The 72,089-nt window shown below is 38.2% G+C and overlaps 2 protein-coding genes and 1 long non-coding RNA gene across 4 annotated transcripts; all 3 read right to left on the bottom strand.

Annotated features, from left to right (window-relative positions):
• Positions 1 to 2,389: 2,389 nt before the first annotated feature.
• On the bottom strand, positions 2,390 to 2,880 carry LOC102709018. Its single transcript, XR_423735.3, has 3 exons — positions 2,788 to 2,880; positions 2,609 to 2,704; positions 2,390 to 2,470 (listed from the first exon to the last, which is right to left on the bottom strand). It is a non-coding gene; the product is annotated as an uncharacterized LOC102709018 (long non-coding RNA).
• A 25,101-nt stretch (positions 2,881 to 27,981) lies between these two features.
• Positions 27,982 to 29,208, bottom strand: LOC121055198. Its single transcript, XM_040527130.1, has 4 exons — positions 29,121 to 29,208; positions 28,904 to 29,005; positions 28,691 to 28,813; positions 27,982 to 28,392 (listed from the first exon to the last, which is right to left on the bottom strand). Exons 1-4 carry the CDS (start codon positions 29,140 to 29,142, stop codon positions 28,349 to 28,351), a joined length of 291 nt encoding a protein of 96 aa, XP_040383064.1. The 5' UTR covers positions 29,143 to 29,208; the 3' UTR covers positions 27,982 to 28,348.
• A 26,422-nt stretch (positions 29,209 to 55,630) lies between these two features.
• On the bottom strand, positions 55,631 to 57,762 carry LOC102708172 (65-kDa microtubule-associated protein 6-like). 2 transcript variants are annotated; one of them, XR_001550822.2, is made up of 5 exons: positions 57,299 to 57,762; positions 57,111 to 57,214; positions 56,389 to 56,536; positions 56,085 to 56,244; positions 55,631 to 56,001 (listed from the first exon to the last, which is right to left on the bottom strand). XR_001550822.2 is itself a non-coding variant. In XM_006659268.3 (3 exons), the coding sequence occupies exons 1-3, from the start codon at positions 56,458 to 56,460 to the stop codon at positions 55,967 to 55,969; spliced, it is 267 nt and encodes an 88-aa protein (XP_006659331.2). In that variant the 5' UTR covers positions 56,461 to 56,838; the 3' UTR covers positions 55,631 to 55,966. The 2 variants fall into 2 exon arrangements, 1 of the variants encoding a protein (XP_006659331.2); XM_006659268.3 differs by lacking the exons at positions 57,111 to 57,214; positions 57,299 to 57,762 and having other exon boundaries at positions 56,389 to 56,838.
• Between the last annotated feature and the right edge of the window lie 14,327 nt (positions 57,763 to 72,089).

Raw genomic sequence — 72,089 nt, forward strand, 5'->3', positions numbered from 1 at the left:
CAATATTAATTGGTTTCGCTAGCTCGCGTTATTCAGCCGACTAACCTTAGAATTTTCTACATGGGTTGGACAGCTAATAGCTAGCGCATTGGTCAGTTCTGGGATGAATTAATTCAGGAGACGATTAGGTTACTAGGTATTTTCCAGCCTCATTCGGGCCGGGCCTCCTGCTGTTTCAATTCAAGCTCATGGTAGTCGCATCATGTTTACGGGTATGGATCGTCGATCGATCGATCAACCGCCCGGCTAAAAATTTAATTAGAACGCCATGGACTCTTAGGACAGACAGTTAATTTGCAGTGTATGCATGCTCTAGCTAATTAATCGCCTATATTCAGAGATTTGTTGGCCTGGTCTCTGAATATATATTTTGACGCGAACAGCCGATTAATTTGACACGGATCGATCGAACTTCTACGTGATTTCTTCGGCGATCGAGTTCAGTTCTGAATTGGCTGGATATCTTTTTCATTTTCTTTTTTTTATCTGCTTCATGTACGTACTGCAGGTAATTTCTGCTCGTTTCTTGCCAAAATTAAGGCTACACATGTACTCCCTGCACACTGAACGACAAATTTGTTGATCTTACACGAAGCAACCCAGCAAATTAACGCGTACCAAATCTTAGGAGGTTTACTAATTTCTCGTCAATTTCTACGACACGGAACGACAAATTAATTTGTTGATCATTTTAATACATGTCGGTGCTAACAAGTTGGGATTAGCACTTCCTATCATGTAACGACCAAGGACAAATGGACACTTTAGTGTGCTACAGAGCATAAGTGTCAACATAAAACTATAGTTTGATGATAATGTTTTGGTTTTCTCAACATTTATATGAATTACAATGAATATAGGAAAAAGCAAAACATATTGTAACGGACCATTTATATGAATTACAATGAATATAGGAAAAAGCAAAACATATTGTAACGGACCTGAGGGAGTAGTTAGAAAGAAAAAAAACATTGCCACACGTGCAGTCCTCTAATGATGTTATAGCCCAGCCTATTGACAGTGTTTCGATCCGTATGTGTGTTCTTGTTCCGATTCAATCTATTAGGTCCAAGTATTCGGTTGGTGGGATTAGTCTTACATTAAAGTTTAGATAGGTCTTCACTAGCTTATATACCTAGTTCACTCTAAGTATAGTACCTCTGAGTTAATCCTTTCACACTAAGGTAGACGAAAGTGTAAGGGGTGTTTGGGTCCCATTCTCAAAGTAGAATGGGCTATGCGGATTTAGGGCTATGGTCTTATAGGTGGTATATGAGGCTCAATCTACGCTGCATGGGTGTGTGTATGTGGTAGTCTGTATAGGGACACGTCATAACACCTTGGTACTGAGAAGAAATTTTTTGGGTATTTACCTGCTGGGTAGCGGTAAGCTCTTAGGGCCGTCAACCCTAAGGGGAAAGTATAACACCCTAACCCATTCGTAGTGTTTTGGCTCGTACATATCCTCGTTACGTTTTGGCTTGTTATATATGACCATTAGACCAAATATTAGGTTGGTGGGATTAATCACGTGAAAAGTTTAGATATATTAGGGTACCTTATATACTCAATTCACTCCTAGCATAACCAAAGTTTCTCATAACTGAAAAATTGGAACGGGTCAATCCAATTAAATCAAATACCCAAAATTATGTGGTAGTAGGAATATGGGATACACCTACGTGGATGGTTTTAGTTGTAGCGTGTATACCACTATTACATGTGAGGGCCGGAATGCGTTCAACTTATTAGATATGTGCTACAGTGTCCAAGCGAGATGTGTTGTCCGAGAGATAGAGAGAGGGACAATATAGCTCATCGAACTTGTAATAAATTGTGAAATAAAATAATTTGATCTTTCTATCGAACTTGTAATAAATTGTGAAATAAAATAATTTGATCTTTCTTTTGAACATGGAAGATATATAATTTGTGCCCAAAAAATTTCTCGCAGAGATCGTAGAATTCAACATTTTGAAGATTAAGGATATATCAACATGTTCTATTCATTATTTTTGGAGGTAATCACAATACATATCAACCAATGCATGCAACAATCAAGCATGCGATCTTGCAACTATTTACATTATTACACTTCCATAATTTATTTATTTATCATTTATGCTAGCTAGCTGTACGGGACTTCTTCTTCTGCATATATTTTGTTACTTGACATTCTTTGATAGGTCGTTACCTGATGAAAAAAAAAACATTTTGGTCAGTGTGTTTCTCATGCCTCAACTTAATAAACACAATCACTGTAGACAAAAAATGAAAGGAATGAAATCGATTATGATACTGTGTACGAATATACGTACTATCTGTGATTTGTGCATGGAAAAAAAAAGAGGCAGTTTTTTGGCTTTCTTGATTACCGTTTGCTTGCTGTGTTTTCAGTTGCGTCCTCTTGGAGCTTTATCGTTCGTCGGAGGAACAGATGTACTCGGAGCTGTAGCTGTAGGTTTATCTCCTGCGGCAACAGAGATTAAAATATCGCAACCAACTTAATTCTGTTTTACAAAGTATAAAATGTAAATCTTGAGTTGTAGAGATTATATATTCCTTGTAATCTTAACAAGTGCATGCATTCTCAAATTGCTCTACAAACCTGAAGATGTTGGCTTGCCATCCGTCTTCATCTTTTGCCCATTCTTGGGCCCCTTTGGTGCTCTATCATTCGTGGGTGTCACAGGTTCAGAAGACGCTGCATTCATGCATGCAATAACGGCCGGGTCAAATCAATTCTATGTTATTTAATTAATGCACCAGAGTTAAGTAAGTACTCACCTTTCGATTTGTTTTTCGGCATGCTTGCTGTGTTGATGATCTTGATCGAATGGCTTGGCTTGCTGCTTGTTTAGCAGTATGTGTGTTCTTGCTCAATGCTAATGTTTCCTGAGTAACAAATTAGCCGTACATATACACTGTATATATAGCCAGCGAAAGTGAAAAATCAAGGAAAATTACGTACGTGGCATCAAATCGATGATCGTGACTTCATTTTCTTAAATATTCGAACTAATTAAATGCAATTTAAAAACTAGCACTGTATTTATTTACACTATTATGTTAATTAGAGAGCTGTATATCCCACAATTTACTATACTAATGGACAGGCTACTCGTCAGAGCTAGAGTTGAGACAAACTCTTCATCGTAGTTTCAAACTAGTTTTCATTGAGGAAACGACAAATTAATTTGCTTCGTTCAACTTTGAACAGAATGCATAGACCAAGACCATGCACATATGTTTTACAGGTCCGTTGTAATAGAATTTAATTGATCCCGTCGATTTATTTTTATTAGACAACTGTAATTAAATATAGTGCCAATATAAGGAGTATTTAGAAAGTTAAAGAGGTAATATCATCCGTTTTATTGTGATCTTTATTGTCAAAAAAACAAAATTATAAAATACTACTAATTAATCAATTAATTAATAAAGTAAAAAATTTTGTTTTTATTCAATGACTAAGATTAGTTCTACTAGTAGTATAATATGCACAGGAGAGGGACCCATGTTTTACATATACGTGTAATTTCTATGTAATATTTGGAGTCGCTGGACTTGTACTAAACATATTTTATCTGGTGCTTCTCCTTGATAGACTGGACTAAGGAGAAGTAGTAACTATAATAAGATTTGATCTGATTGAAACAGTTATATATTTTTTTTATCTACAAAACGATGAAAATTTTAAAATCGCATTGTAAATCATTCACCAATGAATATTGTTACTTGTCTGTTTTCACACGCTTGACCACATTATCTCAATAGTACGTTTTACTCCTTCAAGGGGTGGGACGAAAGAGGGTTCCATGCATGTCGGCACTGGCATGAAAAAATTTTAACTAGGCAATAATGGCAAAGTAGGTGAAACAAATTAAGCATCAACTTTAAAACTTTGATTGATAATTAATTTATGAATAAAACATGGATATACGTGTTATTAGCAATTTAAAAGTAAAAGTTGAAAAAAATACGATGAAAAAAGTTAAACGTCAACTCCATATTTATGTTTTCACATTCAAATTTTATCTTATAGGCATAAGTATAAGTGAAAAGATAGAAGCTACATAATATTATGAAAAAATAAAAGAGGAGGGAGCAAGATTGCATAATATGAAAATAAGCATTTTGCATAGACGATTTTAGGGCTTGTTGGGTCACCAGCGTTTGGACCCCAAACACCCCTCGCTGCTAGGGAACTCGGCATCTATGACGGGCCTAAAGACCTTTCGGTGAGTATATATGGACGGACGTGGTCCCGGTCAGTGCTGAGTGGTCACTGATGAGCAAGAATCATCATTAGCGCTGCACTAGGCTGCCACTAGTACAAACTCAATTTTTGGAGGTGGTCAAAACTCATTTTTCACAGGTGGGTTCGAACACTCGGCTAGCTGTTTTTGCCTATAAAGTCACAAATTTTTCTAGGCAGGAGACATGAACCAAAGAAGATGACACACTGCCCACTGCTTGAACCGCCTCACTGCCCCTAGCTGTGCATGGGAAGATCAGCACTAGGAGCGTCATTCAATTCTCGTGTAGCTGCGGCAGAAATATAATCGTGAATTCGGATTAATTCTTCAGTAATTATTTCCCCTGAATTTTCACTACAATTTAATTTGTATCTGGACATCTGACACATCGCTAGTCACAATATAGAATCTCTATTATGCTACCTTACCCCTAGATTTTAAGAAAGAGGATGGCAAGAGAAAGATATCCAATCGAAGCAAAGCTCCAGCGTTGGGATGCAACTCCACAAAAGGAAAGGTTGTCTCATCAAACACAACATATATATGCGTGATAGATGAGATATCAAGCCACTTATAACCCTTTGTGTGGACAACACTTAAGATTCAGTTCTGTTCTAAGTGCCCTTTCATCAAAAAATTTCGTAGTAATATATTTCCCTTGGGTAGTTTATCAACCATCAAAGCGAAAAATATTAAAAGTTTGCATATATAGAAAACTAATGTGCTAGAAGTACAAGGTAGCCACGACTGGTTTTGTTCGATAGACGTAGCAACTCGACACAAGCAGTTAAAATGCCAAACATTACAGGTAAATAGAACACAATGTCGATATTCCACGAGTTCTTGACAGCTTCCCCGTCTTCCCTCTTCACCCAATACCAACGTACCTAAACACGTTACTTCAACAATTATGAACGGCCCCTTCCAAGTTGGGGAGAGTTTGCAGCGGTCGTTGGTAGATTGAATCTTGTGTAATACCATATAAACAACCAAAAATACCCAACCACGTACATTGCAACTGCTGTGATGACATGGGTCCTGCAAATAGCTTTGGACTGCATTGTTGCAACATCTTAGGCTTGCTCTAGTTGGTGCTAGTCATGTTGCATGTCCTTGTCCGTCGCCAGCTAGTCATGATTGCGCACGCATAGTGACTCATGCTTCACTTCCATTGGTAATACAACTTCCTCCATTAATAAGGAAGGGAAGTGATTGTCCCATGGCCTGATTCAGTGAAGTGCCCAAAGAATTGAAGGCAACAGTTGAACCCACTAGCTAGCGTACGGTCTCAATAGGTCAAAGACTCTTGTTTTAATGCCTTGGAGTATTGTATCGCTGGCTCTTTCATCTTGGTCGTTGCACCATGGATGAGCCACCAAAGAAAAGGAAATCTTGATGTCAATTTCTTCACAAAGTGTTGAGAAATGCCATTGATGAATTACCTTCTGTTGCCAACAATGATTCTTTTGGGAATACCAAACTGGTACATGATGTTGACGTTGAAGTCCTTGATGTGCACTACATCAGCTATTGCGACCAACTTGGTTTCGATCCACTTGGTGAACTTGTCGACAACAATGAATATATGTGTGAATTCTCCGAGTGCTTTATTGAACAAGGGACAATTTGTACCTCTTGAGATGGAACCGCGATTCATAACTCCCGTTGGCAAGAATAATTAATGCCTATGTGACTTTACTTCATAAAGCATGATTCTCTCATATTACTGGATGAATACATTGTAAGATATGCTGGCCTTCACTTAGTGCTTCTATGAAAGTACAGTTCGCCTTTAGATGTGAGGTATCCCTGACTACAGTGTTTCATCCCCTTGGCATTAGCTCTATTCTCCGAGAGCTCATCTTCAGTTAAGCATTTGATGATTGAGAAATGATAGCCTAGGGATAACCCCTTGAAACAGAGCATTACTCTGCCACACCTCGGACCAAAGAATATTCATGTCGCCTAGCGTAATGGCCAAGAAAACCATCCCCTATACCAATGGAAGGGTTAGAGAAAAAGGAAAAAACCCGTACGGATTAAGGAATCATAGACGACAGTGAAGGAAAGGATGGAGGGGTGGCACAATATTGGGAGGCGGTCGGCTACGACTGAAGCAAGGGAGGAAGGGGGTGGCTTGTCCCACATGGGCTTGGCCCAATGCAAGCGGATCATGGCTTTGGCCTAGAAACAAGGAAAAAGCCCAAATCGAGGAAAAATAAAGGAAAAAAGAGAAGTACGGTTGTTGAACTTTACTTAAACATTGAATGACTTTTATTCATTGGAACTTCAACACGTTCTCTCTGGAATTTCCATTGTACATACTGTTAATCGATTTTGACACAACGAATAAGACAAATGTATTCACGAACTTTAGGTAGAATTTATTAAATAATATGTTTTTACATAATTAATTCTTAACTTAAGAACAATATTTTTTCATTCCTTTTAAATTTTGATTTAGGCTTTGGGAAAAACTCGGGATATTATAGTCAAGTGGTTATGCAAAACGGTTGTTCATGGCCTGGTGGTAATCACTAAGCCACGATAATCATGACCTAGGCCTCTCGGTCATAGACACAATGTCTTCAGGATTGCGCTTGCATTAGTCTCGCGACCGACTCGTGTTGTGCAACTCCTTGTGCTGGTCCTTCTCCTTCTCCTCCTTTTCTTGATAGCGTGTCACCACGACAATCAAGTCTCCATGTTGACACTGCGTCAAGTGACGCAACATAAGAATTTGCTATGTGATAATTAGTCTTCATGGTAATTAGCTCCTTGTGAGTGAATTTGGCAACAAATGACTCACCTTTGACTCTTTTGCAAAAAAGTCATGATGATTAAATCGTCTTAGATGTGTAGACTTGAATCATGAACTTCCGAAAACAGGTTCATGTAGGCACACAACCTGGTATAAATTGTTCTTGGTCCATGGTCTATCATAAGTCCTTTGAAAATTACAAATAAACCAATCGCGAAGCTCGCCCCAAGAATTAATAGACTAGTGGGGAGTCCCGACAACAAATTTCTCACTAACTCATCTAGAGTGACCGCTAGATAGTTTGTCATCATCTTTTGGGTTGGAAATATCCACGATGAGGTTAGGCCCCACTAGGGACCCACCCCTACTGGGCTGAGGGACGGCAAGATTCCCCTCGGTGCCGCGAGTTCATAGTCATTGTACAACTAAGCTCCACAAGTTCACAGCCGTTGCGGTGCCACTTGATGCGTCGTGCCCATCCACCTATGGGGCCCTGACCCCGGCCCACCATCTTGCCAACCCTAATTGCCTAGTGAATACACTATGGGCCATGACTAGGGTAATTAGAGGTGTCGTTCTACTTCTCAACCCCAGGATTGTTGTCCTGAGTGATCGACCTCCTAGATCTTGGTGATCTGGAGGAATTGGCTTCTAACAGAGCCAGAGTATTGTTACTGTGATGTTGATATTTCTAGATCACGGCAGTTGTCATGGTAACATTGGATCTCTGCACCATCTTTGTGACTGGGTGGTCGGGGAGTCATCGCAATATAGTATCTAGCAATCTAGCCGCCACATCCATATTCTGCTAAGGGGTCTTGGACATGTCGTGGCTGTTAGCTTGCACTTGAAGGATGTCACGTTCCACTTTGCACGACTAGTTTCTCTTATCTTTGTGAGCTTAGACCTCATGACACATGCGGTCTTCATCGTAGCGATGGGCACACTTCTCCTCCCAGCACTTCTCTTCAGCCAGTCGGGCTACTTCATGTTTTCGCTGTTTCCATTTTGCCTCAGAATTAGTAGTGGCCCGAGAAGTTATGAAAGTCTATTATGGGGAAACAAAGTTTCCCGTATTGCTATTGTTGCTCGATGAATCAAACAAGACATCTCTTGGGCACCATCTTCTTATCCAACCTGTTCTGATATCAACTCAGTAGGAACCTTCTCCGTCGACTGAGATCCGTATTGCACTGGTCTTGGGATGGCGTTCAATAATAGGGCTTGAGCTAGTGCACATCCTCTCTTGACTGGTCTAACTAAGAATCGGTGAAATAAAGAGCCCTGTACTGGTTTACCTAGAGCTATATCATGCTAAACATTCATCTACATGGCACGCCAACTATCGATGTTTTAGATTGAGAAAAGAAACATGGAGTGGTAAATGAGAAGCAAAGACTGATGGAACGCTCAAAACAGTTGTTACTCACGTTTAAACTCTCGAGGATGAGATATATAATACCCTACTCCGGCTTGTTTGTAGATTGATTGTCTATACCCTAGGAAATGTGCAATGAGTAGAATTTATGATACGTTACCCTGTGGTCCTCGAGGAAGGACCCTCCTCCCCTTACGTACCGAGGATAGGGTTACAAGAGAACCATACCTAACCAAACACGACTAAGCATCTACCATATCTAAGCCAACCATGTCTGACTAGTTATGGAAACTCGGGTATAAAAAACTAGGCCTTTTTCCATACACCAAATTGGACACTACACGGTTGCTATCTTTGTATCTTCGTTTACCTTTCGGAACACAGTTCTCTATACAAATGCATATATATACGGCATACCCCTCACTCGAATATCCCACACTATGAAGTTGTGATAATTTATAGGAACACCTATTTCATGGGATGCAAACAATGCATGTTCTATCAGTTAGTACACTACCTACCGCTGTTAATATCTATGACCTTGTCATTCCTTCCATGGAATTTAGCAAACCATTGTTGTTCGTGAATTTCGTAATTCTAAAATTGACAAACATGGCATGCATACCTAGTACTATAAGAATATCACTAAAATCTACCCAAATGATTTTTTAATGTTAAACTAAATATTTTAAGAGCGTGTTTGACACAATAATTAGTCAATGTTGTCACATATTTAAATTAGCACGCTTGCTATTTTTTTATTTGATGCCGTTGATTTATGGATCTATGTTTGGCTGCTCTTCTTATTATTTTTTTCAAATATACAAAATAATATGTCATGCTTAAAATATTGATAGTAATAATTAAATAATAGCAAAATAATAAATAGTTATGTAAATTTTTGAATAAGATGAATTGTCAAACATATAACCAATGTCAATGACGTCAAACAAAAGAGGAGGGAGTACTTAACAAAAATATAAGACCTCCATTTCACAATGTAAGACATGATGACATTTTTATGATTGATATGGATGTTAATAAATCTAGACATATATATCTAAATATTCCTTAATTAATATATAAGTTTAGATATCGCTAAAATATCATATGAAACAGAGGTAATAATACCCTAGGGAAGATTTGGTTATTAATGAATTAAATAGGTGACTGTATCCGTATGTATTGGTTTCTGTATGCAGGAGAGCTAATTATATAATGAAATGTGCGACTTTGACTGCTCTTTTCTAGTCAGTTTTATACTTGCATGCGGATGATACTGACAGGAGTCAATACATGCCATTGTTCGATCTGACATTTAGGCATGTTTTGTTTTAGCTAGCTATTATTGGAATCTACGTACGATCAAGTTGTACAACTTACGTACGACTAATGCAACCATCGATTAATGAAAGGAGTGATACTGATCAAGTTGTACAACTTACGTACGACTAATGCAACCATCGATTAATGAAAGGAGTGATACTGATCAAGTTGTACAACTTATATACGACTAATGCAACCATCGATTAATCAAAGTAGTGATACTACAGTGATTGATCAATTTAATCGTATGTAAGTCATACAATTTGGTCGTATGCATAGCAATTCCCTATTGGAATCCAGATTATAGAGACTTAGTGTAACCTATATTTTTAAGCTAAAGTACAAATAAATGATGAAGGTACGTAATTATTTTAAAATAGGCAAGGGCAGTGCGTCTTTAACCACTAATCTAAACAAATGCATTTGGATGAGCTTATCAAATTATGGTAATATGAGCTTTGGATTATAATATTTTGCTATAATAATTCGTCTAGCGAGATTACAATAATGCCCAGCTGAATCAGATGGTATTTAAGCTTTTTTTCTTTTTCACTTTTGTTCATTTTTCAAATACTAAATGATGCATTTTTAAAAAATGAGTTTATTATTTTACCTTGCTAAAATAAAAATTTCCATCTTTGTAGTAGCTAATTCTATCAATTATACTATTAAATAATTATTATAAAAATCAGATAATTTTTATCTACTCAGCTAGAAAAGAACACACCAATAGAAGTCCAATATACCATGTCAGTGCATTCGTTGTTTGCCCTCTAATGGGGCAGAATATCAAGCCTTGGAAATGACAATGTAGTTGTCATATAAACTGTTTGATTGGCTGAATTGGTTTTGTATTCTTTAGAGCATGTATAATAGCATGTTTAAGCCAACTATAAACATACTTTAAAGAGATAAAAGGAGAGAAAAGAGAGGTGGACTACTAATTTGTAGCCAGCTACACACCGGCTCCAAGACAAAATATGTTTATGACATGTGGGACCATATATTGATATTTAATAGGTAACTATTGTATAAGTTGGCTATTAGATTGACTATAGATGAATTAGAGCTAGCAGTTAGCTATGCTATTGAACTTGCTCTTAGCCAGCTATCTGGGAACGACAGCTAATGATCCAACCATGCTGAAAACGACGAGGTATTTTCTTGAGCTATTCCCCCGGATTTAATTCAATCTACAGTATAGCATTTTAGACGCGTTTACGTGTATATCTCGTCAATCAATCAACCGTCCCGCCTAGAAATTAACTAAAACTTGGAGTCTTTATTCTTCAGATAGAATTACATTCTATTATTAACCAGCAAGCTCTGCCTGATTATTTGTTTTGCGCCGTGTGGTTTCAGTTGGGATGAACATGACCAGTTCACTTCATGTCAGAACGTGTACGTGTAGTGTGGTTTCGGCTGACAACGAAGCAAGATCGCGTCTACTGCAGGTAAATCTCTGACGGTTCTTAGCACAAATCTGCACATGGTCGCTGAAAATTCCTAGCTAGCTGGTAAATGTTTATGGTCGCAATTAATTGGCCAGGTCCTATTAATAATATGGCCGATTAGTATAAGCTCAAATTACCGTCCCATTCTTTCGATCGACCTGCCTTCAATTATCTCCATGGCTGATCATAATTTATCGACAATTTATACGTCCCAAGGCACGATACCGCTGGTAAACAGCGGTAACAGTGCAGTAAAATTTAAATCTAACTATTTAATTTTATAAGTATGCTAAATATTCTATTTGAAACTTTAGTATGCAATATTTACCAATATATCTATTTTGACATTATATATATTTATTATAGTATTATATATTTTAGTTTCGGTTTTACCGTACTAAACATATTACCCATGTATAATTAAACCAGATCGGTTTGGATCAAACCAACGTACGGCTCATAATCACTTAAGGTTATCTTACTAAAATCCTACGATTAATACGTATACCAACTACTGATCCTGTGAAGAGTTCGTTGGTCGGTGCTATGGTCTCAACAAAAAAATGATTGAGACGAGATTGAGTAATCTTATGGTACGGTGTTATGGTCTCAACAAAAAAATGATAAAATAATATTAACATAAAATGTACTTAAGTGGTTGTACTGTTCAGTAACACAAATATATATCATCCTTTTGAGAGGAGGAAGTTTTAGGCCAAACAGAACTTAAAAAAAAAAACAGGGCACGCAGAGTTTTAGGGCCATGTTCGAGAAACATAGCGTCTCAAAGCCGATCGAGCACTCGTACATTTTCCCAGGCCCAAGCCTGACTCAATGAAAGCCGGCCCAAAGCCTAACAAAATACATTTTTCAAGTTGTTTAAAAATTCTTGACTAAGACTTTCCATTAACTCTTTATATTTGTTTCTAATTTCACAAATGGTATCTATATACTGCCATAGTATTAAGAGAACTCTCTATATCAACCATTAAGATTTATGTTCTAACGATAACAGTGGCGGTACAATACTGTCACCGTAGGTGGGGCTGAAAACGTCCGTCCGCTCCGAAAAAAAACGGATACGGAGGTAGTTCGGTGCGGATATTTTCTAGATAATTTGAATACGGATACAAATATGGATAATTTTCTTCAGATACAAATACGAATACGGTATGGCAGTTTCCGACGGATACGGATATTCCGACGGATATCCGAAGATTGCGATGAGCGGATATCCGCGAACACTTAAAATTAGTTCAGCCCACTTGATTTCAGGTCTGATCTATCAACCAATTTACTATAAATTGCTTTTGTGCTATTAGACTATCAGTAATTCAGTATTTATTGAACTCATTATGTGCTATGTGGTGGACTTATGTCACTTATCTATTACCCGTGAAATTAAATGTAACGTGTTTAATCTATGATGAGACCTAAAATGATAACTATCTCGATTAAGTTAGCTATATATATACGTGGTGCTATTTATCTTTTGGTTTGAGTGGTTTGTATGTTCCGAGAAATATTTATTTTCGTATTCGTGTTCGACTACATCCGATCCTTATTTGTATTCAAGATAATTCGTATTTGTTTCCGTATCTGAGATATTCGGATCCGTTTCCGTATCCGCCTAAAAATATGGAAACAAATACGATACGTGTGTTATCCGTCCGTATTCGCTTCGTTTTTAGCCCTAACCGTAAGCAATCCATCGAGATACATCTGCTAACCATGCACATATATAGAGCACGTACTGCAGGTATTTTTGCTAACCATGCACATATATAATCCCCGCAGGATATAGCTGCCGTCGATGAAATTTCCAGTCAATTAGTTTGGCGTAGACGTTGCAATTAATTTGTCGTTTTCTCGGTCGCCTTACTGAGCGACAAATCTGTTGATCTTACTTGAAGAAACGCCGCAAATTAAAGCATCCCAACCCTGTTAGGGATTCACTAATTTCTCTTCAATTTCTCACATGTCCATCGGTGCAGCCGTGCAGGTAAGGGCTGTCCAAATGGTATATTAATGGTGGTTTGTATTAAATAGATTGGTACATAAGTAAAATGATGTGTCGTGGTAATGAAATTAATGAAGGAAAATAGAAAAACAAACTTGGAAATGGTTTTCTCATCAAGAAACCAAGTCTTCTCTTCACCCAATGCACCAAAAAATTATGAATTCACCATTGGGGAGAAACCACTAGTTTCTATGGGGTACGTGTCATGCTCACCGTTGGTGAAATAATATAGAGTTAGAAAAGAGAAAGAGAAAACAATTATTACTCGAAGACAACTCCACTGTGTATAATGGTTTCTATAGATGATTTCTTATACAATGGCAACTTAACACAAAGAATATGTAGTTCTATAATTATTGTCATGAACATTTGAACCAACTATCGTTAATCAGAAGAACCTGTGGCACACATCTTCTACTGGAGGTTAGCAGATGGCGACTCGGAGGGTGATTGGTGAGGTGATCGACGATGGCAACCAGGGTGATTCGAGGGGGCTACTTGGGTCGTATCCATCCGAGGGGAGGCATGGCAGCCCATCCCCGTCCGTCCATGGAGCCCATGAAGCAAGCCCATGGTGACCAAGTAAGGGGGGTCCGGCCATCGGAAGCTGTTGCTAGAGGATTTTTCCCTAGGGTAGAGGTATCGGCGAGCTCGTCCTAGATCTATATCCAGAAGGGGATTAGCAAGCCAAGACTAGGGTTTTTAGCGACGGCCACGAAGATCCGGTAGTTTGGACACGAGGCGAGGAAGTTGTGGCGTGTTCCAGAGAGGAAGCGCAATGGGAGGACATACGCCAAGGTGGTTATGATCCAAAAAGGAGAGCACTCAATTCAGGTAGGGGCTCGAATCCTTCTCGTGGTTGCTTGGCCTCAACCCTAGAGAAGAGGATGTGTTGCGTAGGCATCTGCTGCATAACCAGAGAGCTCTGGGAGAGAGTTGGGATCGACAAACTCAGGGGGTTGGGAGGGGAGTTCCTGGGCTAACCCAAATCAAATTCAAAAACCTACTCAATCTGGTAGAGATGTGAATTGGCACGACGATGAGCGTTCTCAATGCCCAAATGAGCAACAGGAAATCAGAGGTGGGTTACCAAATCAAAATCTAAGAGATGCTTTTCCTAGAGGTATGGGTGATGGAAAATGGGGAATCCCTAAAGCTATGATCAAATGTTTTAAGTGTGTCGAGGAGGGACATCACGAAGATAATAGCTTCTCAATGTCCTCTGAATATTCAGAAGAGAGGTGTGAAACTAGTGAGATTTGGTATTGCTGGTCAAGGGTTATTTAGTATATCAATTGATAATCCTAATCTAGCTTCTGAAAAGGCTCCTGTTAGGGGTATGCTATCCATTATTGAAGGAGATGGGTCTGCAGATAAAATTGAAACTAAACTAAAAGGAAAAATTTGTTACAGGGCACTGAAAGTTTGTGTTCTTTGCTATAAAACATCGTAAGATTGTGTTTTGGCCAGAAGACACCGCAAAAAAGTGGTAATTAGCCACTAGACATCGGCGACATTATTTTATAGTTTCCATTAGTTTTGGAGAGATAAAACACGGTAAAAGTACCAAAATGCCCTTATCTCTTTCACGTTAGAGACGGAGGAAGACAACAAGAATGGGCTCTCGGAGGAGGAGCTGAGGAGGCTAGGTGGGATCTATGTGGTGGAGGCAGAGGACGGCGAGGAGGAGCTACTCTTTTCGATCCGGCACCACCATCTCAAGGGCACTTTGGTACTTTTGTCATGTTTTCTCTCTCCAAAACCATCAAAAATTATGAAATAATGTCGCCGGTGTCCAGTGGCTAATTACCACTTTTTTGCGGTGCCCTTCAACCAAAACACGATCTTGCAGTGTCCTCTAGCAAAGAGCACAAACTTTGAGTGCCCTATTGCAAATTTTGCCAAACTAAAACACATCTTCTCTGATCTGATGTGGGAGTGGAAAGTTAAAAGGCCGAATGACAAAGAGTTCTTGGTGACATTTCCTTCTAAGAACATTAGGAGGCAGTTGTCACGTCCTAAGAGTTTTGATTTTGAGTGTTTTCAAATTAAAGCTAGTATTGTGGAGAGAATCATGATTGAAGAGACTATAGATGAGTTTGTTGTAGTGTGGGTGAAAGTCTATGGGATACCCAAGATAGCTATAGACTGGAGAACATGTTAAGGCTATTGCTGAATTAGTAGGGAAATTTGAGATTCCAGACAAAAAAGTCTTACCAGAGATGGACCCGTTAGAGCGAGAATTGCTTGTAAGGACCCAAATGAATTATACATCTCTATGTTGATCTACATCAAAAACGTACGGTATAATATCAGATGGGAACTTGAGGGTTTTAAAAGGAAAAGAATGGATCCTCCTCCCCCCTCCTAGAGATGATGGTGATCAAGGAGATGATGATAATAATGATGATTTTGATGGGGAAGATGAGAAGGATAGCTTCCTCTGACAAAATCATGCTGAAATTCCCAAAACATATCTCTTCTTCTGCTCCTACCATGAAAGATAAAGGGGATGGCTCTGGCAGGATGTTATCTATAGCTCTTATAGACTCTTCTTGTAGAGATTTGGGTAAGGTTGATGATCACCAATGAATACCAGATTGAAATCCCTACTGAGTTAGCTATAATTGTGTGGAATGGCGATGAAAAGAAAGTCAACGTTCAGGAATCTCAGGATGAAAATCTCCCTTTAAGTGTTGAGATATTAGAGATGTCTGAACTAGTTGAATTTGATAGAGAGATGAAAGTTGGAGATAAAGAAAGTATATATATTTGATACACATATGGAGGATGTTGAAAATATGATATACCTACCGACTCAGATATAGAAAGAATGAGAGCTGAGGGGGCTTTAGAAGATCTAGAGCAATTTGAGGTTGTATCCAACAAAAAGCAGAAAAAGAATAGGGAAGACAATGGTCCGATCCTGATAGAGAGAAAAAGTGATAGACAGAGGGGGCAAGCCATACCAATACACAAGAGAGTAGTGTTGGTAACTAAGAAAAAGAATCTAGAAGACCATGCTAATGTTTCTAATTCCTTTAGAATATTCCAACTAGTTGAATCTGATACTTTGAAAGACACTGCGTTAAATGTTGGTCTATGTTTAGGTAAATCTGATTGTGAGATAGAAAATAAATTTGAAACTATTAGAGTTAAAGAAATTGCTCAAGCAAAATTAGCTAGGGCTGAATGGTGGAAGAAAAAAGATAAAGAGGGGACAAGTGACTCAGAGGTTGATTCAGAGTTGGTTCATGTTGATGAAGGAGAGAAACCTCCTTCCAAAGAGTTGAAAAAGAAGGGTACTAGTAAATCAAAAAAAATATTAATGAAGATTGTTTTCTAGAATGCAAGAGGATTGGGTGATTCAATTAGAAGATGTCAAATTAGAGATATTATCTTGAGAAATAAAATTTATATTGTTTCTTTTACAAGAGTAAAAAAGGAGAGTTTTTCTGAAAGGGAGTTACAATATATGCAAGGTAATAGATATTTTGATTGGAGTTGTAAAGCCTCTTCAGGGGCTGCAGGAGGGATTCTTACTAGGATTAACATAGATATCTTCTGTAGTATTCGTTCTATATCTGGTGAGTTCTTTCATAGTAGAATCATTAAACATAGAGATGATGGTTTTGAATGGGAAAATATTAATGTGTATGGTCCTATTGATTTTTCTGAGAAAGTTATTTTTCTTGATTCCTTCAAAGATCATATTTTATCTTCTATATACCCTGTTGTCATTAGTGGTGACTTTAACATGTATTGATACTCATATGAGAAATCTATGGCAATGTTGATTATACAGTTATGAACATTTTTAATGATTTCATTGACCAGACAAGCTTGAGAGAGGTTTATAGATCGGGCAGTAAATATACTTGGACAAATAAGCAACTCCCATTTAGATTGTTCTAGACAGAGTTTTTATTTATTCTACTTGGGAAATACTCTTACAAGAGCTAGCTCTAATCATACCCCCCTTTTATTTTCATTAGGAGAGATTGATATGAGTCTTCCTTATTATTTTAAACTTGAGTATAATTGGACTTTAGTGGAGAATTTTAAAGAGTTACTTCCTCTGTTATAGAATGTAGGTCGTTTTGGGCCCCCAATTCTTTTTTCTGATTGTAAGTCGTCCTGGCCCAAGCCCATGTAGTTCTAAACTTTTATAACCTTGTCCTCCTTTCCCGTGCCGACTCCTCCTCCTCCTCCGCCGCCACCCTCGCCTTCACCGCCGCCGCCTTCGCCTTCGCCGTTGTCTAGGACTTCACTGCTTCAGCCATCATCATCGCCTCCTTCCCCCTTCACTCTCCTCCATCCCTTTCTCTATTGTCGTTGCAGAACGTGCGGCAACAGCGGAAGAGGAGTCAGCACCGGAATCTCGTCGGGCACGTGAGGCTGGCGCCATTCAGTTCACGCTCGCACCATTGTCTTCTCTGACAACGCCGATGCTGGCGCTGGATCCACGCCCACCTGCTTCGTGCCAGACAACGCCGCCCTCGCCGGCATAGGTAAAGTATGGTTTTTTCAGAAAGTTTGGTTCTTTTTCTAACAAGGAGTATAACGGGAACATGTTGATAGTGACTTGCATCTTGACTGATGAACAAGGGTTTAATATGGTGATGCTGGTACTCCATTAATTAGTTTCTGTTATGATCCATCCTCATTTCACTTGACTCTTGTCAACAAAGGATTGTTGTAGCAGCAACAGTGAGCAGGTGACAACTAAATTGTGCCGTTGTTTCTTGACATGATTAGTTAATGGATTAATTCTTGTGTGTTGCACGTACTATGTTGACTCGTGTAGAACCTTTTGGTATTGTAGTCAGGGCAATTGGAGTACTAGCTCATTACAGGAGCAATACAATATAAGGTACTCACTCCTACTCAGTACTCAATAACAAGCTCTGGGTACATATGCAAAGTTGCATTTCTGGATTTCATATGAAAAATAAACAACACGTAAAATAGGAGTTCATCAGTACTTGTACTCAAAATACTCTTACTCAAGATAGGAGTACATTAATATCTGAACCCTTACTCAATATATAGAGAATGGCAATAACCCATAAAACAACATACTCCTAGTACTCATATATATACTGTGTATTTGCACTTTGTGTTTTTTCCTGTACTTCGTATTTTATCAACACATGTCACTTTTTTCTTTTTCTGTATTTTGTTCCTTTCTATCAACATCTGCCTGTTTTTTTGTATTCCTTTGCAATAGTAGTCTATAGCCATTGCAACTACCCATTTCCAACGTCTTCTTGTAGATAGGCCAATGCACCCTTATAGTAGCCTCATCACATGATAAAGTTGAAGGTAGCCTCTCTTCCCTTTCCAGTCCTGGCTTATTCATGTGTGGAATTTTGTATTTATTTCCTCCTTTTGCATTCATCACTTCCACCATACACAATTGTAGAGTTAGGAAAACTCTGTTTATCTTTGAAGCATCATAGTTATCAAATTCTCCCCGAACAGCTTGAATTAGTTCTTCAATTGTTTTAGGGCTTGTGCAATTTGTTAAGGACTGTATGGAGCTAAAAAATCCTAGATCAACCACGTTCATATCTGGAGAGTTTGATGGTTGCTGCATTAGCTGAATGTCTAGTCTAGTAGCTACCACTGCTTCAAGGAATGCTTGATCATTTGGAAAACCATGAGTTCTAGCATTATCTTGTTGAATATATATTGTCTTGCCGACATCCTCATGTGGCCACGGAGATTGGATGGCTGGATCTACCTTTTCAATCAAATATTGCCTCATCACCTCCCTGTTCACTATGATAGGTTTTATCTCTATTGTTCCTCTGGCTCTGTTCCGGCTCTTTCTAGCCGCTAGAACCTCTTTTACAAATGGCCAAATACCAACCTTTCCTAAAAATGCTAAATTTCCTTCCACATCATATCTGGGTCAAGCTATTGTAGTTAGGAACATCACTTTACCAATGCAATTCTTGTTTTGAATAGTGCGCAGAGGTGGCTCTTCTTCTTGGTACAAGTAGTATGTCTTTTTGTTTTTGTCATCTCGAACCACTTCTCATCAATATGGATAATATTCTACATGTCATTGAATTTTGGATCAACATCCCCTAGATTTCTCTGATCTAACATGGAAATGCAAAACTTTACTCCCTTTATCTTGTTATCCTCTCTAAAATGTGGCTTTAGTGTGCTGGAGTGGCGTTTTATTTGGCCCAGTTTGAATTTCCTGTGTAGTGTTGCAATGCTTACATCCAACTCCTTTGCAAGTGACCTTAAAGTGGATCTTCTATTTAGAGGAACTGTGGTGATTAAGGAGAGATCAAGTTCGATTTTCTTGGTGCCGCATCAATCACTTCTTTTGTTTGTGACATCAACCACTAGTCCAAGGGCAACCTGCTCCTTTCCACACTTCCAAATCTTTTGAGTAACTCTGATATGTGCGTTGAAAAGTTCAGCAACCCTTCTGGTTGAATTCTTCGATAGTCTCCCTCCTTTACTCTGCACATGTGATGCGGCATAAACAACTTTTCTCTAGTCATCATCTAACCATTTATTTAACCTCCTCTAGGGTTGTTCAACACCTACAAGGGCAACAATGAAACAAGGTAGTTAGAATTAATCACACAAACAAGATTCATTATACTCATGTGCTACTTGCTGATTTAAATGAGCAAATTCTTTTATCTTGTTAAGTTAAATAAGTACTTTTACAACATTCACAATTTTAAATTAAATTGACATTTTGTTTATTTCCTCCTACAGCACCCTGGAGTTAACATGTGCTAGGAGTATTATAGATCAACATACTAGTGGAAGCTCTGCTCCATGTGCTTCTGTCAACATGTATGGCATACTAGTGCAAATCTGTAATATACCTCTAGTCTTGTGAAATTGTGAATGTGGATGTGACAGTCAAGTTTAAAGCTGAAAAAAATGTACTCCAACATGCGATGGCATAGGTGATTCTCTCAAATGTACTCCAATTATTCAGAAATTAGTTGTTCTCCTATAATATTTTCATAACAAAATCAGACAAGTACTCTGCTCCATTTCTGAAAAATCAGAGATTTCAGGCATGTGCATATTCAGAACAAACATGTAGTATGCATTTAGCTGAACTGTGATGGTCAGTCTAACTTGGGAGTTTCAGAAATCATAGAATTGAGAGGTTTTAGACATTTTTTTCCAAGAGGTGATTTCTGAACATTTATGAAAGTAGTCACAAGGAACATTTGATTACCAAACATTTCTAAAAATGCAACTCGAAGTCTTAATTCATACATTATCACTTTGATCAACAGCAACCAGGCATGCAAAAGTTTTGTCATGATTAGAAAATTTCATCCCTTGTTACTCTACTGAACAAGAATGCCAATTTTACAACAGATAGAACAATCTGAGTGCTCCAATAAAAGTATTTCAAACATCACAAGCTGAGTAACAATCTGATTTCAGAAAATTTCAAATGGCATGACAAATTAATTTTAGGGTACTAAACAAACATCTGAATTTTTAGACTATAACATGCAACAAACATCACAAATTTCTGAAATTGCCATCATCTTTAGCCGGAGCGACAAGCTTGAATTATTGACGCCTTCATCCTGAGCGACATCTTCTCAACTTTCCTCATCAGCTACAGCTTCGCCAACTCCAAGCACAACTTGGTTGTCTCCATCATCGGGAGGAGTAGCGTTGAGATCGACCAGGCGAATTACCATGGAGCTTGATGAGACGGCACAAGTGATGAAATCAGCGGGAGCGATCAGTGTCCGGCAGTGCAGTGCAGGAGTACTTGCTTGCTTCCTGCATGCGTGATGTTGATGTAGGTGGCTGCGAGCAACAAGTAGTTTGAGGTCACCGGGCGTCGGGGGGTCAGCGGCCAAGCCGAAATGCCACGGACAGTGGCGAGTCCTCGAGGTCCGACGGCGGGGGAGATGGGAGCAGAGACGAGATTCATCGACGGTGGGCTAGAGGCGGGGGAGACTGTAGCAAAGATGAGGCTCACCGGCAGGATGAATGCAGGGGAGATGGGAGAATGGGTGAGATACACCGGCAGCCGACAGCTGGTGGCGTTGACATGGTGGACGGTGGCCGAAGTGGCAACTTGAGGAAAATTGAGGAAAGAGTAGGGGTACCAAGGGAAATTCAACAGGTTGCCTAATTTAAATTTTGAACACAGAACGACCAACATTGTGTAATAGAGGGAGTAGTGGTTAATAAAATGCTTGTCAGAGATAATGATTATATTCTTATCTTTTGGAATAGGAAGTTTGGAGGTATTAGAAAATTTTTGAAAGGGTTGAGAGCTAATACTAATAATTGAAGTTGTAGAGCTTAGCGGGAGTTACTTTCTAAGGTGAAAATTTTGATCATTTAGCTAATACAATTGATTTAACTACTGATCAATGGAATGAGAGATATAATCTAGAAAATTTCAGAGATGGAAGAACTGTATTGGCATAAAAGAAGTGGAGAAAACGGGTTGTTGAATCGTGGCAGAAATACCTCTTATTTTCATAAGCTAGCCAATGGTAGGAAAAGGATCCAAGAGAGTTTTATTCACTCCCTGATTACGGCAGACAAAGTTTTTCAGGATCCAAGAGAGTTGTAAAATCATATTGTGGTGTATTATAAGAATCTTTTTAGAATTGAGAGTGTTCCGAAGATTCATCTGAATTACAATTTTTGCGTTGATTTACTAGCCTTTTGAATTGAAAGAGTTAGAGAAAGTGATTAAATAGGCTGTACTTGGACCAGATGGTTTCTCTATCCACTTCTATAAGTTCTTTTGGGAGCATGTGAACAAAGATCTTTATGAGATGTTAATTCTCCTCTTTCATAATGAGTTAGATCCAAACAGACTGAATTATGGAGTTATAACTTTGATTCTCATATAGGATAATGCCAATAGTGTTAAACAACTTAGACCCATATGTGTTTTGAATAAATGTTTAAAACTATAAGCAAAGTGATTACAAATAAACTGACCTTGGTAGCTGCTGACATTATATCTTATACTCAAACTACTTTTATCCCCGAGAGATTTATTTTGGAAGGAGGTATTGTACTTCAGAAAGTTTTAATTGAGCTGAGATCTAAAAGGTTGTCAGGAGTGATTTTTAAGATAGGGTTAGCTGGGAGTTTCTTTTTAAAGTCTTAGAGAGGGAAAATTTTCCTCCTATCCCGATAGATTGGATCAGAACTTGGGTCACTGGTGGTAGGGTGTGCATTAACATTATTGGTTCTAGATTGAGTTCTTTAAGACTTCTATAGGTCTTAGAAAAGGGGACCCTTTATCTTCACTATTGTTTAATTTTGGAGTAATTTTACCATCTTTAAGAAGGTACCATAAGGTACTACTGTTTTCTATATAAAATTTGGTACCTCTTGGTACCTTAGACAGTATAAGGTACCAAATTTTATATAGAAAACAGTGGTACCTTATGGTATGTCCTCAAGGATGGGAAAATGCTCTTAATTTGGTGGGTGATGCACTAGCTAAGATGTTCGAGATTGCGAAGGATAATGAGATTTGATCTAGGTTAGTTCCTCACTTGGTGCCTCGAGGTCTAACGCACCTCCAATATACAGATGACACTATTGTTTTTATTCCTTGTGTGGATTTAGATATTATAGCTACAAAAATTCTATTATATTGTTTTGAAGAGATTTCTGGTATGAAAATTAATTATCATAAAAGTGATGTTTATTCTATTGGTATTTCTGACATAGATGAAAAAAGAATAGCTAATATGCTTAAGTGTAAATCTGGATCTTTTCCTATAAAATATCATTGTCTTCTAATGAGCCCTGATAGATTGAGAGTTGTTGATTTCTCTTTTATTGCTCAGAAATTAGAAAAGAGATTGAATTCTTAGCAAGCTGGTCCTTATATTACAGTGGGAGAGCTACCCTCTTAAATACATGTATGTCTTCTATTCTATCTTATGCTATGGGGTTGTGTCTTCTCCGTGAATATGTACAACATAAATTGGACTATTAGGAAGGTATAGGTACCACAAAAAGGTATCATATTGTGAAATGGAGTAATATGGCTTTCCCTAAGGAGTTTGGGGGGCTTGGATTTAATGAAACTAGAGCTATTAATATAGCTTTGCTAGCTAGATGGATGTTTAAACGTGAATATGCAAATATGAGTTTATGTCCCAAGGTCGTAGAAAGATGGGTTAATTGGATTCATGTCATTATAAATTTGTCAGTTTTGAAATATGCCATTACTATTCAACTAATTATAAGGATGCCTTTATAATTTTTAGAATTATTTCATATATACCATTTTGGACCAAATTGCCCTTTGCACATACTAAGGGCGCAGTGAACAGCAGAGGGGTAATATGGTCCAATTTTTTTAAAAAAATACACCAAAAGGGTATGGAGTGGCATATTTTAAATAGTCCTAAAATTTTAATGGCGTCCTTACGATTAGTCGAATAGTAATAACATATTCCAAAACTGGCAAATTTATAATGGCATGGATGTAATTTACCCTAGAAATAAATATGAGGCAGAGTGGTTTCTTCCAATTCAAATCTACTCAGATTTCTAGTTCTTTTTTTGGCAAGGGTTGCAAAAAGTAAAAAGCTGGGTTACAACACGAATAAATTGATCTATAGGAGATGGGAGTCACATTTATTTTTGGAAAGATATTTGGTTAGATCAGGTTTCTCTTAAAACCCGCGTCCCATTCTTGTTTGAGATTTGTAACCAACAAGACATCCTTGTTAAACATGTGATAGAGAGAGATATTGATTCTTTGACTTTCAGGAGAGCTTTTCTAATGAAGATGTCATTCAATGGCAAGTGCTTTGTGAAAGGTTTTCTTCTATACAGTCAATGTTGCAAGCAGATTATGTGGACACCCTATCCTGGGCCTTGAATTTGAAGGTGATTTTCACTTCAAATTCGATGTATAAGATGATAACTTTTAGAGGTGTCAAAGATTTGTCAATGCAAAACATTTTATTTGGTTAGCTTGGTGCAACAAAATTCAATTGGTAGTCCAATTTGAAAAACAATGAATTGGGATGGTTCTGAGCTGTGTCAGCTTTGTAATGCCAGTGAAGATTCACTACTACAGAACCAACAAAATTTGACGGGTCATCCGTGTCGGGACCTAACAGCCCGTCACACACACTCATAGGTGACGGGCAAAAATAATTTGACGGGTTATCCGTGTTGAGACCTAATAGATGACTCTATTTGGTATGGCCCGTCAGCGATAAAATATCATTTGTGTCAGCCCTAAATTTACGCCTGACACGACTCATCTATGAAGGGCCAAAATCAATGTCCATCACCGATGACATGATTTAACCGTGAAGGGCCAAAACTAGCGCCCGTCACGGATGACACATCCGTGAGGGGCCATAACTATGGCCCGTCAAAGATGACATGAGTCATCCATAAAGGGCCAAAACTAATGCCCATCAAGGATGTGTCATCCGTGACGGGCCATAACTATAGCCCTTCAAAGATGACATGAGTGCCATCCAGCTTTAGGGTTGGCTTAATATCAAAACGGTTCAAACTTCAAATATCTCACGCGCCCACCACCAGTATGCCACCCTTGCACAACTACACCCACCCGGTCTCATCATGACCTTGCCTCACCGACTCCCTCTGTCGCCCCACCTGCGAGCGCCGTCGGTGCCTGTCGGCCTCCTATTGCTCCCTCCCGCCCCATCAAACCAGTCCTCGGAGGTGAGCAATGAGCATTCCACTCTCATCCCTTACTGCCCATGTTTTTTCCTCTTTGTCTAAAACCCTAACTTCTGTTCTAGATTTGGAAGCTTCTCTCCATACCCCCATGTTAGATCGGCCCCAAAGGAAGTAGTTTCTGCTACGACGATTTCGCAGTTTATATGCAAGTGGAGACATGTATTCATTGGAATTATTGGCTTTTTTGAGTTGTACCTCACAATTCTAAGACGATCTAAAAACTTTTAGCTCTAGGGTTGTTCTTGTTCTTCTTCTTGTTGTTATTTAGTGATGATTGACCTGGACAAGTGTATGATAATTAGTTCATGTTGTTCGTGTGCTTATAAAGAAAAATAGTCTGCCATATATCTGAATGTATAGATGAATATATGTGAATGTATGGATGCATATATGTGTGTGTCGGGGGGTTCTTGGAATATACATTCATTTATTTTTTAGAGGGCATAGCTAGGAACATCCTGATGCTAGCTAATAAATCAAATTATTTTTTATTGTGTATTTCACCATCCGTGATGGGCCGTAATTGTAGCCCATCAAAGATGAGTTTTACTCATATTTTTTTCGAGGTATTTAATCATCCATGATGGGCTATGAACATCATCTGTGACGGGCTTTATTTTTGGCCCGTTAAAGATGACGCTCATCGGTGACGGACTTTGGCCTGTTAATGGTAGTCTTTCTCACCAGTGACCGCTCATCACTGACTAGACTGTCGTCCGTGACATATATGGGTTTATCCCCGTCACAGATGACTGGTTCCATAGTAGTGTTCTGAACACATTTTATTTTCCTGCCCTAATGTCGTTTTCTTGTGGTGTGTTTACCGAGATGCTCTTGGTTGGAATTCGTTTCCTCAAAATTTTGAGAAATTTGATGTATGTTTTATTTGGCACAATAGACCTAGATATGCTAGAGTTAGATTTTGCATTTTGGCAACATGTTGTTGGCAATTGTGTGCTTTAAGAAATGACTTGATTTTTAGTGATTTGATTCTTAAATCCCCTTTGCTTATACCAAATCAAGTTGTCTGTCTTTTATTACAATGGAAGAAGTTGCTGAAAGTGGAAGAGATTGAGATATTGAAAAGATGGATCCTTGCTATTCAACATACAGTCAGAAGCTTGCAAAATCCAAGGGTTGGGGTAGGTTGAGACTATGTTTGTTCAGTGGTATGTTTATCTCACCTTCGGTTGCTAACAATGGCTTTGTTCTCCCGAGTGGTTTTGTTAGCCTATGCCAGGGTGCCAGTAAAAAGTTTGAGCTCCTTAGTTGTTAAGTCTTTGTGTTTCCTCTAGATACAGCAGTCTGAGCCATGGTGCTCTTTTGTGCATGTTTTGTAAAACCGATAATCCTGACCCCCTGTGAACTTCTTTCTGGCTTTAATGAACTTAGGCCTTTTTCTAAAAGAACGGTTAAAGATCTGATAATATACCATGTAGAAGATGACTAATTACTAGTAAAATGCACCTTACAACTTTCATTGTAAATGCCAGAGCTAAATAATTTATTCACAGTCTAGCTACATAATACAACATGTCAAGATCAACATATATTGCAATTTTCTTTTCATTTAGTAACTAACCACCGGTACAATAGATTCCCTTAGTGGTGAAATGCATAAAGATATATGTGTGATGGGAGAAGCATCCATCGGTAATAGGCATGTGACCGTTACTGATGACATCCATCTTTGACATGCCGATATAAGGGCCTATCACCGATAATGTTTATAGCCCATCATGAACAGCACATCCGTGACAAGCAATAACTACAACCCTTCACAGATTCTGAAATCCAAAAAAAAAAAAAAGTAAATTGAGTGAACATCATCTTTAACGGGTCACAGCATAATGCCTGTCATAGATGCCTTATTGGTGACAAGAGCCCATTGTAGATGGTTGGCTAGCTCAACTCCCCAAGAATGATTCTTGAGATGGGTTTCTTTGAAGTCGATTGACCAACCGCCTACTTTTGGACCAACTTTGCATATGGGCGCCTAACATGCCTGCGTATGATAAGGATCTTAACAGGTGGCTACACAAGCCACCTGCCTGCATAGGCCCATTTTTACCGTTAGTATAGGTTAATATATTCTTCTATAATTTTAGTACTTTGTGCCTATTACTATTAGTTAGATAGCAGAACAGAGATGACTTAACACACAAACAACTAAATTGAAGGTAGCATATTTAAAAACCTAGACAGGAAGGAACAAAACAAATTACTAGAAGAAATGATGTGTTCCCTCCTGCAAAACACTACGTTTTGTCATCGAAAACTATATGCGTCTTACGAAACAGTGTCAGTTGTGTGAACTCTAAGTTTTATCTTGAGAAAGGGAATGATTAGGACAAAACTAATTTTCATCATTTGAAATGCTATCTTTTATATGACAAAAATGTGTATTCCATGCAAAACAATGTGTCATGGAAAATGTTGTGTTTTATAGTGTGATACGTCAAATCGGAAACTGATTGTCGTTTATCAACTAAATTTATGTCCACCGTCAAATGAAAGTTTATAAAATATGAAAATAGCAGTTGAATAGTATCTATGAACTAAACTGTACTTAAAAAATAATTTAACATTGTTAAAGTACAACAAAACATCTTATACACGTTCATCGTTGATATCACTAAATTCTCTAAATTGAATCGATGATTTTTTTTAAAAAACAGGTGAATATAGAGGAATATATAATATTCAACTTTAAAACCTTTCCCCTACGTGTTGCTACTTTTTAGGGAGAAACTTTTGGTCATAATGAGCTTGGGCCAATCTTGGAGGGTTGTTAAACTGGTACAGAATCATCACAAGCAGGCCTTTATGTGGGCCACCTGTGAAGATGGGGCACCATAGGCGGGTCTTTTCAGCAATGTCATGCACCCATATTTATAGGTGGCGTTTTCTACAAACCGCACGAGATGCTAGCTGGTCGTCCGCGAAGATCAAATATATAGTAGCTAGTAGCATGTGTCACCTCTTTATTTCCAAAAACAATTTTTCACGCATAGAGGCAATGACATGATATTCCTTCATTCATTTCAAGCCCTTTATATATAAAATTTATATATTCACGCATAGAAACAATTGAGCACGCGACAACTTATATAAAAATACACATCAATGAACCACATGCTGTACGGGTAAAACGACAGTAATGCTTTTGCTGATATGAAACCGAGGTCGAATAATGAACTAATCAACAAATCGAACACATTGATATGTAAAGACTAGTAATGAACAACCTGAAGAAACAACCTTATGTTATATAAGGTTGTTTGCTGAGAGCCGCTACCGATTACCGAAACAAATTAACATAACCAACTAATACATATCGACTTTCTTCTTCCCTTATATGCTACTACTTCCGTATGCTACGAATTTGTAGGTTTTTCCCTTCATCAATCACTGCCCAAATCAGCCCTTGAGCGACGGGTACTTGTTAATCGTCATGCCCTTGCCTGATAAGAAACACGTATGTATTGACAAACAAAGACAGGGATTAGTCAAATTAATAACATCACAGTGTTTGTGTTTATTTATTACCGTCACTGTTTGGTTTTTTCGAGAAAAAAATAATTTATGAATAAATTAAACTGCTATATACGTATTATTAACGATCTAAAAGCAAATGTTAAAAAATAAACTACTAAAAATCCCCAAAGTCAACTTAAATTTTAAATTTTAAAGTTCAAAATTCAATTGTTAGCTTATAAGTATAAGCAGAAGCGAAAAAAAAATAATAGTGTTTGTGCTCACTTGTGTTCCGGGGTACACCACCTCCCTGCTGGCCATGGCTTGGTCTGCTTACACTGTTAACGTAGTACTGCTCTGAATTTTGCTGCGCCGGCATCCTGCCTGTCGAAGTACCCTTTGATGATCCTGCAAAAACATGAATTCCGTCAAACAGAAACCGTACGACGAAATCGTTGATATACCATAGTTTTGTATTTGGTCTACTTAATTAATTACCATTGTAAAACGATGAAGTCGTTGATTGCGAGTTGCTGTCTTTGTAGGATGATGTACCATAGTTTGCTGTTCCCTGCTGTTTAGGCATTGAGTTGGAATGCCCTGCGTGCGTGAGTGGATTCAATCGGTTAGAAATCGGATTACAGAGAGACGGTTAGAAATGAATGCAGTATAAGATTGTTTATATGGACAATGATTTGCAGTAAAAAAAACAGACCTTTTGAGTAGTAATGATCCATTCTGATCTTCCCGGGTGTTGTGCAACAGTTTGCTGCTTATCGATGCTTCGAAATTTTCCAAGTGCTGTGAGGATGTTCGTATTGATATCGCCCATCTGTTCGGTTTATATAGGTTCTGAACCGAAGATTATCAAAATTCTGCGAACATTCACTGCCGAATGCACCTTATTACATGCGTTTTAGCCTGTATTTTCCTTCTCCTGCGATTAGTTTAATTCCGACATGGACATTATTTGTTCAGCAAGCAACCCCTCCTGTTTCCATGAATATGCATGGAATGGAATGACAGATGGATGCACGCAGCTAAACTTGGGTACGTGTAGATCTCACATTTCCAATACCGTGTTGCTGCGTTGGACAGAATACGAGATAAGTAGCATTTGCATGGTGAACACATCTCCAATTGCTCGCTATTTCGGACGGTTTCAGGCAACAAAACGAATTTCTGCAGTTTTTCCGGCCATGTTCCAACCAAGCAGGCGATGCTAAGTCATGTTTGAATAGTTTATTTCTCATGTCGATCGGTTATTGCGACATAATTTATTTCTCACCTTCAAACCATCGTGAATACTCATGGAAATTTCTCAGAGAAATCATCAGAACACTCTATATATAAACCTACCCCATATACTAATCGAATTGGAAGCAAATTCAAGTACTCAATGAAGAGATACGAACTTGCATGTATTTTCCCCTGTGGTTTCTACTACAATTAGATCAGACTTAAATCTCTGTTCTTGTGTCGGCCAGAAATAAACAGCGCGATTATGCTAACAGCAACGGAAATGTAATTCAGGACCAACTCTAGCTGTTCCTCATTGGTAATTTTGACACAAATTTCCTGGACATTTCTCACGGCATTCAAAAATTCACCATGCTCTGAATAAACGCAACTACCAAATGTAAATAAATTCATGGCTATGTTACTACGTTATTACACGAAATTTTCCCTCAGTTTTCCTTTACATTGTACATACATCTATGAAATTTTTGTTATAGCCCCAAAATAGTCGAAACTAATGAACTACCATGGCATCCTCTGCACTAGTGCATCCTGTGGCCGACTCTGAACCTTCAGGTGAACACTGAACACCTTCCTAACTAATTAATATGGTTCTTAAATTTCCAGGGTCATTCTGTTCCATTTTTCGATGGCAAAGCACCTATATAATAATGTGACAAACCTATATGATTTTTATCAATATTTCAGCGGATCATTATTAAGGAAAATTTGCGGGCCTGTTCTAACTTGTTATATTATTGAAATTGATTTACTTCTGAGTTGCCTTTTCAACTAGTAGCCGGAAATTCTGGTGAGCTGAAAGAGAGTCCTGCTTTGTGATTCTGCCTTTTCGACTGGATATTGGTGTGCAACCATGCAAGTAGTACGTCGATCGTACGTACAGGAGTACGAATTAAGAACGTCGAAATTGAGATAGTTTAAATGCTTAGTTTATATGGCTAGCTGTATGCTGAAATCTTTAGCGCTTTGACCATTTTCTCAAACTTATTTTCACGAACCTCCGTGCCCAGATCAAACGAAAATATGTCCCTAATCGAAGGCCTCGTATGCTGACAAATCATCTGTCACAAAGCAAAATGTTAACACTTTAGGCTTTTTTCTGAAAATTTATTTTAATTAAAAACACATTCAACAAAAACATGAATAAAAAATAGGGGTATTGCATAATTGACCCTATTTTAAAAGCTAACTACATATTTTATCCTTTTTTCAGTTTGTATTTTTTATACTGTTTTAAAAAAATGAAGGTGCCGATGTTAGACTACCGTGAGTTACAAGTGAAAAAAAATTAAAAAAAAAAGAAAAGAATATACGAAAAGACCAATATGACCTTGCTCTCAAACCCTATCCGCTATCTCTCTCACTCTCTCGGTGCACAGGCGCAAGGCGGCGGGAGGGTGCTGCGCCGCTTGCGGAGGCGGCGGCGGCCGGCGGGGGCAGCGCCCGCCGGCCAGTGGGGAGGCGTCTCGCGGCTGCGTCTGGCGGCGCGGCAACGGCGGGAGCGGGCTACGGCGGCTTGTGGAGGTGGCAGCGAGCGGAGGCGGCGGCGGCCGGCGAGGGCAGCGCGCGCGCGGCGGGGTGGCGGCTCACTCGAGCCGGTGCGCGGGGGGGGGGGGTGTCTCGCGGCGGCGGGTCGCGGAGGCTCGTCGGTCTTGGGCGAGGAGCGAGCGAGCCGCCGCCCGCCAACCGGCTGGCAGCACGTCGGCGCCGTGGCGACTGAATCCCGTTGAGGCGGCGCCCGGCTGCGAGATCCCCAGCAGCGGAAGCGGAGGAGGCGAGCTGGCGAGGTCCGAGGCGCTGACGCCGACGTCCGTCCTACTTAGGTGCTCTCCGCCTTCGCCTTCACCTTCCGCGACGTCACCTGACAAAGATCGAGAGTGGCTGCACCGCCATGCACTTGTTCGAAATGTCAAATTAATTTGGTTGCTTTTGATATAAAATATTTGGACTGATCAAATTCATCCAAAGGATAGATCTAATCCATCCAGATACCAAGGAGGATACCAGAAGGAGAAGCATTCTGGACGTGTATATATATCTCCAATTAGTGTCTCTTTGGAATGAGTCGCACCTCACAGTTCACACTATACCCCCTGTATATATTGAATTGATGATGAATGAGAAGATCGACCACATTCCTGTTCTTCTGTCAGTAGTTTCTCAATTTCAACACGTTATCAGCACGCTCTTCCCCATCAAATACAAAGAGGAAGAGAAGAAGAACAAAAGAGAAACAGAAGGTACGATGCCAACATTCGGCATGATCCTGGACGCTGTCATGGATCTATCCCTCGCCATCAGCGAATTTGTCGTCTTCGACATTTTCTTCGCCATAGAAGGAGGACGTGCCATGATCACCGGCGTCACCATGTTGCTCCACCGACGTCTCGCCGCCAACTGCCCCGCCAACCACGGATACACCACGCCGACCCATGTCCAAGGGATTCACTACTGTCCTCACCATGGATGGACAGTAGTGGTGACTCCCGGTGCCCATGAATGCTTCATCTCAACAGAGATGGAGTCACTGCCAACTCCGCTCATTGTCAACCTCCCTTCCCCGACACCGCCATCGCCACCTCCTGGCTTCGGCCAACGCGACACGATTGCTGCAGGCACGGGGGAGTCACGATGGAAATTCCATCCTCGTCACGCCGCCACGCCGGAGAAGCTGCTGCCCAACGTCCGGTCTCCGTACACCTTCCACACCGTTCCCCACGGTTCTCCAACTCGTAGGCTTGTGAACGGCAATGGAGTACATGTTGAGTAATTAGGCAAATTCAGTAGCAATTTAATCGAGAAAAAGATAAATAACATGTTTGTGACATCATACATGTGCACGTGTGAGCCAAGCATGATTAACATGTATTGCAAACCAACTACCACGATTTTGATCCACATCTTTACTGAAGCAATAGATACATACCATGCGGCAGAGTTGGATGCACTAGTTGACATAGTGCCTATCGGTGTAGTCGTCCCACTTGGTGCAGTGCAGAGAGGTAGCTGTGTCGATCACCACCACGACACCAGGAAGAAGGAGACGAATTAAGCAAGCAGTCGTGCCACTTGCGGACACTTCCCAAAAACGTGATTGCTGGCCTTCATCCGAGCAGGTGAACTCACAGATAGCTCTCGTTTCAGAGACCTGCTCTTTCAGTACTTGTGCGCGCAAGAAACTGGAATGGGAATAGCTTTTGCAGCTAAACAATGGATGGCTGAAATGAGGCTTTTATCCAACGCTAGAGCAACCGAGCAGATGTAGGCGATCAAGAGTTGCATGCAGAGGTAATGCTCATCGAAGAAACTCCTTTCATCAAGAGGAAAAACTTCCGTAACTCCCTCCATTAGCCAGCTTATAACTTTGGTCATTAGAGACTGAAACTCTAACCTCCAACCAAAGTTAATTGCCTTGAGTCAAGATTAAACTCCTAGCATTACTCACCTTTACTTGGCTTGAGTGGTAAAAGATTGACTACACATATTTGCATCAAGCACAGCATAGCATGCACACCACACCTCAGTCACAATTCACACGTACACATTGTTTAATACGAGTCTTAAAATTATTTTAATTATTAAATATTATTTGCCCAAGTCATAAAATATCTAGCAGTACACACGAACGGCGTCCGGACTAGGCCGGTTTCTGACTTCCAAGAGGAGCAGGAATAATCGGCCTAAGCTGACGGAACGTCGGTCGTCTCGGGGGGAGACAACGACAGAAGGGGATGGCGCAGGCGTGAATGAGACGGACGGCAATGGGCAGCGGGGCGTGGGCAGCGCGCGACGACGCGCATGGCATGCGTGGCGTGGGAGGCGGCGTGAGCGACGACAAGGCGGCGGCGTGTGCGACGGCAAGGTGGCGGCGAGGCCGCGCGGCATCCTAGGCGACGGCATGCGACGTGCGCGGCGTGGGTGGCGGCAGTTGCGCTGCATGGGAGCATCAGGCGGCGGCGGTTACGGGGCATGGCATGCATGTGCCACGCTGTTACGCATCGTGGGCGGGGCGCCGGTGGTTTCCTGCGGCACTGGAGCGGTAAGGCACGAGGGGAACGACGGCCCAAGGCCTCTCTCCTGGGTGCGGCCCAACAGGCCGGCCCAAGGCCGCCCCCACCCCCTCCTTGGCGCATGGCAGCACGCCGGCCCAAGGCCGGCCTCCCTCCCACAGGCCGGCGGCCCAGCCACACAGGCCTGGTGCGGCCCAAGGCCGCCCCTCCCGCCCAGGCTGACGCGGCCCAGGCGCCCTCTCCCCAGCAGGCCGGCGCGCCGACGTTGTGGTAGTGGGCCGAAATTCAATATTTCGGCCCATCACCCCAATCTATTTTTTTATTTACTGTTAGCATGCTAGATGTTAGTTAAAATTACTTTTAGTCCCTTCTTCTGTTTAGTTAAATTTACTAAAAGCAGTTCGTCAGTGTAATTACCTTCATGTAATTGAATCTTTAGTCCCTGATGTTTATGATATTTACATTATTAAATATCCTTCTCTTACTAAATTCATTTATTGTCTTAATAAAAGGCAAAATTTGCTACAGGGCATCGAAAAACACGTTATTAGCCAGTGGACACCGTAAGATCACGAATTTACTGCAGGGCACCACAAAAATATGGTAATTAGGCACCACAACAATAGGCGCAAATTCAAGAGCCGAAAGAAGGGAAAACGACAAGGGAAATGCACCACAAGCCTATCGCAATAACAATAAACATTGCAACAGGTGTGGATCTAACTATCATGTCACTAAAGATTGCCGTATCCCAAAGCATCTTGTCCTCTTATATCAGAAATCCCTCAAGAAGAAAAAGTTATATGAGGAACCAAGATATGAAGCTTACTTCAATCTTACAAATGAAGCTAGACCTGAGGTTGGAAGTTCTCAGAAGGCTCCTATTGAACCAGAGAGCAATTTCGATCTTCTGCCAGAAGACATTGGTCCACTTTTTTCGACAGATGACATGCTCATTGAGTTTAGCTCAATGGATCCACTTAGAGATTTACAGTAATCTCAGTGCATCTTACTTGAAGATAAAAAACTTTAAGTATTAGTATGTTTGTTACATACAAGGATATCCATGTATTATGTCAAAACAATAGTTGTTGTAATAAGTAGATAAGTACGAACTCTCTTATGTAATAAGGTTTTAAGACTTTAAAGTCATTAGAGTATGTACTATTAAAGCTTATGTAAATATCATTTGTGTATTTGATGTTTTGTTACTTATTGTATGTATGGATTGAATAAAGAATTGTTTACTAAACAATTTTCTTTCTTTCAATATACATGTCTCACGATATCACTTCGATTGGAGAGAAATTATGCCTTGTGGACAGCGGTACCGCAAATTCTATACTTAGGGAGATCAAATACTTTCAAACTCTTAAAAAAAGAGAAGAGAAAGTTTTGACAATCGTTGGACGCGATACTGTAATTGTTGGCTCTGGACGAGCAATTATTATACTTTCAACGGGTACACAGATCATAATCGAGGATGCTTTATTTTATCCAGATTCAACCCGTACCCTACTAAGTTATAGAGATATTCGTCAAAATGGGTTACACAGTGAAACCCATATGGATAATCGAGAAGAATTTCTTCTCTTAACCAGACAAAACGGATATAGCAAACATACTTGCGAAAAAATTCCATCACTTACATCGGGTTTGTACTATACATACATTAAGCCCATTTCTCATGTTGCGTATAAAGTAATTTTTCAAAATATCGATGCATTCCACACTTGGCATGACTGACTTGGGCACCCGGGTATCGGGATGATGAGAAAAATTATTGGCAACTCTATTGGTCATAATTTGATCACTGGAAAATTTCCCAAATCCTCTGATTTTGTATGCACTGTATTTGCTACAGTTAAATTAATTTTGAGACATTCTTATCTCAAAATCAGAGCTGAACCACTTCGATTCCTTGAACGTATTCAAGACGATATTTGTGGCCCTATTGTGCCATGATCTACACTCAGGTACTTTATGGTTTTAATCGATGCATCTACAAGATGGTCTGACCTTTGTCTACTATCGACACGAAACCATACCTTTGCTAAACTTTTGTCCCAAATCATAAGGTTAAAAGCAAGTTATCCTGAACATAGGATTCAATCAATCCATAGGGACAACGCTGCCGAATTCAAATCTCATGCTTTCGATGATTATTGCATGGCATTAGGAATTCAGGTTCAGCATTCAGTCTCATATATCCACACACAAAATGGTTTGGTTGAATCATTGATAAAAAAAATTAAGCTTATAGCTTGACCATTATTGATGAATTGCAAACTACCTTTGTCATGTTGGGGTCATGCAGTATTGCGCGCTGCTGATCTTATCCAACTATGACCAACCACTGTTGACGTTAAAATGTGAATGTTGACGTGTCACACACGAAGGCCTGGGAGCCAATTTTAGATAGCTCCAATGCAGGACCTAAATTATTAGAATACGCGGGCACGTTAGTCAGTTTGATCTTGCAACTGACAAGATAAACAGTAAAACAATCCGATCGGCTATCGAGCCGATAGGTAACTAAATATCCAGCCGATCGGATGTTGATGCTGCAATGGTTAGTCGTAGGACGAACGATTGGCTGTAAAAGGCTTGGATCGGCTAGAAACTTGATAGAAACATGTTTGAATTAAATATTAGATCAACGCAATCCGCCAAGTTACTTATTAATCTGTCGATCGGACGAGCCCTTATAACCAGATCGAACTGGACATACAAAGATTGGACTTAACCAAGATAGTATGTAGTCGAGCACGATATGATTATAGGAAACATGAAGATTGATAAGGGTAATAAATAAACCGACGAATCACTTGAATAAACAATAAATCATATGTTACAATCGGCTAAAACCAACTTGCATGTAATTCTCATAAGCCGATGCAACATAAATAACTACTGATCTAACAGAATCAATCAAATTGTTATAGAAATAATACAGTAAGACAATCGACTACTATATTGATGTAGATATGATAAACAGGTAGATCGGCAAAAATCATCGGCAATAGACGGCCAACAAATAACCAAGATGTATAAAATACCTAGCACAGATTGCTAAGAATAGTCATAGAAGATCGGACCCAACTGAGACAGTTCAAGATTAAACCTAGCACTGTCAGGATAGATACTAAACAGATCTAGATTGCTATCAAGCCAATGACTGGTAACTTATCGGCTGGTACTCCGATAAAACAATGAACAAAATACATTGATCTGATATAAACCATCTGACAAACGTAATCTACTAGATCGGACCTAACTGAGATAGTACTAGATTGAATATGTCAAATAGCGAATATCAAACCAACATAGATCGCCCAAAGTGGTCGACCAGATCAACTCAAAACATGAAAGTGATCTAAAAGTTGAAACTGATACGATAATTAGTAATTGCGCAACTAGATTAGAAGATTAGACCGAACCAAGACAGTTCTAATCTAGCCGAATGATTATCATGGCCCGACGGAACGTAGGACTTACCCCTCCGTTGGAGATTGAGACGATGTAACCCCACGTCAGGTGCCAAGTTCCGCCTGAGTTGAAACCTTGGTTAGGAGGGTGGCGATGCGCCGAAAGTAATTGATCTATTGATTGATGTCGATGAAAACAATGACCCCGGGCATACATATTTATACCATCGGATTCAGGCTAGGCCATGTTGGACACGACATACAACTCCTAATAGATAAAAAGAAATAACAAACTCCTACTTAGATCTATCTCTAACACACAAGTCCCGATTGGACTCTAACTCTATTAGAGATAAAATAAACATCCTAACTAACTCTGATTAATAGATAAATTTGCGCCGCCAAGGCCTGAGTCTTCACTACTCCCTGTTGAATTCGAACTCTTCCGAATAAAATTTCTATCGGCGACTGCACCTTTTCTTATCCGAATCCAACATGGAAATTGACCAAATTTTGGTGTTAACAACTGCATATTATGAAACTTCCCCAATGTAGTTAATACGTGGAAATCCTCCAAGTATTTCCCGTTTGCATAAGTTCGGTTGTGCTGTCTATATACCGATGTCACCACCACAGCGTACTGCTATGGGCCCACACAGGAAAGTGGGGATCTATGTGGGATTGATATCTCCATCGATCATAAAGTATTTAGAACCATTAACTGGTGATCTATTTACTGCCCGGTTCGCTGGCTCTATTTTTGATGAGGAACATTTCCCGGCATTAGGGGGAGACTTCAAGTACCAGAAAGAATGCTAGGAAATTGATTGGAATGCTCAGGGTATTCTAGCCTCAGATCCACGTACTACAGAAACTGAACTACAAGTTCAGAAAATTATACATTTGCAAAGACTTGCAAATAACCTGCTAGATGCATTTACCAATTACAAAGGTGTGACTAAATCTTTCATTCCCGCTCAGAATGCACTAGAAAGAGTGGAGGTACCAAACAAAACCACTCAACTTTCACTCTCTAAAAAGAGAGAAAGAAGTATGGTTACTAAGCGAGATACAATTGCTAACAAGCAAAGAAAAATGGTAAATATAAACCAGCCTTCAGTTGGTACAGACCGAATTGATACTAGATATCAAACAGATCATGATAATCTGCAACCTAGCTCAGTTGTGCACAATGCTGAGACTAGAAATTCTGAAAACCATAGACATATTATGTTGGGAAATCACAATGAGTCTATGAGGGTTGATGAAATTGCCATCAATTATACCGACACTGGAAATTCTTTTGATAGAAGAGCTACAATTGTCGACAATAAATTTTCTAAACAAATTTTAATCGCCTCCAAATTGATCCAGAACCTAGGTCTATAAGAGAGTGCCAAAAGCGCTCTGACTGGAACAAATGGAAGGACGCAATTGACGCGTAATTAGCTTCGTTTTATAAAAGAGATGTATTCTCGACTATTATGCCTACCCCTCGTGGTATCTTCCCTATGGAATAGAAATGGGTTTTCATTCGGAAATGAAATGGTGGTGAGATATAATGCAAGGCTTGTAGCACAAGGTTTTACACAAAAACCTGGCATTGATTTCAACGAAACTTATTCTCCGGCTATGAATGGCATAACTTTCAGATACTTAATATCGTTGGTAGTATAAAATCATCTATCTATGCGGTTGATGGACGTACTGACAGCATATCTTTATGGGTCACTTGATTTAGAAATTTACATGAAGGTTCCAGACGGAATCGACATTCTGAATCAAAAGGTAAATCGTAACATATATTGTGTTAAGTTGCAGAAGTCACTTTATGGCTTGAAACAATTGGACAGAATGTGGTACAACCGATTATGTGAATTCCTAACACTAAAAATAATGATTGCCCGTGCGTCTTGATCAAAAAATCCCTCGCAGGATTTTGCATTATATCAGTATATGTTGATGATTTAAACATCATTGGCAATACACAACATATAAATGAAGCAGGTCGTCATTTAAAGACGGAATTTGAAAAGAAGGATTTGGATAAAACCAAATTTTGCTTAGGTTTACAACTTGAGCATTTACCTTTAGGAATCCTTGTGCACCAAACTGCTTATACCTAGAAAATATTGGAGAAATTCATTATGGATAAGTCATATCCCTCTAAAACTCTTATGGTGGTTCAATCTCTAGACATAGAGAAAGATCCATTTAGACCAAAAGAAGATGGAGAGGGTGTTTTAGGACCTGAATTTCCATATCTTAGTGTTATAGGCACACTGATGTATCTTGCTAATAGTACTAGACTGGACATTGCTTTCGCGGTAAATCTATTAGCAAGATACAGCGCTGCTCCTACCCATCGCCACTGGACTGGAGGTAAGAATATCTTTTTATACCTTAATGGCACAAGAGATTTGGGATTGTTCTTTAAAAAGGACCAAAATCCGACGTTAATTGGGTATACTAATGCTAGTTATCTATCTGATCCCCACAATGCCAGATCACAAATAGGATTCGTATTTTTACAAGGTGGAACTGCTATTTCATGGAAATCTTCAAAGCAATCCCTGGTAGCCACTTCCACAAACCATTTTGAAATAATTGCATTATATGAAGCATCATGTAAATGTGTATGGCTTTACAGAACGGTTAACCACATATTAGCAACTTGTGGTATTGGGTCATTAAAATTACCCACCATTTTCTATGAAGATAATGTTGCTTGTGTTGTTCAGATGGAAACTGGTTATATTAAGAGCAACATCACTAAGCATATTGCTCCTAAATTATTTTATCCTCATGAGCTTCAGCAACATGAATAGATAAAAATCTTGCAAACTAAGTCAGGTGATAATCTTGCTGATTTATTCACAAAATCTCTACCACATTCCACATTCTCTAAATGTATTAAGGAATTGGTATGAGGAGAATTAAGAGTTTGCAGGATTCAAGGGGAGTACCTCTCTCTAGAAAATAACATATTCCTATTATACTATACTCTTTTCTCTGTATGAATTTTACCCTTTGGGGTTTTCTCATTCAAAGTTTTTAACGAAGTAATATCAACACAAGCTCTTAATATATCACGTTATTCTCCTTATTTTTTCCATTGGGTTTTTGAGGAGTTTTTACGTGATATATCTAAATAATGAATTATACAATATCTTTCTAAGATTTTATTTACAGATCTTCCAAGTCTGGATTCGATCAAGGGGGAGTGGGTTATGAAATATTTGAAGTGATCTCATCTATCCACATATAAAGAAGGATACCAGAAGGAGAAGCATTCTTCACATGTATATCTCCAATTCGTGTTTCTTTGGAATGAGTATGACGTTTCCCAAACGTCGTACCCCACGGTTCACACCGTATCCCTTGTATATATTGAATTGATGATGAATGAGAAGATCGACTCCATTTCTCTTTCTCTGTCGTAGTTTCTTAATTTCAACGGCTTTTTTCTTTGCAAACCCAATATATTTTAGGAAGGCATTTGACCTACATTTTTTTTGATAAAGAAATTTGTTTTATTCACATAACTATATTAAGCTAATACAATCATCACATTGAGTATGGTTAAATCTTTAGAATATTTTGATTTTAATATGCTGAGCAGAGCATCAGTGGATATATGTTTTTGTCTCAGCTTCATGGTGTGCAATTTAGATTTGAGCTAACTAATTAGATTGGAGCTGAATTTAGTTCGAATTATACTACATTTGTTTAATTAATAAACATATCAACAAATCAAAGGCATCATCAAACACACGTACGTACTTCCTATACGTTTTTAAATTTAAGAAGCATTAGTTGTTTTTATACAGCCTCTAGTCCTAGTCTCTAGTCTTATTACTTAACCATTAATTTTTTTATAACATATTATCAACAACTATAAAATTTACACCATGTCAAAGTATTTTTAAATTCAAATCTAATGATGCTACATGCATGGCACAAAAAGTATATTTTGTGAGCTTAACTTATTTGTCAATTTTTAAACGTTGTCTTTGCGAGAAATTAGTATAACTTATATTTTAATTTAGATGAACTAAAGGAGAGAAAAAAAACAATATATATAATCTTTCGTAATCAAGCACTAATCAGGCCTTAATTAATTGCCTGAGAAGAGAACAGAAAGCGTTGAAAACATAAGGACTGTTAATTAATTAACTAATCAACGATGTGAAAGGCGACATTCTCTCTCGTTATGGGAATAATGTATTTTTTTTTTGCCTACTTTTGTGGCTTCCGCTGTCACGTACGGCCTCCCCTAGATGTGCTCGTACAGATCCGCACGCTTTGACTTGTGATACTCTGAATATACTGCTGCGCCGGTAATCCTGGAGATTTCGCACGGTAATTAGAGAGTACTCTCTGTAAACCGACCACGTATTGAACGTAACAAGTTACTAACTCATAACATCAACGAAGGACTACGAACTTGCATGTATTTTTCCATCCGGTTTCCACTGAAATTCGTCTAGTTAGGTTGGAAAAATGGGACTATGGCAAAATATATTCATCCGAATGTTCAGACCATTGGTGTGTACGGGTGGATTGTTATCAAGGCCTCGGCTTGTTAAGACTTATTATCTTAATGAGACAGCTCAATTGGCTTGGCTCGTTAACATTACCGAGCTAAAACCTTGGCTTAACTCGGGAGATAGCTTGCTAGCTAGGCTCGTTAACAAGCTATACCTTATTTAAATTATCTCTATAATTAATAATAAATTTATTATTTTTATTATATATTAACATAAGGTATAAGTAATAACTAATAAAAAACTCACTATATAAAAGTAATTTATACAGGATTTTAAGACTAAGCACTTGTAAGTAAGTCAAAATTCTATGAAAACTCGGATCGATCATTCCTATTGGTGGTTCTGCTCTAGCAAACATCAATCATCATGGAGAGTTCAGATGGCACCCAGAATACTGTAAGTACAGCTTCTTAATTACTGTGAAAAAGCACGGTTAAGCTATTACATTTGGTATTTTCCACCCATGTTTTTCCTACACTAGGGCAGCGTTTTTAGAGGAGGGGGATAAGTTAACTTGCCCGGCGCGGAAAACGTAGTAATAGATTAGTACATGACTAATTAATTATTAAAAAATATAAAATAGATTAATATGATTTTTTAAAACAACATTCCTATAGAAAATTTTTACAAAAAATACTCCGTTTAGCAGTTCAGGAAGCATGCGCGTGAAAAACGAGAGGATTAAGTTAACTTACCGGCTGGGACGAACGCGGCTGGTATTTCCCAGTCCCAAGATAAGTAACTACTTTAATCAATTTTAGAAAAATTATTATTCATGTAAAATGACCTCTATACCCCTATATTAATACCTTTTTTCGAGGCACCCTGTATTAATACCTTTTGTTGTTAAAAAAGATGAACAATAATTATGCATGGTCCTATTTAATCTATCTTATCCTTCTTAATCTTAAGGTCTTTTTTACCATCATTAAAAAGTGAGGTACCAAACATTTTAGTGTAAAATTTTAGTAACCTGAGATCGATACAATGTACCTTGAGCAAAATGTTAGTACCAAACATTTTTGTTCCAAAATTTTATATTAAAAAATATGGTACAAAAGTTTATTTTGAGCAAAATGATCGCTTATTTTAGGATAGAGGGAGCAGCTGCTGAGCAGATCGAAATGACAATTAGGAAATTTTGCATGCAGACCAGAACAACAGCTAACTGTTTTCCAAGTAAATTTAATTTCGCTAGGTGTGCAGAGCTAAAGTAATTAATTTCTTCGACCTGAATCAGACCAGTCAAGACAACACGGCTTTGTAAATAGTTAATCCGGTCTCTCATGATGTCATTTTTCCATCCCTTGTCGATCCAAGAATTATACAAAGATTTGGTAAACTTCAAGTTGATATTATATATGTTCTGAAACTCTTGACCACATTTTGAATTGATGGTATGAAAATACACCATATTGATGTGGGTAAAACTGACCAATTAATATACCACTGAACAAATTCATTACAAAAACAATGAACGAATTAATCGAACTTGTACATCAACATGTAAAGGCAAAATAATAGTGAACTACATGAAGAAATTACCAACCCTATCTCTAGGTTTGTTGCCGATCCCACACATGTATTTACAAAAACATACATGACGAACACACAGCTGGACTTTCAACTCTTTCTTAAAATGCTTATTTGTATATATGGTTCTTCTATTTTGTAGAATTTTCTTCATCATCAAGCACTGGCAAATTAAATCATTTCAGAATCTTCAGATTAGCCCTTGAGTGGCGGATACTTATTCGTCGTCAGGCCCTTGCCTGAGATCAGGAGGAGAAAGTTTTTCAAGTTAATTAAGGACTGTATTAGTCAAAATTAATACCGATAGATCATATGAATATATCTACAATGTAATTAAATTCTAAATATATGTTATTAAATTCAGGCATAGTTTTCTGCTCACTTGATTTTGCACCACCACCTCCCAGCTTCTGTCCTTGGCTGCCTATGCTGTTAATGTAGCATTGATCTGCAGGCTTTGACGACCTGTAATCTGAATATTGAGTAGGCACCCTGCCTGTCGTGCTTTTTGATGATGCTGCAGACATATGACCGCACTGGATTAATATATTGCGTGCAGAAAGAGGGATTCAAATCCAGATGAGCCATGTTTTCAAATAAAAGATACCTAATTTAGTGGTTATGTTTTTTTATCAGTGATGAAAGATTATTCGATCTTTTGATAGTTATTTAATAATATAAACGATATAATTAACTACAACAAAATTTAAAATCTACTTTAGAAATATGAAATGGTAAACTTCTCTGTATAGAAACATTTTTAGAAAAGTATAGTATTTAGTGGTTTGAAAAACACGAGGACAATAGCTGCACAGGAACTAAAAATAAACTGTATAGAAGAGCGTAACCTAATTCATAAAGGGAAAAAGAAATACCATAAGATGAAGCCGTGGACTGCGAGTTATTTGCATCATAGGAGCTACCAACGAATCTTGTTCCCTGCTGGGGCGGCACCGAGTTCCGAACTCCTGCGATCATTTATGAATCAATTACAAAGATTAAAAAAAATAAAGTGCTGTATTAGAAGATAATTTGGACCAAGAGTTGGAGCTAGCAATAATAGATACTACCTGAGTAGTAGGACGACATTGTTGATCTGATCTTAATTTGTTGCAGGTCGCCGGTGTACGTAAGTTGTGCAATGTTTCGCTTCTGATCGATGATGCTTAGAGGGAGGACGTTAGCGTTGGTCGAGAATGAATTAAGACATCGGATTGATCCGTCCATATATATATATAGGAGATCTCCATCCCATTGGCGATCAAAATTCCAGGAACGTTCTTTCACGAACGCACACCATATTTGCCAGCATTTCACCGTATTTTTCTTCATCTTCTATTTCGCGGAAGATTAATTTAATCGAGGTTTGCTCGGCAAGCAAAACCCAGCCTCCTGTTTTCCCTGAAATATGCAAGCCATTACCTGAGAAAATACTCTTAGCTGCGACAGATATTCTCGAAGATTTTGAGTTGCTACAGGGTACTCTACGTACGTAACGTGTGCAGGGCCGGCCACATGGGTGAGCCTAGTGTTGACACGCTGTTTAAATTTTGTATATGTGTAGCGTGTTGAGTTGACAGAATGCCGTGTTTTTAAGCTGTGAGAGAGAGAAAAGGAAACTTGCTATATATGGCAATCGAGCAATATATCGCGCGGCCCTTTTCCCGCCATTTTCCAACCAAACCGACCACTTCGCGTCGGGCCAGCGGAGATTTGACTTTTTTTATTTTTGGCAAGGGTGGAGATTTGACTTAGGCTCTACTTTATTGTTTAAAATCTTCATCGGCGGAGTACCATGTAAAAACTACTCTGTTTTTTTTATAGGGCACACCGTAAACTTTTGGTTCATATCTCAACGTATGTATGTTTTATTGAAGAATACTTGGATAATTGTTATTTATTTAATTTTGTGGTTATTTGATATATTATTAAATGTATTTTAAAAGTAATTAATTTTTTTTCTTATTTACGCACAAAAATTTTGAATAAAACAAATGTTCAGATGTGTGCTAAAAATTAAATGACTATGTATTAAAAATCGGATTATGTAATCTCGAGAAAGGGCTACGAACTTGCATGAGTTTTTTCCCAGTTGCTTCTAGAGAAATTAAATCAGATTTAAATCTCATCCTCGGACAAGAAGACGAATCCTGGACAACTCCAGCTACTCGGTACCTTGCTGCGGTTTTATTAACAAACAATCCGAGCGGGAACTTGGCATTTGCTCATTTGATCTTAGCCAAGGGGTTACTGTGACATATTTGTAAATAAAAAGTAATTTATAAATAATTTTTTTATATGTTTGTTATTAGCGATCTAAAAAGTAAAGCATAAAGAATAATCTACGCCGAGAACTCCAAAATCAGCTCTAAGTTTAAAATTAAAAATTTAAATTTTGACTTATAAACATAAGCGTAGGCAAAAAAAATTGAGGGTATGCAGTAAATATATAGAGTCCGGATCTTCCCCCATTTTAGAACAAGTAAACATCCTGGGCATTTGTTAATAAATCTGAATTAAATGGAGGGTTATTACTGGTAATTTCTCCCCATTTCTCTTGCAGTTGTAGACCAAACCCAATCGTTGGACCTGCTGTGTATGAATCTGAATCGTCTAGCTCCAAACAATTAATTAACTAATCCGCAGTCTCGCATGATGGTATATTGGTATTTTTCCATCCATTTTCCATTAAAAAATAAACGAATATATGTTTAAGGGTAATCCAATGCAAATTTCGATAATAAAATATGGTTCAATGTACCATTTATATTTTTTATCGAAATATTTGCTTTCAGTCCTATTGACTTAATTTATTGGTTTGTGAGGTACTAGTAACAAATATTAAAAATTAATTGCGAATGGACATGTAGCCTAGTGGTTAAATAAGGCCTTAGTAGCATCTGAGGTCCTGGGTTCGACTCCTTGTTAGAGTGAATATTAAAAATTAATTGAAGAGATAAAGAAGATTAATTAGTTTTGTTTGCTTGGGATGCTGCAAGGTAACTTGATGTGAACATAGCTAGCAAATCGTCATTCTTTATTTTTCCTTTTTTTTAACAAATACATATTCCTTTACGAATAGTTAATTAAATCGTCCATATATAGGGGTGTAAGGGAACTGACCTGCAAACCAGTTTATAGATCGTTAAGTCGGTAACCCGATAGACAACCCGTTTAATTGGTCTATAAGCAGGTTGACGTGCCGGCCCACTTACACCCTTAGCCATATATCTATCCAACTGTGCTGCAGTGTTACCGGGGATTAATCAAACTAAATACGTGACTTTGACTATGGTTTCTCTAGTCAGTTATGTGATGGTGATATGAGTCAACACATATAGATATGCCCGTACGTACGTGTTTGATGCGATATTTAGAAAGTCAAATATATGATGTTACTGCATTCGCGTTATTTGGCGTCTAATGGGTGGCAGTTGCTTTCCCAAGAAGCTTTTCTCCATATACCTAACCATTCTCTCTTAGTCATAAGAAAATAGAAAAGAAAATTATCAGAGGCCTTCAAATACAAACCAACTACTCCTACTACAAAATATATATGAGTAAGGATCCGTCCATATATATATATAGGTATTCTCCATCCCATTGTCGTTCAAAATTCCAGGACCATTCTTTCACGAACGCACACCATTTGCCCACCATTTGCCGGCATTTCACCGTATCAGGACAGCTTCTCCAAAGAGTTGCTATAGGGTACGTGTGCAAGGCCTAGTGTTGACACGTGTTTCAAATTTTCTATATGTAGTAGTTGAGAGGGTGTTTAGATGGGGCTAAACTTTTTCGCCCCATGTCACATCGGATGTTTGGACACTAATTAAAGTATTAATATAGACTAATTAAAAAATAATTTCATAAATGAGAGCTAATCCGCGACACGAATTTTTTGAGCCTAATTAATCCATAATTAGCAAATGTTTACTGTACCATCACATAGGCTAATCATGGATTAATTAGGTTCATTAGATTCGTTTCACGAATTAGTCCAAGATTATAGATAAGTATTATTTATAGATTGTGTTTACTATTTATATTTATAATAAGTGTCCAAATATCTGATATGACTAGTAGCTAAAGTTTAGCATCTAGAAACAAACAGTTGACAGAATGCTGGGTTTCCAGCTGAGAGAGAGAAGGAAACTTGATACAGTAATGTTGCTCGATCGAGCTATATATCGCGCGCGGCCCTTTTCCCGCCATTTTCCAAGCAAACCGACCACTTCGCGTTGGGCCAGCGGGGATTTGACCAATTTCTTTTTCTTTTTTTTTTTGGCAAGGGCGGAGATTTGACTTAGGCTCTACTCATCTGTCCTAAAAAAAATCAATTCTCCGATTTCCGTGTGTAACGTTTGACCATCCGTTTTATTTGAAAAATTTTCAGAAAATTAAAAAAAAATTAGTCACATGTAAAGTACTATTCATGATTTATCATCTAATAAAAACAAAAATATCAATCAAAAAAAATTTAAATAAGACGAAGAGTTAAAAATTGTAGGTAAAAAGTGAAAAATTAATTTATTTTGGGGCGGAGAGGGTACTTTATGGTTTAAAACCATTGTGGCTCGTGGGGTTGAGTACCAAATAAAATCTGCTCTGTTTTGCTACAGGGCACACCGTTAATTTTACATGCATACTACTTATTATATGTTCATTAAAAGAAAACTGGTGTAATTGTCATTTATTTTGTCCTGATATTGATATTTATTAAATGTATTTTAAAACTATCTTTTTTTTTGCTTATTTACACACAAAAATTTTAAATAAAACAAATGTTCAAACGTGCGCTAAAAATTTAATAACTCTATACAATAAAAATCGATATATTAGAAATCGCATTGATTATGTAATCTTGTGAAAGGGCGACGAACTTGCATGAGTTTTTTCCCCGCTGCTTCTATGCAGAAATTCATCCCGACTTAAACCTCATTTTGGGACAAGAAGACGGATCCTGGACAACGTACTCCAGCTGTTCGGTATCGGTGATTTTGACAAAATTTGTTGAAATGCTAAAACCTTGGTGCCGTTTTCTTACAAAACATTCTGAGCGGGAAATGGACATTTACTCAGTTGGCTCGCTAGCATGCACCTCTATCTTTTGGCTCTACGTGGTGTTTATAATCCAATATTTACATTTTTAATATTTTAAAGTTTTTTCACCAAACTTTATTTCTAGCTTTGGCTTTTAGTATATACAAGTTTTATTCATATATAAATTATTTACTATATTTATAATTTATAAATATGTCGTTTGATTTTTTTTCTTTTAATATGCCAAAAGATGACCCTGATGATTGTCATTACCTTGATTTGATGTTAGCTAACGGGGTGGGTGATTTTCTAGCTTTTTAAGGGAAAAGTCAAATGATATATTTTTAAACAAAAAATAGTTTATGAACAAAAGTTGTATATATGTTAACAACAAATAAACTACAATAAAAATCCTCCAATCAAATCTAAATTTAAAGTTAAAAATTTAAATTTTAGTTTACGAGCATCAGTACAGGTAAAAAAACGAAGAGGGTATAAGTGATCGCAAAACCTGGTATATGTTCCACTAGTTGCTATGCAGTTAATATAGACACCGGATCTTGTCGCATTTTAGAAAAAGCAAACATCCTGGGCATTTCTCGTCCATGCCATGCAGAATCCTCCGAATAAACACAACAACAAATCTGAATTAAATGGAGGGTTTTTACTGGTAATTTTCTCTCCCATTTCTCTTGCAGTTAGGCCAATCTCAGTGCATGATTTATGGGGTGTCATACATATTAAATAAAAGAGTTTCATAAGATAAGAGATGAGTTTTATCCACATAAAACTCATCTGCCTCGGTTACCTAGTTTAGAATACTGCTAACTATGACATAAAACTATACATTGATACTGGCCTTATATATGAAAACCAATCGTCGGACCTGGTGTGTCTGAATCTGAATCGTCGAGCGCGAAGCAATTAACTAATCCGCAGTCTCGGAGGATGGTCTTTTCCATCCATTTTCCATAAAAAAAATAAACCAATAAAGGTTTAAGTGTAATCCAATGCAAACTTTGATAATAGAATATGGTTCAAAGTGGAATTTATATTTTTCGTTTGCGATGTAACAAATATTCAAAATTAGTTGAAGAGACAAAGAAGATTAAATAGTTCTGTTTGCTTGGGATGCTGCAAGGTAATTCGAGGTGAACATAGCTAGCAAATTCTCGTTCACTATTTTCCTTTATTAATAGTTAATCAAGTCGGCATATATATATCGAGCTGTATTGCAATAATACGCGACTTTGACTACACTTTCTCTAGTCAATTATGTGATGGCGATACGAGTCAACATATAGATATGCACGTACGTGTTTGATGCGATATATAGAAAGTCAAATATATGATGTTATTGCATTCGTTATTTGGTGTCAAATGGGTGCCAGTTGCTTCCCCAAGAAGCTTCTCTCCATATAACTAACCGTTCTCTTTTAGTCTTAAGAAAATAGAGAAGAAAATTCTCACAAGCTTTCAAATACAAACCAACTAGTTTTTAAACAAATACTCCATCCGATTTTTTGTTTGACGCCGTTAATTTTTTTATTTACACTTGACCATTCGTCTTATTCAAAAATATTTATCCAAATATACAAAATTATAAATCATACTTAAAGTTAATTTAGTAATAAAGAAAATAATAATAAAATAGTCAATAATTATATATCTTTTAATAAGACAAAGGGTTAAACGTAGATGAAAAAGTCAATGGTATAAAAAAATCGGAGGGAGTATGACTATTTCTACTGTGATGCCGCATGAAATTTCCAAACAATTTATATATTGTGTTCTTTTACATCTGAAAGATGAAATATTACCTTTTTTGTATGGGCATTTAATGATGTAAGTTATGGAACTAGCTACTACAAAGTTAAAAATCTATATTTTGTTTATTGTAAAAATTACATTGTTCGGTTTGAAAAACGTACGCGCAAAAGCATTGGAAAAAGATAAAAATAATCAGGGAAGGAAATCCATGGTTGGCAGGTACTCCCTCCATATTAAAATATAAATATTTGGAGAATTTAAATTTTATATCACAATGTAAGTATTTCTATATTGATTCACATGATTTTAATGATTCCAATGATTATATAGATTATAAGATGCTTAAAAAGAGAATTTAATCAATTAAAAATTAAAAAATTAATCACAAAATAAAAAGAAATCTTTTGACACGTACTTAATCTATGCTCAACCACTTTGAAATCCTGATATTTTAGAATGGAGATTATATTCCTTTAGCTACAGGACATTTAAGAATATCACATGAAAAGTGCAATGTGGTCGTCTAGCAACACAGCACATATATAGTACGTGGACAATACTTGCAGACTACGTGATCTGCAGGATATTCCAAAAATATTAACTTCTAGCTTACGGATCATTATTATCATGGATTCATGTGCACATTCTAAGCTCTAAGGACATGTTTTTTTCGAAAAGTTTTTCTTCATCAGAATTTTTTGGAAAACATTTTAGTATCAACTACATAATATTCAATTCATTCTGTATAACGTTGAAAAATTATCAAAAACTCAGTTTCAGCCATCGTAGTACATCATCCACTGTATATGTATATATGATCCACATCATCTCTCCTAAAATATAAATATTTATAACATTTAAATATTGTCCTAAGTGGTAAGCAATTCTAGCAATATTTATAGCACTACTTATTCAATCAATCAGTTCTTATTCATGGTTTTTCCTGTTTTTCCACGACTATGCGCTCACCCTTCATATACCTGCTAAATAAATTTTACGTTTTTGTGACGGAGGTTGTATGAAATAACTCAATCTAAATACTATTCCATCCATCCAAATACTTAACCATTTTTAGAGCTGGATAGGGTATTAAGAGAATATGTGGGAATGATTGTAGAATGGTTGTTGTTGATTGACCAAAAAATATATGTGAGAAAATCAAGGGTGCTATTGCTTGGTTTTTTCATGACAAATTACAAACAAATAATTTGTGAATTAAACTTTTGCATACGTCATCGGTCTAAAAGCAATGGCTGAAAATAAACTATGATAAAACAACCTGAAAATCAATTACGAATTTAAGGTTGAAGAATCAAATTTGGCTTATAAGTATAAGAAGTGAAAAGATAACGTGTAAATGGATAATGGTTGTGATAGGTTATTATAGGCTATGTTTCATAGGTGGAAAAACTTCATTTTACTACAAAGGATGCGTGTCAGAAATTACTTTATTTTGGGGTAGAGTATCATGTCATCTCCATCCGATGTATGCCCTATTTTTCCAACATCGTCATTGATATCCTTTAACATACCTTAGCTTCTTCCTAAGGCTAGTCTTAATTTCGTCGTTAATCAATGCTTCTAGTTAAACCTTTTCTTTTGAAGCAACTCTAGTTAAACCTTAACACATAGCATTCTAACCGTGCTAGACCTTGGTTTGTTCCCAAACCTAGTTTCAGTCTCAATGTGAAGATAAAATTTATTCATAACATGTTAGATGAAGATAAAATTTATAACAAACTTGAAGATCTCAATGTGATTATAACTTTGTACCTAACATATTTGAAAAATTACAGAAATTTTAAATAAGAAGTGATTGGTGAGACAAGTAGTACTATGCATAATATCAGAAATGTTTATATTTTAGAACAACAGTTAATTGAACCCCAAAAATGCCTATATATTTGACAGCGGGAGTACTTCATAACTTTTGCACCGAACAAATTCATTATAATAACAATGAACAAATCGAACATATACATTAACCTGTAAAGATTAACAACTAATAATGAACTAAGTGAAGAAACAACCCTGTCTCTAGGTTAATTTGTTGCCGATCCCGAACATGTATTTACAAAAACATACATGACGAACCACAACTGGACTTTCAATTATTTCTTAAAATACTGATTTGAATAATGGTACTTTGATATTTGTTGAATTTTCTTCATCATCAACCACTGCCAAGATCAGTTCAGATTAGCCATTGAGTGGTGGATACTTATTTGTCGTCAAGCGCTTGCCTGAGAAGGAGAAACATATACAAATTAAAGACTGGATTAGTCAAACTAATAATGATATATCAGATGCATCTATCTACATCTAGCACAGGGTAATTTAAATTCAGGCATAGTTTTCCGCTCACTTGATTTTGCACCACCACCTCCCAGCCTGTGTCCTTGGCTGCCTATGCTCTTAATGTAGTATTGATCTGCAGGCTTCGACGACTTGTAATCTGAATATTGAATATTGAGTAGGCACCCTGCTTGTCTTGCTTTTCGATGATGCTGCCGACACATGACCGCACATGATTAAGGCCTTGATTAGTTCCAAAAAACTTTTTCAAAAACATAACATCGAATTTTTGGACAACTAAATAAAGCTTTAAATATACATTAACATTAAAACTAATTACACAGTTATGGAGAAAATCATAAGACGAATCTTTTGAGTCTAATCAGGAGATGATTAGCCATAAGTGCTACAGTAACCAATATGTGTTAATGACAGATTAATTAGACTCAAAAAATTCGTCTCGTGGTTTCCAGGCGGAATCTGAATTTTGTTTTTTCATTCGTGTCCGAAAACCCCTCTCGATATCCAGTCAAACGTCCGAGATGATCCTTTTGTCAAAAAATTTTGGCAACTAAACAAGGCCTAATATATAGCGTGCAAAAAGAGAGGTTCAAATCCAAAATCCAGATGAGACTTTCTGCAATAAATTACTCCCTTAGTTTCACATGGTAACACTTTCTAATCTTACATAAACTCATATATTAATCAATGGACATAAGTTGTGTTTATGTGTTTAAATTTATTAGCATTCATATAAATTCATGTAAGGCTAGTAAGTCTTGTATTGTAAAATGAAGATGATATAAAACATAATTTAGTACAATTTCATGGTAAGAACTACCAAATAATACCATATGATGAAGCCGTTGACTGCGAGTTATTTGCATCATAGGAGCTACCTAGGAATCTTGTTCCCTGCTGGGGCGACACCGAGTTCCGAATTCCTGGGAGCATTAATTCATCATCAATAATATATTGCAAATGTAGGATCGCAACAGAGTAAAACAACTACCAGACAGGGTGAATGGTAGGTAGATAAAAAATTACCGAATCTTTTCGTGAAAATAAAAGATTATCTTCACAAAAGTCTTACCGAAGCCTCCGGTCACACAGCGTTTATGCCACAGGTAACACCGACGTTATATGGCCGGTCAAACCGCTCGTATAACCTCAGTCAGATCGTCGTTGAGTGGTCGGTCAGACCGCCAGCCTACCTACGGTTAGACCGTCGGGATCCTGGAAAAACCCCGATCGACAAATCTTCAAGATATAGATTGAATCTTTCGACTTTTACTAATCAACCAGTGTTTACAAAGTGCATAGAAAGTACTTCTAACAAAAACTTTCGGTCTACTATCGAAATAGAGTCGAAACCCTAATTTTCTCTCACGAACGGCAAAAAAAACTCACCTGGGGCATACCCCTCGATACCTATTTATAACCTCGACGTGGCTATGCAAAGCCCACGTATCTAGCACGAATTAGGACTCCTAATCTCGTGGGAAACCAATCCTTATTCGTAATTAACCATATCTCTATCTCTAATACAACAAATCTTCTTAAATCCAGACTCTATCCGAAATCAACTTCCATATTCCATACGGACACAATATCTCCATCGTATGCTATATAGAATTTTCACCAACCACGTGCATTGAACTCTAGCCTAAGTATCCCGTATGATATCTTGACCGCCGGACGTCACCTTATCTCCAAGTTGACTCCCGATCCATCACCGGTATACTCTCCCGAGGCACTAAGTTACCTACACATGAATCAAACAAAGAAACCATATTCCGAGACCAAACTATCTCCAACTTGACTCATGATTAGCAAAACAACAGTACCCATACGTATAGAAACCAACTAGAAGTCGAATTCATGAAGAACAAATCTGAAACCGAAAAGAAAGCCGAAAACTGAAACTGTCGGGGCTGACCTGCCAGTCTGATCGCCCACATACCTGCGGTCTGACCACAGTTGTCTGAAAGGTCTGACCGCCCGGTCAATCATCACAAAAATATTTAACTCGCAAACCACCAATTTATTTATCACAAAAACATGCAGATCACCACTTAGATCTTATAGCAAAGACTTCAGAGACTAGATTGCTAGATTTCACAAATGTAAAGTCATGTATTAGAAGATAATTCGGACCATGAGTTTGAGTAATACAAGACACCTGAGTAGTAGGACGACATTCTTGATCGATCTGATCCTTGTGCAGGCCGGTGTACGTTCGCTGTGCAATGCTTCGCTTCTGATCGATGCTTAGACGATGTTAGCGTTTGTCCAGAAATGAATTGAGCCTTCGGATCAGTTCACATATATAGGGGTTCTCCATCTCATTGTCGATCAAAATTCCGAGAAAATTCATTCACGAATGCACACAAATTTGCGGGCATTTTATCCTGTTTTTTCCTCTTCTATATCGACCGCGGCTAATTTAATTCAGGATTGCTCCACAAGCAGAATCTTTTATGTACATGTCATTAAAAAGTTGCTACTTACCTATGTGGCACTAAAAAGTTTGTTTGTATCTATGTGCCATCGACCCAACTTTTATTTACCTGTACGCCATTTTAGATGGATGGATATTTAACGGTGTTAAATATGGACGTAAAAAGACTGTTTTGCCCTTATTAGTAAATAAATAACCAGCATAATTTTAAAACAGTAAGTAAATTCGAAAAATCAGAAAAAAAATAGAAAATGATAGAATTAATTTTAATCAAGAAATAAGTAAGAAAATTCGTAATTAAATTATAAAATGCCTATAATTTCATAAGATTCAGGAAAATTGGCCATAAATCCAAAAAATTGTAAAAAATAAAGGAAACTTCGTAAATAAATCCAAAAAATTCGTGGAAAATCTGGGTAATTAAAAAATCAGAAAAATGCCCACATTAACAGTCAATAAATATGGAAAAACAGTAAAAAATTTAGAAAATTACAGAATTAATTCTAAATCAGGAAATAAGTTAGAAAATTCGTAATTAAATTATAAGATGTGTAGAAATTCACGAAAAATCAGGAAAATCGGCTCATAATTCTAGAAAATTGTAAGAAATAAAGGAAAATTTATAAATAAATCTAAAAAATTCGCAAAAAATTAGGATAATACAAACAAGTTAGAAAAATAATCAGGAAATTATCATAATAAATCAGAAAAATATGAGAATAAATCAGGAAAATATGGAAATACAATAGTTAAAATACATGATATTAGTACTAAATTACTTGAGTCATATCATCAACATTCAAACAGCTGCATGACCATTGCATACCAACAAAAAAGAAGGGTATGATCATTGCATCCATAGCAACAAGTTCATATGAGCGATATTTAAAGTATTTCATAAGCACACTAAGTCTACACATAACAAGATCACCAACATTTAAGGTAGTAGTTCACCACACTAAGTCCACACATAAAAAGTCCAAACATATCTTAAATTACATCAAAAGTAGTAGTTTCTCCACATAATTTATTCAAGCTAGAGTTTCTTCTTGCTTCTGGTATTAGAAGCTGGAATGGATGTGTTGGCCACTTCAACTGAAACCCTCCTTGGTGTACACTTCTTCATGATAGCTTGCTTCTTTCTTAGTGCCTGCACTGTCTGTGGAGAGACTTCATAGGATGCAATGTCTTCATGAACAACCAGAGGGTGCTCAATTCGCCAGAAGCTCAGAAGGGTCAAGCATGCCTGATGGAACATGCACAGGAAAATGTAAAACTTATATACAGCAGTAACAGGTAAATGCAGCAGCAGCAACATACGTATAGTACCAGAATCAATCATTTCATTAGTTTGCTCAGGGGCTGTAATGGCATCAGGTTCTATGTGTGCAGTTTTGCATATCTCTTCTAATTCTAACCTCTTCTTCATGAAAATTTCTTTTAATCTTCTAGCTTTAAGTTTTGTTAACCTCTCAACCTCAGCACCCATCTGCATGATAATTTAAATATGGAGCAGTTAAAAGTAAGGTAAGCTGTGAACAAAGTAGAGATTAGAACAAAGCAATGGAGCAGTTAAAAGTAAGGTAAGCTGTGAACAAAGTAGAGATTAGAACAAAGCAAACTGGTAAAAAACCTTTTCAATTGTTTCCTGTGAGAGAACACCAGGGGATGAGATTTCCTCTTCTGATGATATGAGAACACTCATCACTTTGTTAAATTGTCGTTTCCGAGGAGTCCATTAACTTCCAGAGTTGACACAATGATTCCATTGTCTCTCTCATCTATAAGGAATTATTGTTTGACGATGTGTTATGCAGAACTTACAATTAACATAAAACCAAAAGAAAAGGTGGATTGGATTCTCTAGACAATGCCTGTTGTAATGCAGATCCCAACTAACAAGTACGTAGTAATAAACAGCAGAAAAGTTAATTGTTTTTGACCATGTACTCAACATTTACTGCAGGAGGCGAAATCATCTGAAACTAACAGCATCAAGAAATCCTGCTAACAAGTACTCCCTCCATCCCTAAATGTTTAACGCCGTTGACTTTTTTATACATGTTTGACCGTTCGTCTTATTCAAAAAATTTACTTAATTATTAATTATTTTTATATCATTTTGTGTATTGTTAAATATATTTTTATGCATATATATAGCTTTACACATTAGACAATTTTTTTAATAATACGAATAGTCAAACATATATAAAAAAAGTCAACGGAGCATCTGATCCTGTTCGTGCTCCGATTGAACTCCTAAAATTTGAGCACTAAACTCTAAACGGAGCATCTAGCTACAAAGACAAAAGGGAATCGGGCAAGAATGAGGAAGGGATCGGAGGAAGCACTCACAGGGCGATCCAGACGGCGCCGACGAGGGGGACGACTCCCTAGAGCAGGCCACAGGCGAGGCCGAGCACCTGGCAGATCCAGTGCACGGCGTCCAGCAGTTGATCCTTCGCGGAGGAGAGCCCAGGAAAGGATCAGGCAACAATTCCAGAGGCGACCAAGAAGAGAGAACGAGGTGGCGAGGAAGATACCTTGTCCCAGGAGGCCTCCGGGTCGAAGTACCTGGCGAGCTTGGAGTGGCCGTTCTGCTGCTGCGCCTGCGCGCGCGACTGCCTCAACGACGATGACGAAGAAGGCTAGCCGCACGGCCGCGCCGCCCCGCTGGCTGGCGCGCGGGAGGAGTGCTGGCGCACGGGCGCCCCGGTCCGCACGGAAGAGGAGGCTGCCCTGGGCTGCGGGGGCCGGCTTGCCGGGTGGCCGCATGGGCGCGTCGGCCGGTGCGCCGGGTGGCCGCACGCGCGCGCCGGCCTAGCCGCCAGCTGGCCGCACGAGCGCGTCGACCCGCCGGGTGGCGCATGGGAGGGAAGAGGAGGATTCGGCGGCGGTCAGGAGAGGCGGAGGACAACCGGATCCGGCGGCGGCGGCGGCGGCGCTAGGGTTTCACGGCGAGCGGGAGGAGGAGGCGCACGAAGGGAGTACTACGGGTCCGGGAGGAGTGGCTGGGCATGGGAGTAATTTTCCTAGGTGGTCTCACGTGTTCTCACGTGTAGGAGGTTATGTACGTAGATGGAATGGCATGTAGGTAAATAAAAGTTTAGCTCATGGCATAGAGGTGTTTAGAATTTTTTTTTTGATACACAGGTAAGCATCAACTTTTTTAATGGCACAGGGGTAAAAGACTCTCACAAGCAACGACGTCCTGTTTCCATGAAATATGCATGTCGTTGCTCGTGAAAAAAGCTGTCAGCTGCGTCAGCTTCTCGATCGAAATATTTAGCTGGTAGGGTACGTAACACGTGCATGGCCATATGGGTACGCCTAGTGTTGACACGTGTCTGAAATTTTTCTATATCTTCTACCCTATAGTGCATCAACTCATTTTACTCATTACTCATTACTCATTGGATAGATCCAACGAATGATTTCATCTGCTTCGATCAGATGGCTCAGATGCTTCTACTGCCTACAATCTCCTCAGCCCAACATCCGTACCCGACATCTGCGTATGTCCCCTCCGCCTCCGCCTTCGTCACCGCGTACGCCGCCTCCGCCTTTGCACAGCCTCGGCCATCGCCTGCGTTGGCCGCCTCCTCTCCCGGCCGCCCCCTCGGCCCCCGCCAGTCCTCCCCGCCTCCTCTCCCGGGCGCCTCCTTGGTCGCCTCCCCGCGTCGGCCGCCGTCGCCGAGCCGTCCTCTCCATCCCCGTCGCCTCGCGGTTCCCGGCGCCGTCGCCAAGCCATCATCCCCGCTGCCGCCGGCCTCTCCATCCCCGTCATCGCCGAGCCGTCCTCTCCATCCCCGTCGCCGAGCGTCCTCTACATCAGTTCATCACCAGATTTATCAATCAGGTACCACTTGATTATCACCGCCGTCGTCTCACGCCTCGCCGACATCACCGTCCCGTGCAGCTGCAGCCACCGCGAACCAACCCACGCACCACACACTCGCTCGAGCACATGTCCAAGCAGGCTATCTAGGGCAGCTCCATCCACCATATCGGATCCTTCTCCACCATGAGGACTTCGGGAGGTTTTCTGGTTTTCCTCTTTGCCTTCTCACAACCTCCCTCGTACGAATACAATAGATTCACTTGTAGCTTCTAAACCGGTTTGATTAGATGTGTTAGGCTTACCACTGATAGTCCTTCACAATCATACGGAGCGAACTCTATTGTGAATCTGGGAGTTTGAGTTAGTTTAAAGCATGCACGCTTGCACATTGCATTTTTCTTGCTGCTTGCTGCTACCTGCTACTAGAATGTTTTTGGAATAAAGTTGTTCTGTTGTTCTTCTCCATTCTTTCCCTACCTCTAGCTCACCTGCTTGAATTATTTGACTTGCTTGCATACAGAAATCAAGGCCTAATTAACTGACAACTGTACAATGTAAAGTTTGATCAAAATGTGTGTGCATGTAGATGCAGAATAATGTGGTTAGAGATGAGATCTGATCCCGATTAGGTATTTCCACGAGCTAATAAACTTTCTAAATAGAACTTCAAATGCATTCTATATGTGTTTCTCTACGAATCTTGAGACCAGTTTTCCAAGGTTCTGGTACCAAGAATATGTTGTCATATTTTTATGTCAGTACATATGCATTGCAACTATAGTCACAACCATTTTAACATTGATAATTTGACCCCGCTTTTCAAAAATGATACTTGGGTCTGAAGTAGCCTATCCATAAAAAAAATTTGCAGTAGTGGATCCATTGAAGTGGCAGTAGTCTGCATTCAAAAGTGCAAAAAATAACTTAATCTATTGAACAGAATCAACACTGAACTTTGTCAGGAGAAATATATGTACCAACCAAGTAACTATATGAGCCTGGAGTACGACAGCGAGTCATTGTTTCTGGTTTATGGTTTTGAGGTGTATTTGTGTGGGTACTTGATATTTATAGATCTGTATCATCTATCAAGGAAAAACCATTGTTCTTTACAGATTTATTAGAGAGGATCTGGTGCGTACTGCCTAGCAGCCATCATTTGTGGTTTCTACCATTGATTTTACTGACAAAAGAATGCAGTGCATGCAGTTTATTTAGTTCTGTTTGCTAGTTGAAAAATTGAGATGTGGCTTTTGAACTATGTTGCTTGGGAATTACGCTTGTTTACTATATAATTTGGTGTTATTATGGACATGTCAGAATCATTCAATATATGTAGAATTATAAATCAACATGAAAACTTTCTGATAAGGGTTTTCTTCAATCTGATGGGAGAGATGCTTCTCAATTTTGGTTTAGTGTACGCTGTGAATGGGAACTTGGCTATGATAATTGTATTGTGTTCTCGAGAGATGTATGGCTATGAAGCCTCTACTTCATGTGCTGCCTTTACTTCTACAGTGGAAGGCCCCTCTACTGATCAAGCAAGGGGAGCATGAAGTCCTCGAAACATCATCTCTGCCGAGCATTTTGCAATATTGGCAACCTGTGCCCAACGAGAACAAAATTGGATGATAGCTCATTTCTCTCAAAGTGTATTTCTTTCATTTTCCTTTTGTGAGCGAGTTGTTTGGTCTTGCTTTTCTGAACGTAAGTGTTTTGTGGTGTTTTAGTTTGTTGTCCTGACGTTTGTTGTAGTGAATAAGCTGATTGGAAAAAATGGAATTGAACTACTACAATATATGCTAAAATCGGTCATTGATTAACGTAAGTACGACAAATTACATGTTGCACTCAAAATCGACAGTGTTCGCATATATTGTTTATGTTGCACACTATCAGGGGTGTAAGGCAAACTGCAAGAATTTATGTTACTGAATTGCAACTAATTCAATGGGAGGATATTAATCGGCCATATCAAGTTTGGCCACTATTTTTCAATATGACATCATGTTGTCTTCTCTATTTTCTTGCAGGTAGAGCACTATTGGCTATTTACCAATAGTTAGATTTTTCATACTCCTTGATAATTCTACGTTATTCGGTTTTTGTCTCAAGGTGATTTTACAAGGTATTGAGTATGAACTGTTAAATCCATCAAGCAAGGTGACTAGGAAATGCCATTGTCTGTTAAGCTAAAGAGCTATGACTAATTGTATATATGATTTTTTTAATTTATGTTAGATTGTTGTAAAAGAACGTTGTTCACCGGGATTGCACAAATTTATCTAAATATTTTATTTTACATGAATTAGAAGATAGATCTCAATTGCACTGTATAAAGGACCGGTGTGCATGTGTTCAAAAAGATTTCTATTTAATGTATCTTTAGTATAGACATACCTTAATAGCATGGTGAATGCTACACATATAACCATGAAATTCATTTGGTTAAATATGACTATGGATAGATAAAATTGTCCAATGTTTGAAACATAAACTTTATTTTAATTCTTCAATTTTTATTATCAAATATCACCACACGTTAGCACATATATGTTTAATATATGATTTGAATCGAATTAAGCTGTAATTTGACCTATTTTGGGAGAAATTAATTTAAATAATAAAATTAAATAATGTATGAGTAAAAATATTATGATACCGTAGCGTTAGCACGGGTATATTGCTAGTATAGTGTTGAGTCAACAGAATACCGTGTTTGAGGCCAGCAAAGAAGAAAAACATCATCATTGCGAATTAATGTTGGTCGATGGACCTTACTTTTGACTTAGTTTATCTCTAATATGTATAAACCTTCGTGAAGTCCTGTACTAATTTTTAAGCAACTATATATACTAAGCAAATACTCCTGTTTGATCTCATGGGAGTGCTATGAACTTGCATGCATTTTCCCCTGAAGTTTCTCCTGAAATTAAATCAGACTCAAATCTCGTCTTGGGAAAAGATCAGGATTAATATAACAATGGATAGTATTTCATTCGAGTGTTCAAACCTTGGAGCGGTTGGGTGTGTAGCAAACGTCTGGGAATTTCTCGTGCAGTGCCATCCGGAATGCTCCAAATTAACACACCTAAACCTGAATTAAATTGATGGTTATTACAGGTATAATTTTCTCTCCCATTTCTCTTGCAGTTAGACCAGACCCGACCCGACCCGGCCGGCCAATCGTTGGATCTGCGCGCTAGCTGTGTCTGAATCTCCAATTAATTAATTGATTAATTAATCCGTGGTCTCGCATGATGCTCTTTTTTCCTTCCCTTTTCCATCAAAAAAGATACGAAGATTTGTTCAAATTCGAGGTTCTGGCCTGAAAGTCTGAACGACAGCTGAAGGAGTAGTTTTGATGGGCTGATGAGCGACGTAGAAGGCCGGCCACATTGCTGGCACCGAAGAGCCCACTAAAGTCCTCTTCTCATTCCTTACGTCTTTTTGTTTCTTTGGGATTTCTATATTTTAGACGCCTGAGATTTTTAAAATTTTCAGTCACTTTTTCTATCCATTTAGATAACAGCCAGTGGTTGCCATATTTTTATTGTTACTTGTATATAAAGATTCTATTCTTTCCAAAATTTAAGGATGTACAAAAAAAAAACTATTCCACAGAATATGAAATAAACTTACAATTAAAAAATGTGGATAGGATTTATTAGTAAATGCAAGGAAAATGCAAAAGTGAACTAGTATTGTAAAATGTATTTTTTTAGAAAATGCAATTTATTCCGGCCTTTGTTTCAAAGGAATTATAGACAATTATTATAAAGTTTGCAGTTCAAAATGATTGCAACCTGCAAAATTTAGATTGGTAGAAAACCAGAGAAACTCTACACGGTGACTGAAGAAAATCTACATATTTTGCGTCTTTGTCCTACTCAAACCTTTGCCCTAGGCTCCCAAGGTAAAACAGTGGAGAAATTAATTCTAACCATCAAAGTAAACAATGCCATCAACGGTATGTTGTCGCCAGCCTTCATTCAAACAGGAAGTCATAGATAAACTCACCGAAAGTAGTTCTGATGTTGCAATCAATCGAACTTATTTTCTATTGTTTTATGTTTGGGCATTTTCAAATACTCCCTCCGTTTCATAATGTAAAATGTTTGACTTTTTTACTTACAATATTTAACCATTTGTCTTATTTAAAAAATTATGGAAATATCATTTATTTTGCTTGTGACTTACTTTATTATCAAAAAGAACTTTAATCACGACTTCTCATTTTTTATATTTATACTAAATTTTTGAATAAGACGAATAGTCAAACGTTACGATTAAAAAAGTCAAACAACTTGCATTTTGAAACAGAGGTAGTAATAAATAAAAAATGTTTCCACATGTTGACTTTCTAAGGAACCGCATGTATCTGACTTCTCATTTTTTATATTTATACTAAATTTTTGAATAAGACGAATAGTCAAACGTTACGATTAAAAAAGTCAAACAACTTGTATTTTGAAACAGAGATAGTAATAAATAAAAAATGTTTCCACATGTTGACTTTCTAAGGAACCGCATGTATCTGACTTGCTTTATTTTGATGCAGCCGCATGCATGCAGGTACGTCGTACGTACAAATGGGCATCAAAACCATCAAGAGTCAGATTGTTTAATTAAAGGGTTAACGTTGCTAATATGTATGGTTATAAATACACGAGCATAATTAAAAGAAAAAATATTGTATGAGAGCAAGCCACAAATGTTTGCTAGCTAAGTTACATTTTATATATATGGATATAAGTAAACATCCATATTTGAAAAATAGTGTATGCTACACAATATTGATGATTAATAACAGGTAAACTACAAAGTAGTACTCTTACTTAGGACAGTATTAGTGGGGTTGTTTTATAGCGGTTTCAATCTCATTGAATAATATGCCACATAGACAAAAATAATGACGATGTGACATAGAATTTATTATATGACAATGAGTTTGTTGAGTGTTACGAGGATTAAACTTAGAGTATATACCTTGCCAGACCATGAAACTATATTAAAACCACCACTACGTTTTATCTCTACATATTAATTTAATTAACTCGTATCGATCACTTAAATACAACATTTAAGTGATATGTTAGTCTATGAAACCGTGAAATTTTACATTGAGAGCACATGTTTTATTCAGCAACTCAAATATGTTTTGATTAGATAACATTATTGGAAACAGTACGATGAACCATGCACTGAGAATGGACTTACCAATGTGGACTAAATCCACCTTAGCTGACTACTCCCACTTTAAGCGTCCCTATGTACTTACACAGTTTAATCCTCGTTTTTATAAATTCAAGATAATATTCTCAATTATAACTAAAAAGCAGTAAAATTCAGTTTTTGACCATTGCTCGAATGGGTAAGCAGACGCCGATGTGTTGCTGACTAGATAGGCGATATAGGGACGAAAAAGCGAAGGAGAAGGAATTTAGGGATTTTGGTGGTTTCATCAATGTATCATATTCATCTTTTCCATTGAGTTCCTCGGTGCAAGCTAACCTCAGATTACTCTATAAATGCTTATATTTCAAAAATAAATCATGTTAGTTTTATACATTTGAATTTATTTTAACAGCCGGTTGGCTAATTATTAGCTTGTTTCTAGAATTATAATTTATCAGTAGATGATCAAGTAATCTATGTTAAAACAAGGTCATATTTATCGTCCATAAGTTTTTATTAGCACTACTTTCATTGAATTTTGATAATTGTCATCTTATGAGATAAAGCAATAACAGTGATGCTGTGGGTCCGAAATTTGGTGGATCATTTTATTATTCCACATAATTAGACGTTTCCTTTTAACAAGAAATTGTAGTTGCTATATTTGGAAATATAAAACTAAACATTTTGGGGGCTGAACATTAATTAATAATCAATATGTTCTGTACATTATTCATATCTACAACTAAACATTTTATATACACAAACAAACTTGAACGAATTAAATAAACAAATCACCGATACACACATAGTTTTTTCCTTCCCATCGTGTGGGACCTTTCACCACTACTATTTACATTATTCTGTACTATATGTACCACCTATATACATTAATTACAGTAAGACACACAGAAGCTTGAATGATGAATTAATTAATGTTCACAATCGCTGCTTCTTCCATCACACCCTTATATGGGAAATTTGGACAAGTCCTTACCTGATGAGGAAAAAAAATCGGTAAGTAGTCAGTTTGCTTTTCAAGCTCAACATGCATGCACCATATTTGATTTAACATGAGAAAAAATGGATGGAATTTTTTTATATGTACTTACTTTTGGCGATAATGTTTTGACTTGTTATATGACTGTGAGGTACTTGACCATTGTACGGTTTCTGGTTGTTGTTACCCAAACCTTTAGGTCCTGCATGCATGTGTGCTCAAGTTAGATGGCCTAAGATTACTTTTCATAAATTTATACAGGCCAGACTAAAATATAGAATTAGAGATTTTTGCAGAATACCTACCATCACATTATATATGGGGGAATCAACAGTATTCCCTTCTTTTCACATTATAATTAAGATTTTATGACTTTGTCTAAATTTATTTATATCCTAATGAATCTAGACACATATACAACGATATATGGATAAATTTAAGACCCGGAAATCTTATAATATGAAACGAAGGGAGTAACGTTTTTTATTTTTTATTTTGCATGTACTAATCATGCTGATATTTAAATTTGTCAATACTGTAGTTGGAAGAAACGAGTGTCTTCCAATATGTAGCAACCTTTTTGCTGGGAAACCAAATGAGTTTGTTTTTTTTAATACCATTCGACCTAGTTTGAAAACCAAAAGCCAAAATAAGGAATAAACCACACTAGGTAAAATTAATTGAGAAAACATAAAAAAATAAAATGATTTACGTTGAAACATAGAATTTAAAATTAACCATGTAACATTTAACTGTTAGGTTATTTTCTCGAAGAAACATTAGGTGGATAGATTCCTGACAAAAACCAAAAATACCTGAAAGGTTTAACCCTTCCTGAATAATGTCCTCCTGCCTTTTGGATTTTCCAGAGGAACCACCCTGGGGTGGCACTGAGCTACTAATTCCTGCATGTGTAATGTGCTTCTATTAATGGTTCCAACAAAACAATTACTAGTGAGTATCTATATTTAAATTTGGAAGACCATACAAACCCTTAGCAGTGGCCATGTTCTTCTTGGTTCTGCAAGGATCCTGTTGAGAAATATTACTTTGATGTTTTAATTGCCTACTGAACTCTGACATTATTTTCGATGTGCATGTGTTTCTTATATAGATCTGCAGTAGCCTTTGACCAAAGGTTATTACGATCAAATGTCATGCGAAATTACAGAGGAATAGCTAGTCATCGGAGTTGTAACAATGCTTTATCTCTAATTAACTCTGTGTATTTAGATGTTACTTTTATTATATTTACTTCAAATATATGTTTAACCAGACAGCAAAATCTCATTGGTACTTGGTATAGTGCAATATATTATGCAATGCAGGTATATTTTTTCCTCCGGTTTTACTGCAATTTTAGATTTGACTTGATGATACGTCGTCTCAAAAATGTTCTCGAAAAAAGAATGAAAACTAGCTAGGAAATTTTCCATGCATGGTGACCAGCTATAGTGTTTGTGTGTGGGTGATTGTGACATAATTTTATTCGGCTGTTCAAACTTCCGGAGACGTACATGCTGGAAATTTCTCATTTGGAATACTCTCAACAAATGAACCGTAGTTGTTCCTACATTGACCGGTGTAAACATTTCAGAGGCCGCGGCAAAATATAGGCCGTAAAAATAATGCGAGGGACGGTTGGCTAATGTATTTTCAAATTTATTTCATCCATTTTTTTAAATAGATAAGGGCTACTGATATATATATATATATATATATATATATATATAAATTAGATCCTACAATCATGTGTAGCTACTCCCTGCACGTCCATGATGAAAAACATTTTCATAACTGTTTCTGCTTCCACCCAACAGAAAGTATAGACACTATTGAGATACTATTAAATCTCATGTGAATGATACAACTACACGTATAGAGTTTGTAAGAGGAAGAAATATATATAAAGATGTTTCTGCACCTTAGACGTGAAGGGAGTAGCTACACCTGGTAGTAGGTAGAGGCTTTATATATATATATATATATATATATATATATATATATTTTGATCATTCGCATTATTTATAAAAGTTACGTAACTATTATTTATTTTAATTTGTTATTTCTTGTTTTATCAATAAATATATGTTAAGCCACTTACATATTTTTGATAGTGTCGTCTACTAAAAATAAGAGTTATAATCACAATCATATGCTCAATGGCCTGCTGTCGGGAAGATTTAGCAATTCAATCCTCTTCTGTTTAGAGCAGGTACAATAGCAGGCTATAAGCATATTTTAATGAGATAAGTGGAGGAGAGAAGAGAGGTGAACTACTAATTTGTAGTCAGCTACACACGGACTCTAAGACATAATGTATGTATGACATGTAAGATCATGTACTAATGTTTTATAGGTAACTATGGTATGAATTGGTTATTAGATGTACTAATGTTTTATAGGTAACTATTGTATAAATTGGTTATTAGATTGACTATAGATGAATTGGAGCTAGCAGTTGGCTATACTATTGAACTTGCTCTTAGACCACGGAATACAACAGATGTAAAAGTAATAATGAACCTACAAGTTTATATCCATTAGTGTTAGAGTGGTGTATAATGTGGCGAATCGTATAGAAAAAGATCCAAAAAAACAATGGATTCAAAATAGCAGTTAAAGATTGATGAGACTAATATTTTGGAACTTGGAACTAACTGAAATTAGCGGTGAGAGGAGGCAGAGAAGATGATTACGAAATGAAAATGTGCAGGAATCAACAAGTAAATGGGTCATGACTAGATCAATCATTTACTTGCTACTGACTCGGCTTGTAATATGCGTGAGCCTTGAGTTGAACCTTTTTTTTTTAGCTTAGCTCTAATACAGACAGTTGCATATGTATGAGTATGTAGATTGTCAGGGCCCTGACGAGGTGGGTGCCTGATTTTAATTATTATAACTACTTAATTATCAATTAGAATAATGAATTGGCCATATGAAAAGTATATATCCAAATTTGCGGCCAAAACAACATATATAATATTTTACTTGTGTAAATATTTCTACTATTTATGTAAAAGAATTATACGGTAGAAATTATGGCTCCCATCGTTTCGCTTTTTAGAGGAATAAGCAAAAACATGTTTTTGCAAACGAAAAATAATTTGTAGATAAAACTTTTATATACGTGTCCATAGCGACTCAAAAACGAAATGTTTAAAGCAAACCATGATGAAAAACCACAAAATCAAGTCTAAAATTAAGTTCTAAAATTTATATTTTGGGTTATAAGCAGTTGCAACTGCGAAACGAGTGGAGCCTTATGTCTTATAGGTTTGAAAAGCTTGAAATGATTTTTTTCTCTTGCGACTGGAGAGAGTATATTAATATATTTGATGATGGGTTAGGATTTCTATTTGAACATCTAGGAAATTTTGCATGGTGACCAACATACACCAGCTTGCTGCTCCTTAGATGGTAAATTTAATTCCGACCGAGATAATTAATTAAGTGCTTATGCCACGGATATATGGTGCCATGGATATGCTGTGAACGGTCAAATTAAGAGGTCTCAGAAATAATTAACTCAGTCGTTCATCATGTTGTTTTTCCTTTCCTTTTCCATTCAGGAACGACACCAAGATTGGCGCAATTTCCAGGAGCATTTCTGCTCTCAAGTCTCAACTCTGATGTCTTAACAGAAAAAATAAAAAAAGAGTCTCAACTCTGAACGACGGTTAAGATGGGCTGCGTTCTTCGACAGTACACATGGGCTTTACTATTTGGACCAAGAAAGAGCCCTTAAAGCGCAGGGCCTATTCACCGTTTCTTTCTTTTCCATTTATTTTTCTTCTCTTAGAGCAACTCCAACGGTTAGACATAAATCGTTTCGCAAATCTGTTGTTTTAGCAAGTTTGTAAACCATATGGCAAAGGAAAAATTATTTTATCTCTAACAGTTAGGGATATTCTACTTGCCAAAAACAGATTAAGTCATCAAAACGGTTGAAAGTTGAGGGAGGTCGCAGATTGCCGTCTCTATTGTCGCCCGCGCCGTCGCGTGCGCGCCGCCTGTGGTCGCCCGTCCCGCGCCGCCCAAGGACTAAATGCAGAGTCAAGAGTCCGTTTTGCTCTTCTTTGATAGGGGACTAAATGCAACAGCAGGATCCGAGGAGGCAGAACCACCATTGGGTTGGCCCAGAATACCAGCTACCACTGAGTCACTCACCATGTCGAAGTTTATTCGTGTGTTGATTCTCCTGCTGGAGCTGCAAATTTGAGATGAAATTGAGAGATTTCTATTAGGGTTGTGACTTGTGGGCATAGCTTCTTGTAAGAGAGACACAAGGCATCATTTTCAGAGGAAGTTGACATACTAATTCAGGCGGCTGTTTATAGCAGCCAGATCCTTAGACGGGCTCTGAAAAGCTTTGAGTGCTTTCACCGATAGATGCATAGAAACTCCGCGAACTTGGTGAAAGCATCACATCCATCTGTAGTTGATATAGACAAGGATACATTAAAAAGATGATGCACAATGACAACAAAGAAAAGGACAACTGGTTGAAATCGTCTGATTAAGAATTTAACTTAGTAAAGAGAATTGACAAAGCAAAGCAATCAAAGTACAGAATAAGAAGAAAAATGCACACCTTAGTTTGTCGTAAAGGAGAGACACACACATTATGAGAAGATGAAACTTTCTTTGGGGACATATCTGGTAAATTTGAGAAAGGAGATGGCTTGGGTGATCCAGGAAGTTGGCCTAAAAATCAAGTAATTAGACATAAGTCAATTCGAGGAATTAAGTGAAGAATTAGCAGGTTCAAACTGAGATAAAGAGCGGAGGATATACTATTAGTGTTCTTCTTGTCTTCAGGACGAGTACCAGAAGGCATTAGAGCCACCAGCAAACGCTTGACTGTTGGAACAAACTGATTATAAAAAAACAATGATATCGAGGGCGCGGCGCTGGCGACGGCCGCCGGCGAGCGAGGGTGCGGCGCGGGACGGGTGGCCGCGGGCGGCGGGCGACCTGGCCGGTGGCAGCGCGGGACGGGCGGCCGCGGTCGGCGGCGGCCTAAAATGGACCTTGTCGGCGGTGGGACGCTGGCCGGCGACGGCGCGTCCTCTGCACGGGAGGGGACGGCGCGCAGACAAAAGAAAACGGAGCGCGTGAATTTTCCTGGCGGAGGCGTGAGAAAAACCCAGCATCGTACTTTCTTGATGCCAAGTGGAATCCGGACTCCCATATATGTGCGCAAACGAGAGAATATGGTAAATTGTCAAAATTTGGAAACCCAAATGGCAAACTGTTGGAGACAGTTTTTTTACAATTTGCCAAATAACGGAGATGAAGTTTGGATGGGGAAATTTCAAAGTAGGGAAATTGGTATTTTTAAATTTTCAATTCTATGTTGTGGGTCATTTCAAATTTATTCGAAAATATCAATTTTCAAATTGTATTAAAATATATCAATTTTCAATTCTGCTGTCTTAATTTCAAATTTTATTCAAAAATATCAATTTTCAATTATATGTTTCGAGTCATTTGGCATGTAGTGGCATAGAAGGAACGTAAGCAAAATAAGTTAACGGAGTTGGATACAAAAGTTAACTGCAGTGGCATATAAGAAAGAAAAAATTAAGTGAATGGCATAGACAAAAGTTTGATTTTTTGTATGGTATCGAAGGAACCGGTCTAATTTTGGCATACAGGAATTCTCCGTATCAAGTTCAAGTTCAGTTGGCCGGCGCAAGCCCACCGACGGGGCCGGTCAGGTGCGCATCAGGCACGGCCGACTGCACCTTGACCAAAGCGTACGACGTGTTCCGGGACCGCTCCACGTGCCGCGCTGCCGCCATCGCGTACCCGGCGTCGGAGCAGGAGTTCCTCCGTGTCGTGGCCGGCACGGTGGAGTCCAAGACGAGGATGAAGGTGGCGACGCGGTATGGGCTAGGGCTCAAAATAGAGCGAATATGGACGGATAATGCACGTACCGTATTGTTTCTATATTTTTAGGCGGATACGAAAATGGATATGAATATCTCGGATACGGAAACAAATACGAATTATCTCGAATACGAATAAGGATCGGATGTAGTCGAACACGAATACGAAAACAAATATTTCTCGGAACATACAAACTCAAACCGTTCGTAAATACAAATAGCACCACATATATATAGCTAACTTAATCGAGATAGTAGTTATTTTAGGCCTCATCATAGATTAAACACGTTACATTTAGTTTCATGGTAACAGATAAGTGACATAAGTCCACCTTACAGCATATAATGAGTTCAACAAATACTGATAGTCTAATCGCACAAAAGCAATTTGTAGTAAATTGATTGATGCCTTCCTGGGCCAGACCTGGAATCAAGCGGGCTGAACTGATTTTAGGTGTTCGTGGATATCCGCTCATTACAATCTGCGGATATCCATCGGAATATCCGTTTCCGTCGGAAACTGTCATACCTTATTTGTATTTGTGTCCGAAGAAAATTATCCGTACTTGTATTTGTGTCCGAAGAAAATTATTCGTATTCATATCCGTATTCGAATTATCTGAGAAATATCCGCTCCAAGCTACCTCCGTATCCGTTTCTTTCCGGAGCGGACGAAAACTATCCGCTCCGTTTTCAGCCCTAGCATGGGCAAAGCGTGCCCAAGCTAGCCTACCCCGGCGACGGCGATGACGCCGGCCTCCTTATCAGCACCGACATGCTGAACCGCGTCATGTCCGTGGACGCCGGCAGGATGGAGATCACCGTAGAGAGCGGGGTGTTGCTGTCGGAGCTGATAGACGCCGCGGCCCGCCCCGCCATCAGACCACGCCCCGCCGGCCGCCGCCGCGCTGGACCGCCCCGCCTCCCCGTCGGCCGGGCGCTGGCCCGCCCCACCGCCGCCCTCGTCGCCCTGACGCGTGTGCACGCTCTGGCCCCGCAGCCGCCCCCACCGGCCATGCGCGCCCTGCCTCGCCTCTGCTCGCCGCCTCCACTTGCTTCTCTCGTGCGCACAGAGTGAGAGAGTGAGAGAGGTAGCCGATAGGGATTGGGAGGGGGTATTTTGGTCTTTTAGGGTGCCTTTTTCTTTTTCTTTTTATTTTTTTCACTTCCAACTCACGGTAGCCTAACTTTAGGGTCAAACAGCGCCTTTATTTTTGAAAAACAGGGTCACATCTACAAAGTAGAAAAAATGAGGTCAAATGTGTAGTTGGCTCTTAAAATAGAATCAGTTATGCAATAGCCCCTATATTATATTATAGACTAATAGAATAAAACTATTGATCATGGTTAGCAACATAGTTCGGGATCGAGTCTAACGGTTTACTGAAAATAGATAGTTAGAATCACTAGAACGG

The sequence above is a fragment of the Oryza brachyantha genome, chromosome 8 (genome assembly GCF_000231095.2).
Source record: "Oryza brachyantha chromosome 8, ObraRS2, whole genome shotgun sequence".
Classification (NCBI taxonomy): Eukaryota; Viridiplantae; Streptophyta; class Magnoliopsida; order Poales; family Poaceae; genus Oryza; species Oryza brachyantha.

Coding starts and splice junctions, on each gene's coding strand:
- LOC121055198 (XM_040527130.1), bottom strand. CDS start 29,142: ATGGATCATTACTACTCAAAAG. Junction 29,006..29,120: donor GGATCATTACTACTCAAAAG/GTCTGTTTTTTT, acceptor TCACGCACGCAG/GGCATTCCAACTCAATGCCT. Junction 28,393..28,690: donor TGGTGTACCCCGGAACACAA/GTGAGCACAAAC, acceptor GTTTCTTATCAG/GCAAGGGCATGACGATTAAC.
- LOC102708172 (XM_006659268.3), bottom strand. CDS start 56,460: ATGAGTGTTCTCATATCATCAGAAGAGGAAATCTCATCCCCTGGTGTT. Junction 56,245..56,388: donor CACAGGAAACAATTGAAAAG/GTTTTTTACCAG, acceptor ATTATCATGCAG/ATGGGTGCTGAGGTTGAGAG. Junction 56,002..56,084: donor TAATGAAATGATTGATTCTG/GTACTATACGTA, acceptor ATGTTCCATCAG/GCATGCTTGACCCTTCTGAG.